This window comes from Mizuhopecten yessoensis, unplaced genomic scaffold (genome assembly GCF_002113885.1).
Source record: "Mizuhopecten yessoensis strain PY_sf001 unplaced genomic scaffold, ASM211388v2 scaffold11133, whole genome shotgun sequence".
NCBI lineage: Eukaryota > Metazoa > Mollusca > Bivalvia > Pectinida > Pectinidae > Mizuhopecten > Mizuhopecten yessoensis.
The window spans coordinates 1,074,899-1,138,338 of NW_018408896.1; the positions used below are offsets into that span (position 1 = coordinate 1,074,899).

Below are 63,440 nucleotides of genomic sequence, written 5' to 3' on the forward strand. Positions count from 1 at the left end.
AGGTTTTACCCTATATAGCTACTTGAAAACCCCTTTGGAGGAATTTCCCTATTTTACACTCCTGACAGTTTGTCACCAATTTGAAATTCCAGAGGGTGGAATTTCAATATCCTACACCCTTAGTCATAGAAGAGTCTTGTATTCTTACCCTGATCATAAGACTTTAAATGAAGAATGTCTGTTACTTCTCTGCCATGCAGACTCTCCTGTAAGAAGTACGGTAAATAAAATGTAAGTGTCAAAGTGAAAAAGATTACCTTTGATACCCTTGCTCCATGCCTTTTTTTTATACACAGATTATTAAAAATGGTGACTAAATGTACAATGGGCTGCTGAGCTAATGAATAAACACATTATGATAATTCTTGATTCATTTTTTTTTTCAACAAAGAAGATAAAATGAAATACAACAACAAGAAAGTAAATGCATTCACTGTTGACCTAAGGAAGCTGTTGGTCTATTACCTTGAGTAGCACTTGATTTGTAGAGAGTTCTGTCTCACACAAAACTACCTCTCCTGTCCTGATGTACACAAATCTGATGGAGTTGCCATGGATACGGCTGTCCCAGGCTCTGTGTCCACCCCCACATGGTATTTGTACCAGCCTCTGGTTGTTCTGGTTACTCCATAATACAAAATTATTCTGCAAATTTAAGTGTGAAGTGTTAAGTGCAAATGGATTTAGACATAGGTTCTTACACTGAACTAAATGTACCAGACATACTGCAAATTGAAAATGACATGCTTAGTATTTAAGCATCAGAAACAAGTTCATTCACATGGCATTTCATGAGGAATAGCTATGCTATGATTAAATTCACACAGTGAGGAACTGAGTTGGTCCTAGGACTAGCATAATGAACTATAAAATAGTTTATATTAAATTTGTCCATCAACTGGCTCAATTCATCATCCCCTGATCTGGCCACTATCTAAATATTTCATTAAATGCATTGAACTATATCAAAAACAACTGATATATACTGAAATGTACTGAAAGCCAGTGGAAGTTAATTGGTAAACAAATCTGGTAACCCCTGATATAGTGTTATTGTGTCTTATTTCAATAGAAATACAATTATTTGAATATAAAGACTGATAAAATCTAAATATAATAAACTGTATGTTTAGCCGAGACTTACCGAATGGAAACCATATACAAGAAGGTCTCTGTCTTTGCAGGTAAAGTCCAATCTGTCCAACCAATCAAATCCCTTGTGTATCTGTGACAACAAAGAAACAAATAAATAAGGTATTATAAAGATACACGAAATTTGGTTTTACAAAGATGCATATACAGAAAGCAGGCAGGTCTTACTTGTTTGAATTTCACTTCCGAGAAGGGGTAATATTTACAGCTATTTACTGACGACATCCATCTTGTTACTGAGGATAACACCTACTTTGTTACTATGGACATCATTTATCTTGTTACTAAGGAGAACACTTACCTTGTTACTAAGGAGAACACTTACCTTGTTACTAGGGAGAACACTTCCCTTGTTACTAAGGAGAACACTTACCTTGTTACTGTGGAGGAGAACTAGTTTGTCCTCAATGACCTCATATTGATTATATGTCCCATCTCTCCCTGCTGAGTAGATGTAGTTGTCATGGTAACAGATATGAGTCACACAAGTTTTACCATGAATCCGGTAAAACGTTTGGACAGATGACTGAAATAGGATACCAACACAGGTCACTACTGGTATACTGATTCACTGTTCTAGCAGGTTGTATATTCTAATAGCCAACAAGCCCTTTAAGGGTTTATTTTGCGGCAAAATGATAATGTTGTCAGTGATCAAGGGCAGACATTTAGAAAAAGAAAGATACATGTATAAGCAAAAAGTGAAAAGACATTGACCCTTTTAGGAGGCTTTTCTCAAAGCCATTTTTGGTAATTATGTAGTAAAATAATAATGTCCTCAGTGATCACAGAAGACCAGTTCAGAAAAGAAAGACCTAGATAGGAATTGAAAAGGGGTAGACCAATTAAGGGGGACTCTCCCCCTTATTTAAATCTAACATGTGTCCAAACGATAAACGATAATACTAACAAAGATCATCTTACCTGTGATTGTGGGGAGGGTGATGTCCTCATACAGTAAACATGTACACTACCTCCACGGTCTCCACACACCAGCAGGTCAGAGGTCATGGTGGCAGCCGACACCCACCGGTGTTTACAGGGAGGTAACTCTAGGCTACACAATTTTTGTAGGGTTACCTGGTTTGATGAGAGCCCCAGCTCCCAGTATATCTGTAATCAAACAATGGATATTAGTCTTTATGTAGTAAGGACATGTAGGTGATCTTGTTTACTCAGATTTGCATCTTTTCAAAATTGTTTAGCTATTTAGATTGAACGCTAAATTATAGATGTATAATAAGGTATCAGTATTGTTGTCTAAAATTTGCTTTGCTTAAAATTTACAAACGCTATCCAAAGCAGTTATCATCATACAGGTCTAGAATCAAATTTGAATTCCACTAGTCAATTGGGGTAGTAGTTTCCAATTTTTACCAGTCCATGTGTAAATTCCACTAACTCATTATTATTCTACAAGATAATCAATATCAAATTTTGACTAGTCAATCAGGCAAGCGATTTAGAGAACCACTCATCCAGCTGGAGATTTCACTAGTCTCTGACAATAGGGCTACCCTTATTGTATAGCCCTGTCATAGCATACCAGCTACATAATCTAAAGTACATCTATAACTTCCACTTTCTACTGAAATTTTGTACTAAATTACCGACTGACCATTTCACCATCTGGACCACTGGTCAGTAGGCTGGAGGCTGAGATCCAGTTGATGCTATACACTTTTCCTCGGTGCACATCGAAATCTTTCTGACACCACTCCAAATCCATCACATTGCAGGTTGTATCTGCAGGAAAAACCAGAATACCTGTAACTCACATGTGAATTACAATCATTATCAATATCTGGGAACACAATCATCAGTCATAGGTAACAACACACAAAATTTGTGTTACTTAACTAATAGCCCATATGTAAACACATAAGCGAACAGGTTTATATGCAACAAAATTAAGTCATCAGTTTTAAATGTGTCCAATTTCAAAAAGATATTTTCAAATCATCTCATTCCCCGAGATAAAGCAGAGTAATGGCATATATGGATATTGTAGGATTCTTGGCATGAGTAATCAGCGTTAACTTTACAATGTACGGCTATCTAATTTACAGTCAAGAAACCTACATGTCCACAGAGACAGACAATTTAGTCTGGAGTGAGTATGGCCTCATAAATTTCATTAAAATAAAGTAAAGTTAGAAAAGATAAAAGTGACAAAACATATCTATAATACATCTTATTCTAAATTGTCTTTTGTCTTCTTTAACACTTTTTTCAATGTTTTCCTCATCAGTAGATAAAAGTGTGCCCTTTACCAGACTGCTTGGTGAACAATAAGCGGAGGGTTCCACTGATGTTGCCAAGGGCAACAAGGTGGGTGTGATGAGGGCTCAGGGACAAGACAGAATAGGAGGTGAAGGTCACATCAGACATCAGGGTAGTCCACATCCTCGTGCTCTGGCTGTGTAACATCAGTCGCCTGTAAACACACATCATCAATATCTAAATATTATCATAATACATTGTTCTATTGATAACATATTGGAATTTAGAAATACAATGTATGTGATATTTTAACTTTGCCAGGGACATGGATTACATGTATAATACATTATGCTTGAATGAATGTAGTCATTAAACATGAATTAACTTCCTAATGAAACAGGTACAGAATTTATAGTAAAGGTTATGATTCAAAGCCATGTGAAATTGTTAACAGAATCAAAATAAACATATCATTAAATCATAAAACAGCATGTCTGATTAGATTGATTACATGACTGGGGTATGAAAAATATTGTGCCAGCATCATGTACCTAAGTTTCCCCCATCACATTTCCTTTATTCAGAGCTTCTCTAGAAAAATTGATGAGAGCAAACACACCTGATCATGAGCTCCAAGTGGCTGAACAAAGAATTGCGCATCCCACAATAAGGTCAATAAATGTATATTGTTTGCCTTGTAGCTAGGTAGTGTGTTTCCTTACTACAAAATACTGCTTACCCCTCATTCGTCATGGTTATCACACCATCCCAAGAAATCATGGCAACAATACGAGGGAAATCTGTGTCACTCTCCTGTAAGGTAATGTAGGGAAGAAATTAACCAACATTATATCACTCAAACATGTATATGACAATCACTATTATTATTATACGTACCTCATCCTGGGCAGCCATTTTGAAAATTACCATTTCTCTATGTCTCAAGTCACGTTACAGTTTATGAACAAAAAATAAAACGAAATAACAAGAGCAGTATAAAACATCATTTTGAGGAGTCATCTTTGTTATTATTATTTTTTTATACCAAGATGCCATTAGTGTGTATGAACTATTTAAACACATATGGTTCAGTGGAGTTAACAGTGAGACACCTGCTGATCAGACGTGAGTGACTTACCTGTTGCCTTGGGGGGACCAACACATGAGAAACCAACTGGTCTGTCATCTTTGATTCATCCATATACCACAGCCTGATGCTACTATCTCCCCCTCCAGTTACCTATAAAGGTAGTTTTTTTACGTTTACGTAGTCAAATACTGTAAAAGTACTTATTTTAGAAATGTTATCATTCAATTTCAACAGATGAACACATTGAAGAATTAGCGTACTCATAATACATACAGAAACTTCAGTTAATGCAGTCATAATTCAGCTCAAGATTTAAATTGTGAAAAGCACTAAAATTAGAATACTGCTAGAATATGAACCCTTATGGTACAATGTGATGAATTTGAATTTGTAGTTTTGGGTATTTAAGGTCTTTGTTTTGGTAGAAAAATGTCAACTGCTTGGGTGAAATCCTGAATCACCTGATTTATAAATCTCATTCGGTCGAGTAAAAAATATTTTATTGACAATTGAAACAACATCATGAAATTATACAACCTGTATGATTTCATCCTTTCAGTACAATAACTAAATAAAGTATGAACTTTCTTTTCTGCTGAGCAATTTCTCAAAACTACGTGAATGGAAAACAAGATATTAGAACTGTAAAAATACACTTACTGCAAATTTTCCTGTATCTTCTACAGCCAAGCTCCATATACTCTTCCCCTACAAAAGTAGCTTGCATATACTCTTATCCTACAAACAAAGTTTACTGATACATGTATTAATCTAGAAACTAATCTTACATATGCTTGGTACTCATCTTCTGTTAACAAATCTAACCCTCCGATAATCGACTTACAACAGAGCATATGTGTACATAGAGGTTCTCGAACAAATACCAATTGCAATTTATCTAAGGCATTAAGGGTCATTTCTTACCTCGTCAGGGATTTAGAATTATTTGTTATATGCGTTTGTAATCTGGAATAAATGAAGAATGCAAATGGGAAATTTCTAATTCACTCGATAGCTGGTTTAGGAGATATTGCATTACAAAGAGAGACAAAAACCATCATTTTTATAACAAAATGTGTGAGTAATGGCTATTGTGTGTTATTTGGTTGAAAATTCCTGGGTGTTATCCACTGGTGCATGGGTAAACAAAACTGTTTGCCACTTCCTAGGAGGTTTATCCAACGAGTTGGGAGTGAGGAAACCTACAGTGGTTGTAGGAGAATGTGACATTACCCATGCACAGACACACAATAGGTATGACTTTGGCATTTGTTGAGTCTATTATAGTAGATAGATTAAAATTTCATAGTTTGTCTCCTTATGTTGAGAAGACACATTTAGCAAGCTATGGATTTTGCATAATGTAAGGCACCTAAAACATGACAAGACATTTTTCAAAATAAATACATTAGTAAGATTTCAGCTATTTCGGTAATTTCTATATAATATGTAGGAATATTTATAAGTAAAGGTATTACCTTGTGACCTTTGAACCTCTGAGTTATCTTCCCTTGGTTGTCCCACACACAGCATGTAGAATCCTGCAACAGTTTTCAAAGAGAAACATGGGATAGCTAGGAAAAGGTTCATTATAGCATGGCGAACTTATGTCAACAATCACAGGAAAGATCCATGGGTTAAAGTTCAATAACTGATTTCTTTTTACATTTGATTCACCTAAAAAGTATACATGTGTTTAGATAATGATGAACACATTTGTACAGTCTCATCATTATTCTTATGCTGATTTAGAGAAGTATCTTTAGAATCAATATCAACATTTACATCAAGGTGTCAACTTCTATAACCTCCAATGAGGGAGATCTCCTTCATTCCACATTTCCAAAGAGGGAGAAAGTGTGTGAAATGCAACTGAAACTGCTGTGCTCAATTTATCTTTCCATTTTTATGTATCAAAATAACTCCAAAAATCAATTATTTGATTCTGACACACCTATTATGATTATTACACACACCATAAAGTAACTAGGAGATAATTTTACCACATAATGTAGATTTTGAGTGCGTGTGAGTTTGGACTTGAATGAAGGAGTTTCAAGGGAGAAAGGTAATTTTTTGTCAAAATGAGGGAGTCTTCCTCCTAATGATGTAGGGTTGACAGTTACGTCACACATGTCTTTTTTTCTCATTAAACAACTCTTCTATAAACAATTATCCTTTCATATGCCTACAATATGTAACTCAGCAAAGAAAATGCCAATTTGAGTCATTTACATTAAAAAGGCACTTGCACTCATAGAAAATACAGTAAAAGAAATAAAAGTGGAATACATTTTAGAAAATAAACTGTTACTTTTCACCTACACCGGGCACCCAATATTTATTGTGCTGTTACTGGTAACCCTAAATATTTATACAACTATTGAAAGAATTTCTCAATGAGAATGTCAGAATACAACATCAGATCAGTGGGCCCATCTCCATGTCATAAACTTTCAACTCTGATCCAAGTTGTCAAACTGTTTGGAATGTGACCAATGAAATGACCCTGATTACCACTGCAATTACATTATGTACATGTAGGGGTAAATGTGGGATCTTCAATTTGATGTTTCCATATATATAAATGCATTTAATTCATTACCTCTCCCACACTGACAATACTAGAGGTTAGGATTTTCACGTCCCAAACCCTGGCGGAATGTCCGTACAGGACAAATAGTTCTGTACTTTGACACTGCTGCCACCAATCAAGGGAGATAACTCGATCACTGTCCTCTGTTTCCTCTGGGAACTGTAGCTGCCAGACACGCACACTCCGATCATCAGAGACAGTACAGATTTGACGCCTTGCCGAACTGAACTCAATAGAGAAAATCACACCCTGGAATACAAAAATCAGAAACATGAAGCAAATTACTGTATATGTTGGTTAACATATTAGTTTGGAAAATGATACGCACCATATATTGCTTACCTGCAATACTGGCAATAGATCTTTTGATACCTTTGTCTTTTTTCTGGATATTGATACAGTATGGTATAAAGTATCATAAAAGAAATCAAAACATTTCACAAGTCATAAAAAATGCATCATCTGAGCATTTAGCTAGAAGTTCTTAATGCTTGTTTCAAAAGAATATTGAATTACACAAAAAAATAATAGCACACTATCTGAACTTTTTTTCTCTCATAAATTTCAATTATTATAATTGAAATGTTTTTATTTTGAACTTTAAAAGAATTTCGTCTACAATAGTGTTTTCATAACATGACAGCTGGCCCAACCCATAACTTGAGGCAAACTACATGTATGCATTCACAATTATCTTAAAGGGACAATTAAGTGAAGTAAGTTTTTTTCATAATCTTGTTTGATATTCCTTTGCGTAGTTTCTCTGAAAACCCCCCTGAACTTCATGGCTACACTGAGTTAACATATTAAGTTGAAATTCATTATCAGGTTTCTCTTTACTTCTTTTATTTTGAAGTAGTTTCACTGTCCCCTGTTATTTACATGTATATATTGTTATATACCATCTTGACCCCATTATACCAAAAATCAACTTATTTCAAAATAAACTTCTTAAATGATTTCAGCAACTTTTATACAACAACATATATTGTATATCATATTCAGTTGAATCATATACTCGGTACCTGATGACCAATTAGCTTGTGGATGACCAGTGACTGCCCAGTGGTATTTGTCTGACCATTAGGAGCCCACATTAGCACCTGATTGAAGACTGTCCCCGCAGCTAGGATAAGGTGTTCCCAGCAGGTACCTAGAAATTTGGCGCAGTAACTGTAGGTGTTAAGGATAAACGCTCTCTCTCTCAGGCTTATAGTTAACGGACCTGGCACAGTACTGTAGCTAGGGCTCAGTGTCAAAAGGTCTTTGTCAGGGTTATAGTGTAGGGACCTGATGCAATGATTGGGTGGTCAAGGTATGTACTTGGGTTTAAGGTCAAATGTTCTCTGTAGCTAGCTTATAGTGTAGGAACTTGATAGATTATCTTGGAGATAGGGTCTTATAAGGGGTCAAGGTCAAATGGTTTCTATAACTGGCTCAGGGCAGTGACTTAAAACAGTAACTTGATGGTCTAGGTCCTGTGTTGTCAAGGTCAAACATCCTCTGTAACTGTATAACAGTTAGTGGAATACTGAGATCTTTAAATAACACAAGATTTTTTCATTGTGGGAGTTTTTTCCCCAATAATGTTTTTTTTTGTTTCCAAAGATCATACAGAAGCAAAAAGATACAGAATGCAGTTCTCAACACAGGCGACCTGTGACAGCTTCGTCAGTGTACTGTCCAGTCTGAGGACCACATTGTGAGCAGTAGCCACTGCCAGCTGGTCCTGCTGTCCTTGCTGCAAAACAAATGTTACACATCTTGAGAAGCTCATGTATATATGCAGTGCATTTAATCTGGATAAGTGTAATGATAGTACTGTACTGGTATATCATTTCCTTTTTTAATTATCCCTACACAGTACACATACAACAATTTCAGTATTAAATGTACATATTTATAAGAAGCAAAGCAATTTAGTATTAACACCAGGTTTTAGTACCAAAGATTCCTAATATACATGTACACAATATTTATAAAAGACAGCATACCTGTTGTAGCCAACAAACATCCCAGATCCAATCGTCAGCCATGTATTCCTCTCCGAGGGGGTCCAAAGTCCTCACCCCAGGGCTCTTTCCAGCCCCTACCACTCGTAAAACTTTACCTCCAAACACACATAGCAGCACATCATTGGATAAAGCTGAAACCAAAGTTCATAGTTTTAAATAGACAGAAAAATATATTTACATCTTGTTATGCATGATCACATTATTTTTACTTGATCATTTGCTGTGGTTAGAACCAGTGCATTCTTGATAGCCGTTTCCTTTATTGTAATGCACATATTTCGTGCCTTTTGAAAGCCTTTCATGATATGTTTATAAATACTTACATTTCCGGATTCCATGAATGTTTCCACTGTGTATCACACCTGCCTGTTTCAATATGCATTGTCTCTCTTCCAAGTCATACAAGTAAAGACTATTGCCAATACCTGTAAAAAAGAGACTTGTCAAGCATTCTTGCAGTCTTTCTAGGATAAATTATATTTCTAATGATTTTTTATTTATTTTTTACAAAATTAGGATAAAGTCCTGAAGTGTATTTATGCTAAATCCTATTATGTTTCCAGGTGAAGTTACAAACAAACTATAAATGCATGACAAATTTGTGAGTACATATGACATTTTTGTCTTTGTATAGTGCATTCATAAGCATAACATCATACTCCATGATGTTGATAACCTAGACATACTGAATTTCCTACACCTTGAAATATCACATTATTAGGGTACCTGGACTGTTAAACTAGCATCATAAACGTCTACTTTTACTTAATACTGGTAATGACTAACTCTAACCTGGTTAAGATAATGCTGATTTTTATTTGCACTGTTTCATCCCATTGTGATTCACTATATCTTTGGTTATTTAATTGCTATATTAATCAATTAACTGTCTACTATACAATACATTTGAGAGGTTGGCAAGTACGAAAGCAGGGTAAGGTAATCTATAAATTTAAACACACATGACAGACTTCAACCACAGCATGCTGTAGGTTGGCAGTCTGTATAAGAACACTTACTGACCTGCTATTATGTTTCCTTTGACGACGCACAGGGAGGTGACAGGACCTGTGTGGTATTTCGACCCTACATTCATCATTACCAAACCAGAACAGTCACCTTACAATTTAATGTACAGAAAGTTGGAGAGTGGATTCATCACTCTTGCTTTTTTATTTGAATGTAGATAGTTTATTACAACATCAGATAGTAATGACCACTATGTTAAAAAGGTCATATTGAAAATATAAGAGTGTATCACTAGCGCCATACATTTTATCGAAGTTGCATGTGCACGTTGTTTACCCCGGAAGTGAGAATCAGGAAGTTGATAATAGCGCGTTCGATTATGCTTTAAATCTAGGGGTGCGTTCAGTAGGAAACACAAAATCACATCAAAGCGTAATGTTATACTGAACAATAGTCGGTTAGTATCATAGTTTCTGCATTGGTAACTTTCTGAAAAGGTTTAGAATAATATTGGTGATGAAGAACAAAAAAGTTGGCAAGAATATACTAGCTAACTATTGTTCCGCTAAGCCAGGCGTAGTCCAAGTGGCATAAACTTCAGCGTGTTGAAGGCGGTCACTACAAAGTAGAAGTAGAAGTATTACTTACACCTCAAAAATAATGAGAACGAGCAATTTAAATATTTTTTACACATTTAGTCCCAAGTGCCGGTGATTTTGAGGTTCGTTCAAGTTAAAGTCCTATATCTAATTTATTCCACACCTATATTATATCACAATTTCCCACTCAAAATACCTAATTACACCAGATTATTTCATTAAAACGTCTATTACAGTCAAGTTAATACCAGTTCGGGATCAATCTGGCAGTAGGCCTACCACATGTCTACTACACAATCCGGGCCGATGCTCTGTATTACTGAATGGCTGTCATCTACAAGTGCTCTCTGGGTCCTTGAAGTCATACAGACTTTAAACAATCCGTGTCATGGTTCACACTGAAGTTCTCTAATGTGTAAAGGTGTTTGGTATAGGGAACCTTATCAAAGGCATTGATGAAGTTTTCCTGTCGTACATGCTGGTAATATCCTGGGTAATAAGTGGTAATTGTGTTTCATAGGAGTGTCAACTACGCTCTCTGCACACATCGAATAAAAATTGAAGGTAGAAAAGAGTTATTCGATTGGTCTCAGGTAAAAAAAAAACACCCACCTGATCAATCACTAGGCTGATACCTGTCATTTGAAGATTACAGAGGTGCGACACTTGACTTCAAAGTTAGTCAAGTTTACCATTATGCGATCGCGAGCCTTTTTGATGTACATCAAAGGATCAAAGTTGTCTTCTTTGCTCATCCACAAAGTGGCGCATATTGTGCCTTTTCATTTTGCTATGACAGGATTGCAGGGATTGTAAGTGAGCGTAACCCCTGGGTATGGAGGATGAGGAGTGTTTTGACCTGAAGCCATGCTGTGCATATATATGGGTGTGTTACGATGTTGTATTCCTGGAGATGGCAACTGAAGGACTAGTGGCGACAAATGATATGCTCGACAAGTTTACAACACACACATGACACTAGCCTGCAGATACTTAGTAAGTGACAATTACTAATCGTCATATTGGTGTAACGTTGGTACTTTCCAGTCTTCTGAAAGTTCTCCATTCATACTGAATTGTGGAAGGTATGAGTTAGAATATGTTGTGGCTAGTTCCACTGGGCATTGTTGTAGTACTTGGTTCGGTATGCCATCAGTACCACTGGCTTTGATTTTACTGGCGTTAATATCACGGACCATCTTCTTCACTCCCTTCTCTATAATGAGATCCCTCATGATGGGAAACTTGGGTGTGGTGAGAGTAGGAATCTCCGGATTGGGGGGCCTCTTTGTGAAGACAGCTTGGAACTGTTTGTTGAGAGCATCTGCCTCGTCACTACTTCCAGTGAGAAGATTGGTTCCCTAGTTGAGTGGGGCGATTCCGATGTTGTCCATCCTTGATACTCTAGGGCTTACACTCACTTACGTTCTCTGTACTGGAATATGTTCTAGCAAAACTGAAGGCACGCGGCTAGCTATTTGATTGGTATCAGGTAAAAAGTCCCGACCAATCGCTAGGCTGATGCATGTCCTTAGAAGATTACAGAGAAGCAACACCCGACTTCGAAGCCAATCTATTTTACCTTTACGCGACGGCGAGATTCTTTTGATGTTCATCAAAGAATTAAACAAGGTTTCTTGTCGCATCCACAAGGTGGCGCACATTGAGCTTTCAATTTTCTATGACATATTCCAGGGGTATAAAAGCGAAACTGAGCATAACCCATGGAGTATTGAGCATGGATGTTGTCTCGCTTTTTAGCTTCCTGTCCGCCAAAAGAGTTTCGTGCTCATTTTCTTTGCTTATTTCCTGCCTGATTGCAGTATATTTCCTAAGAAGAGTCGTTCTGCTACTCCGAGAGGTTTTATTTTTCCGCTTTTGTGGACGATTTATGTGCGTCAGTCAGTTTCCCTCACCGGTTTGGTTTTTTGTTTTGTTTTATTTTTGTTTTTGTTTGCAGTTACGTTCTGGTCTGCCTAACCAGGGTAGATGATGTTTGATAGATGTCAATTTGGTTCTATCAGGGTGTTTAAGCCATTTTTGTTTAATTTATTTTTTCTATACTGCTTCTCTTAAATTTTGGATTGATTCGCTTAGATTTGATGTTGACGCTTAGAACTTGTTTAAGTACGATTAATTTAGACCATCTGTCTACTGACCACAATTACAAGAAGCATTCCGGTATGAATACTCAATAAACAACAGATGAAAGATAAATTGGTTAAATAACTATGTTACATGTATGTTACATATATATGTGTAGTGGTAGACAACAACAGGCGTTTGTTGGACATACTAAATCACATGTGGAAACTACTGATGCTGGCGTTCCGCAGGGTTCGGTTCCAGGTTCTTTATCATTCATTCTCAATATTAATGATATTTCCGATAATCTTGAAAGCATATCCAAATTGTTAGCAGATGGTACATATTTATTTTTGTTCGGAAGAATCGTCTTGTGCTATTGAAACTAAAAAAGGGCGGGAAAATGGTTAGTTAAATTCAACCCTGTAAAAACGAAAGCGTTACTTATTTCAAATATTGAACTCGATTATGTTATGGATATTAATTTTAATAATGTAAGTGTTGACTTCGTGGATAATCATAGACACATCGGAGTAGTTCTGGAAAATAGTTACAACATATGCTTAAAAGTTTCAAAACTGGTAAGTGTACTTCGCAAACTAAAATGCATATTAAATAGGTCAACACTAAACAAAATATACAGATTATATATTCTTCCATTACTAGAATACTGTTGCGAGGTATGGGATGGGTGTACTCTTGGTGACGCAGACAAACTAGAAAAACTGCAACTGGAGTCTGCACGGATAATCACGGGTTTGCCCTATTATTCCAGCAGAGAATCTTTATACTCTGAAAGTGGGTTCGAACCCCTATCTCAGAGAAGATCTAGGAGAAAACTACAACTTTTCTTCAAAATTCACCTATCTTACTTATCTACTGTCTCCTCTTGTCTCATAAAAATCACAATACAACCTCCGTAATGCCCCTAATTATTGTCTACCACTTAGTTTCCGACTTCAACTTTCAAACTCATCCTTTTCCCCGTCTACAATCCGACGTTGGAATTAATTAGACCTAGCCATAAGACACAGAGTTCACACACACCGTTTAAGAATTCTCTTTTAAATGTTCAATATTTAAAAGTTCCAAATAATTATCTGATGGGCGATTAAAAAGTAAATATTTTACATACCAGATTAAGAAACAGAGTTAAAACACAGTTGTGACATCATCATTTGTTCTCATTGAACATTATATTAGAATGTACAATGAAGTACCTGTAGCTGTCCATTGTTATGTTAAATAACTGACAGTAACCGGCCTTAAAATGGACAGTTACAGATAACAAAAACAATTTTAAGTACCAGCAACATTTTGAAGAAAATCCACAATTTATTTACAACATATGGCGTTACTATATAAATGTACGTTTAAATATATTAAAAATTTAACAAAATATAATCCATTGACACACAACATATAGTTATATTTGATTCAGAAATAATCAGCTTGCCCATACCACTTTTGAATTTTATTGAGGAGAAAACTCTTTGAGAATAAAGTAATCCAACAGAATGCTGTAAAACTTATTTGAAGATGGAATACAGTAATCCAATAATTCTTTTAAAATACGAATATTGACGGAATAGAAAAACACAAATCTTGATTTATGAATAATCCAACAAATTTTCACACACAATGATCCATAGTTGGAGGTAGAATTAATCCAATAGACATTTCCTGATGTTTCACGAATATAGTGGCTATTTCCTGGAAAGGGGAGATCATTTAACTGCCACCAGTGTTGGTTTAGAGGATATTTGAGGTATGAATTGTTTTACCCTCTGCTTCGTTTTTTTTTTTTTTTATCTATTTTTATCATGATGCTGCAATCTAAGTGCCACCTGAGTAAACTTACTTTTGTTCTCTGTGTTAATCAACATGTCTTAACATTTACAATATTCCACAATGATGTTGAAAGTGATATTGCCATCTCCTGATGATCACATGTTCCTGCTTCAAGTGACCAAGCTGGACTGACTGATAAATACCAAGGATTCACTATATCTGTATTTGGACATGAAAATTACGTGCATTTCCCAATATAGTAACTCTACCTGTACCTGTCCAGTAAGTTAATAATATGCATTCATGCATGAATGACCATAGCTCATGCTGCATACACACAAATGCCTTGTCATTGTTAACTTCATTACCTGTACATTGTTCAGTAGCTGTCCATTCTTAACACAACAAGGTGCCAACTATTAATACAAAGGGGTACTGTGTTTTAAGTAAGAGAACAGTCTCAAACTGTCCATTCTGTGAGAGAATGCACATATATCGGCCCTACAAGCCTCGATCAGTTTGTTCTCTCACAGAATGGACAGTTTTTGGCCTTTCTCCTTTACTTAGTACCTTAAATAATATTTTATTCCATGCAAAGGATGAGTGTCTATATTTTTTGGCCAAAGTATATTGGGAGTTCATCTCCTTAATTTGTTGATGGTGTCCTTTTGTATTCCATGCCCAATAACTAAGGCAACAGTTTGACCGGAAGTGGGTTTTTGGGGTAAATCACAAATAACATATGCTGTTTTCAAAATGAGCTAAAACAACCAACCTAACATCATTTCTGTTTTTGATAACATGTGTAAATTAAACAGGCATATACAAAAGAAGAAAAATGACAGAAATGTAATCGTCAATTAAATATTATTTATTTATAACGGGGGATTAGGTCAGAGAGTTCTTTTAGGTAATTTTCAAATGAACAGTGCTTTGTTCCTTTTTATTTTATATGTTGAGTTGAAATTTACAACTTTACTCATTAGAGTACATTTACATAAAATACATATTTACTAAACACTTTCCTTTTGTTTTATAACGAGTTATGGCTTCTGGAAACATCTCAAACTTGGCAATTCCAAATACCTCTCTATTGTTAGTGAATTAAAAGGTGCATTGCACCTTTTTAAAGCTATAAATATAACTTATTAAAAGTTAATATTGTCTATAATACATATCATAATATGTGCTCAGCACCTGTACCTGAAGTGAGTTCCAGGTCCGAATTTGTTTTCTTACTTATCAAAGTTGAATTACAAATAAACAATGGTAAGTCTCCTAGTCTCAAGGAACGTATCTGTTTTAATCGTAAAAGTTAACCCATTTCATTGTTTTGTCAATTGTTCTGCCTATTTACAATATTTATGCGCTGATTGCATTCAACTTGGCATAGATATCAGTAATATGATGATACTTAATTTGTGAAAGTTTCATACTTATCCCACAATGCCTTTTTACCTAAAAAACACGTTTTTTTGCATTTTGGAATACAAGGACTAATGTGCATCTCTTTGCTCAACACCAAATATTTCCTTACAATACCACGTGCGAAATGAAAGTACCAGAAGGATGGAATGTACAAGGAGGAGGCAGCCGTGGCACGTTTACGGGTAGTGATGACCTTTAGAAAAGCTAAGTGTAATGAAAAGTGAACAGTGTAATTAGTACTGTCTGTGTTAGAGAACACCACTACCACGATCTCACATTAAATATCTTCAAGTATGTGACACCCATGATGCCCCGACCAATGCAAAACCCACTCAGAGATATCTTGTGATTTCTTGTGAGCGTCCAGATCAGAGGTACGAAGGGCCTGTTCGTTTATGCGGAACAACCGGGTTATCCGGTTTGAAAAGTAACATTTTCGGGTATAAACCTTGGCGGACCTGCAAATGTGTATACATGCCCTGCACTGTTTTGTTGAGGCTCGTCAGGAGGTAGTATCAGATTACTAGGTCCGACCTTATTTCATAAATGAACAACTCATGTCCAACAGGTTCAACCGTTCGGATCGAAATACACAAAAGCGGCACATGTGATGCCCCATCACCACCTCAAATCTTGGACTAGGTGTTGTCAGCTTATATAGAAAACAACTACATTGGATTTAAATATAATCATCAGCAGTGTATTCCCATGATCATGGTAGATAATGGTTTTGCTTTTGCAGTGTTTGAAGACATGGCGACCAATTATCTTTGTTATCACTGTCAATAGGTATGATAATAATCATGTTTGTAATAAATTTATCACTTAATTATCTATTTAATTATTAAATTCATTTAATGATAGTATATTTATTTCTAAATGATGTCAATTAAAAGTATTACACCGGGGTTTAAGATATAAAAAATGTAAAAGGCTCTTACTACACCAGAATGAACATTGTTACTATCCTATCTTCTTACCCTACATACTTCGTGTGGGGTATATGCTGTAGCAATCTTCCTCCACCTGAGTCTCTCCTGTCTAAGGCAAGTCTTTGTTGTTCCTTATTTTTCTGATGTAGATATATAATCAGATAGCTAATATACTACAAATATATCTCAAATTTTATAGGATGTTACAATGTATATAATAATGTTGCTTTATCTTAGCTGACAATTACTTTCCATAGATGAAAGTTCGGTCACCATGAGGGCAACGGAATTCCCTTCTGGCAGAAAACGCTGGCATTTTCCTATTGGTAAAGAGGACGCAACTGTATCAGGAGGATCCTGATTCTCAAAGTAGGCTCCGGTATTGCATTCGAATGTGACAGGAAACCTCCGGATTCTTACATTATGTATAACATGATCTGGCATAGATCATCAAATGTGATATGTAAAATCCATTAGCATGGAAGCTTAGTACGTTACTATCGAAGGAATGGAAAATGAACGATGAACAAGTTGAAGTCGTCACGTTGTTCATTCATTGTAATATAAATGTAAAGAACAATAGCACACTCTGGTATCTACACTTTCATGGTTGGCGGATTAGTGGTTCTGAAATTTGATGTAATAAGAGACAAATCATCATCGATATACTGAACGCTAAAATATAAGATCATTCTTTCGAAATAAAAATGAACTAGAGATATTTTTATCACGGTACCAAGAATATATGCAACTATTCGCGCAGCACGTTTTCTCAAACCATCCCCTTGTTTTCAACGTCGTCGGCGTGAGTCTCGTATCAATGGGTGTTACATCCTTCCATTGCAATGCATTTAGAAGGCATATGTTGTTGTGAGAATATAACATGGTTGTAGTAAGTAAATTTGTTTAAAAAACAACTTGTTTCATATGTATAGGTAGCAGTATACATTAGAGAGTTGTGGCCATGGGTGATATTTTTGTTAAATGGCTAATCCTGTATAATGATATGTAAAACAATTATAAAAATAAAACTGTGCTAAAATTGGTATAAGCATGATGAAGTGGGCTATGTGAGCTTCACATTTGTAAAAAAAAGAAGAAGATTATTTTGGTTCGAGGATAAAATTTTGGCCATAATCCATAAGGGTGCCTACACATGAAAAGCTAGCTTTACAGGAGGTAAAAATTTGACAAAAGCACACGACACAAAATTGAAAAAATCAAGTTTTACAACTTTACTGGGACCCAGATAATTCTGCAACCAGGTAGATAATCCATAATTTCAGACAGACCTTAGGAAAAAAAAATACTAGTTGCGGGGGTCAAATTTTGGGTCAAAAATAGCAATTTTTGGCATTTTTGGTAATTTTTGATGTGGTAACCATGGTTTTCACACAAGTGACATACATAGAAAAAAGAGGTTTATACACTTCTCAGTGCTTTATATGTATTGTAAATGTAATGCAGTTTACAAATATATATACATGTATACATGTGTTGTGTAGGGTAAATCCGCTGTGTTTACGTTTCCTCGACATGTGCCTTGTTTATCAGAGTCGGGTCATTTCTACTGTACACTGCTATATATATTTAGGAATCCGCCTAAAGAAGCCCTAGAAGGCAGAAAGGCCTAGCGGACGATCTGAAAGATTTTGTTTTTATTCTATATTTTCCTTCGCAAGGATTTATCTATTTATTATCTACTATATATTTAGGTATTCATAAAATAGCTTCTTTATCCAATATTACCGCTCCCTATGCGATCGTAGCTACGACTGTAGAAAACAAATAATCTTTGATATGTCAATGCATGATTTTATTTATTTTATAATAATACATGTTGTCACACTGACTTTATAATTGGAGACTTTGACTTCGTATCATTTATTGGTGATATGTAGATAGCTGAAATAGAAAAGTTTTCTATGTGAATGATACGCATCTATAGAATCACATAATTTGATTGTTCTATTATCTTCGAAACTATGTTAATAAAATACACGATATGTTTACCAAATCATAATAATGTAATCAAGTCTGAGAAAGCAGGCAATTCTGTAAGAGCTTACCAAGACGCGAGTCGAATAGATCAAAGTATGGTGGATATTAACTGAAAATACATGTCTTGACAAAACATAAAATTCTTGAATATTTAAAAAAAAACATCACCAGTATCTTACCCCATCGTTATTTACTTATATGCTGCAGCTCTTCGCTACATCCACAAAAATATAGAGCAGGCCAGCTTACATTGAGTGTATTAATAAATGAAATTCAGTTAATTCATGCAAATGACCATTGCAAATATTCAACAAAAAATAGTCCTCCTGAAAAAGCATGAAATGTAATTTCATAAATAATAGCTTACCTATAGGTTTGTGTAAGTTGGTTCTTGTGATCATGTTTACATCATTTGACCTTCGCGCATGACAAGTCTGTAAACACCGAGACGAAAGTTCATCCGCCCGACAAAAGGTAGCATTACATGACACAACAACAGAATTGTGATTCGCCGGAAATTCAAACGCGTTGAATAAAAACTTTGTTACGTGGGAACCCTGGGATAGAATCGTGGTATCCTGGTCAACTACACATCTGCAAAAAATAAGAATTTAATAAGAATTGAAATAACATAAATATTATATCGTTTTAAAGGGACTACGTCACGGGTATTTGTTTTTAACATTTTCTTGTTATTTCTGCTTTAATACTGTAAACATCACTGGATGATGGTCAAATACTACGACAACGGTAAGGACCTGTTTGGCCCATGCTCTTTCAATATTTTGTTTGATTTACATTAACATAAAGCCTTACCGCTATGAATGAGGCTTTTCAAGTTGCATATCTATAGCTATTTATTTAAAGAATGATAGAGGAGGGTGGCAAAATATTCAAATTCAATATATATATGGACTTTTGAGATAGGACATGTCTCACATGTAAATGTTTTTGGAAACATTATTTATGCCAAAAATAAAACATTTTCGGGAAATGTTTTAACCCTTAGCCGAATCAGGGGAACACAACTCTTCTGCTTCGAAATGGTCAGAAATATATGTTCTTCAATAAATGTATCAATGTATTGAGTCGCTTTTTGCATTTCATCCTCCTTAATTAACTAAAGAATTTTAGTCATTAAGACGGTTTGTTCACCTTGCTTTGATGACTTCATCAATTATCAAGGAGAAAAAATTGGATTGTTATTGATTTATTAACTATTTATAAATTGACACGCATGTGATTATATCGGGCAAGGCAAAGATTATATAATGGTGTACATCAATAGAAAATTATTAAGTTTTAAAATCTATTCGCATCAGTAGCTGAAGTTTGTACACCTAGTATAAAGTGTAAATAACAAATAGTCTTAGATATACCCATTTTGTATGAGAGGGTACGTTAGATCAGGCCCTGCATCTGCTGTAGGCTTCGCTACGCATGTATCCAACCTCATTTTCACTTCCGGGTCATTTGTGTTGACATCAACCTTGACATAGACATTGTCACCAATGTGTGTTGTTATAGGACTACCCTATAATTAAAAATGTAGAATTATATACCCACTTTTAGGAAATAGCAAGCTGTGATATATCGTTGAGCTTTAGTGTCGACTAAGTGTAGAAATTGCTAATATATCGTGGATACTAAACTGTGAATTGGTATACTGTATAGCGCTTATTTTTCGCGGGGGTTTCGATTTTGCTATATTGGCGCTTTGACAAACACCAGAGAATTCTTAACACCAGCAAATTATCGAAATTGTTTAACCATTTTAACAGACCTTATCACAACATGTTGAAAATACTTATAAACCCAACGCTGTTATGCAAGCTTAAATGAAATCAAATCAGATTATTACCGGACAACTGGGCAGTCGATGTAAAACAACACTTGCATATAAGTGGCCACAACATATTTATGTGTACACAAAGTAGGTGATTAGCTGATTACAGTTTACTCCTACAAAGGTACAAAGAATATGTACTGAATACAGAACCGCGAAATATTGACCCCGCGAATTTAAAGCGCTATACAGTGCTCTATTTGATTAAAAAAGAACCAGTTTAAGAGCAGTATTGCATGGAAGCCAATTATCCAATCAGAATCTAGTAGTCTAATTGATTATTTTGTAACTATGCACACAGTTCAATGACGGTCCAAACCAGCACGATACTGATCGATTTTACCTGTATGTATACGCATACTGATTTGTATTGAAAAGGGTCTGATTTAAGGGTATTTAATGGAAACTAAAGTATTTTAAATAATTCGCAAAAAATATCTGCACCTCTCCGTCAAAAAGGTAAACCCAAATTTGTAGTAGTAAAAGACAATATCCAAAAGAGAAACTCCTATTAATGCCTACTGTGTGTTCCGATGTATGTCTCTTTCATAGAAAGATTTCACGTTGATAGTGTTGTTAACCAATTTCTGTGTTATTCCTAAACAATTACCGGGTAACCAGATACATTTATGTTTCATAGAATAACAGGAAACCTACAAAGCAGTTCGGATACACTACAGCATCTGTATATCCGTTTTGTGATTTTTCTTTTATATTTCTATAGAATAGAAGGGAGTACCCCTGCTTTAGAGATAATAATCTAAGAATGTTTCTATAGCAACTAGCAGAGTTATCAGGCGTACCTTGATTTCCTGGTAGAAGCCTGGGTCCTGGTAGAACGTGAGGTGAATGTCGTAGTTTGAGGACCCTGACAGGTGATGGTGACCGGTGTCTACGGTCTGTGTGGCGGACGGTGCCGTAGGCACATAGCTCTGGGACACATTGGTCTGGCGTTTTACGTTACACGCTACGTCCACGCGCCAAAGGTAACTATGTACGATAACAGGGAAGGGCGTGCGCGCGTTAGGGTAGATCATTTGGTTGTGGTAGATGATGTCAGAATCCGTCGTCTATATACAAAGAGTTCAAAGGTCGTTAGCATCAACATACATGGTAGGGTATGAAACAAAGCATTCAGATAAAATATACCAGGATATAGTTACTGCAAAACTAACGTCAACCACTGGAACTGAATAGACAGTTCGTTGAAGTTTTTTGCGCCGAGGTCGTAAATGCAAAGCTAGCATTCCACAACGTGAAAATTGATCTAGCATAGTTATAAAAACACAGACTTTAAAATAAATCCAAAAACAATAAAACATTATTTCAAATGATATATGGTATGTAGACTTTACGCTATCAGCAATCAATGTAAGACTGTGATACGTTTTGTTCCTCTCTCGCCGAGTTCAAAGTACGGTTAAAGAATATTTGCTATCACTAATTCCTTTTGTTTTACATATGAGTATCTTTTAGTCTGTGTTACATGCATAACTGATTGTGATATTTTATAATTGTGTTGTAATGTTGTTATCTATTCTGTTAGTGGACCATTGGGTCTGTTGAATTGGAAATAAATAAATAAATAAAAATAAATAGATAAAATAAATATCAGTACTTTTGTTCATTTATAGATCTGACTTATATTGTTTACCTTTCAATGTCAACTACTTACGGTTTTGGAGGACGAGCAGTCTGTGTAAGCCTGCTGAAACACCACCAGGTCGTCCACGACCGTGCCAGTACACGATTGTTTGGAGAGATAAAGGTCTGACACCCCAACATCCGGGTACAACGACTTCAGTACCGTCATATTGACGACGGCGTTCCAGGTGGTGCTGCCGCAGTTCAAGGTCATTGCATCCTCTAATACCAGAGCTGCTCGAACAGTAAATGTCATGATCATTTTGAGTTTGATATGTCAATGACAATAAATTCTATGTCGAATGATTAAGTCCCTTACATATCGTATTAATATGGACAAACGCGATATATCGTGCTACAGTATACAAGATATGGGACATTAAAGACTTGTCTGTGGCTATCTTTATATATTTACTTTCGTCCCAGAGTCCCGACAGGAAATAGGCTGTTTACATTATTCCGTCTTTGCGTATTGCAGAGTTATCTTCTCTTGGGAGCAGGTATTGATTGTTACGTCATTGGTTTGTGTGAAAAAATTTCGTCGTTTTCTCAAAAATTGATGACGTTACTCTCACAAACCAATGACATAACAATCAATACCTGCTCACAAGAGAAGATAACTCTGCAATATGCAAAGACGGAATATAAGTTAAAATACACTGCACTAGAATGTTGTTACTTTATGTTGCCACCTGTTTTAATATTCATTAACTGACCAGTTTACTACATATCATACGCCATTATAAGGTGTATGTCAGCCTGAATATTGTTTTATATTCATGTTTTTTAATAATTTATTATTTGTAACATTAAAATACCACCCTTTAATACATTTTAATAATGAAGCATTCGTTTACTCCGGGAAAAAAATAATGTGTCCCTGCAGTAAGGGATGATAAGATAATATTGATAAACCCTTCTATAACTCAATGCATGCTTGTTAACCTCATTAATGGAAGGACTATTAAGTTACAACAGAATAATCCTGTTAATTATTTAGGTTTAGTTCCTTAAAAATGCACATCAATTACTATCTACTCGTATCTGGATATTAAGTATCCAAATGTTAAGAGAACAGAGTAAAACAATTCAACCTCTTTTTGGGTAATGTTACTGTATTAAGGTTGCATTTTCGTTTTAATGAAATGAAGTTAGAGTTCAATTAATTTTTCTTTTTTTGTGTCGACTCACGTTTCCAGGTTAATCTGAATCCCTTGGCAGACCCAGATCCATTGGAATGAAATCTAACATAGAATTGCTTGCCCGTTATAACAGGAAACACGTCACCACGTGAAAAAGTTCCGAGGCTAGGACCATTCGGTGTCTCTCGTATCTACAAAATATTTGTAGTAAGTAATGTTACTGCACTTGTTGTATTTCAACAACTATCGGTAGGTTTTTAATAGGTTAGTTTTTGGAAACTAAAGAATATAAATTTATGCATTTATATATATTAAATATGCTCAGCAATAGAGATACGAATCCAAACAAATATTTCAACATATTTTAAATTTCGCAAATGTAAAACTGCTGTATACCAGGGTATTATCACCCAATCAAACTTTCGCTCTTCGCCGGTAAAATCCAGATTTGATGCGTTTCATTTTCGCCCTTTACACTTAATTACTGTGTATATTATATTGTTAACTAATTTTTCGCATTCATGATAAATTCACCCTCATTACGGGGATGACAAAATGGTGCCTCCGATAAATCCTCATTCTGTTAGCTGTATTAACATGACTCACATCTAGGAAGTCTTCATCGTCGTGCATGACTAGATCCTGTATGACGAGAGCATATGGCGAGTGAGACTTAGGGGGCGTGATGACGTACAGACAGTCACTATCATTTTCGTAGTTTTGAGGGTAGTTGATCGATTGAATGTCACCTGTCTCCGTCGAATAGCTCGAAGAGCAGTCTGTAAATCAATTACCATAATAATGTCAATGACCTAAGTATCACATTATATTTGCAATTACGTAAAATCCTTTGTCTCGGAAATTGTATTTGTGATATATCATTCAGGTTATAATACTGTTTTATACATATTTCGTTACGATGACGTTAATCATATTATCCTTTGACATAAATGTCAAATGATAATAGCATAATGTATTTTTCTTTGTGGAAGATGCTAATTCTATTTGCATAGTATGATAAGTTAAACGAAATTAAATATAAAGAATTGAAACTCCAGAAAGATAGAGTATACGAAGTGAATATTCTTGCTAGAATATGAAAATATTGTTTTACTCAATACAACAGTTAGGTGAACTTTATTTTGAATGTCTCATAACGGATCACAAAACGTTATTGTATGGCTACGTCAAAACCAATGGATACTTATACATCACAACATTACAAGAAGCATTATAGACAAGCCATTCAGATTGATATGTCCCGTCTGTGCCCCGCATTGACCATCAATGCACATATCAGAGAAATTTACTTAAACGCAAAACCTCAATGTTGATGGGGATGCCCAAAAGGTCAATGTACTAAGAAAGGTAGGCTGCATCCAGCACTTGATGGATGGGTTGAGATGTACTACGTCAGATGCATATATGGTTCAAGACAAAACTACAAAAAAAACATTTTGGCGTCGAAAATGTTGCCAAAATAACATTAGCATTTAGGAGCTTCTATTGCCTGCAAGGAACTGTATGATTATATTTATATTTACGAAAATATATAATAAATCTCAAAATACACCATCGTACAACCGTCATGACTTTATGTCCATACGTCTGTGAGGGAGGACTTAATTACTTACTGAAACACCGTAGACTGACGAACGTGTCATTACGAGCACAGACGGATCCTAGTCCTGAAGGGTGATTACATTGACCAATGTGGTCCTCCCATCCTTCACATGCCATCTCGTTGATAGTCACGTGACTTGATGCGTCAGTAAATGTTTTGAGAATCGGTTTTGTATTGCTGTGGGAAAAACAGTAATATCGATGTTAAGAGAGAGTAAAAGTAAGTTTTGGATGTACATTGATAATGATAATCGAGATGTTTATTACATATACCTATACGTCACGTACTAGTGTTAGTAAGAGTTACATTGTATATGCGATGCATTCCAAATGTTGTTTTGAAGATATACATCTGAATATTTTTAAAATTATATTTATGGATATTTTGTATGATTGAGCGGTCTTGAACAAAGTACGATGAACACACAACAAAGGCTATACAATATAATTTTACAATTTTCAAGCTTAACATGATAATGAATCATTAAAATTGAGATAAGGTACGATTACAATATCGTATACACAGGATGATATATAAAGAATATGTCTAGAAGCAGTGTTATTGACAAATTCAAGACTCCAGTGGACTTTCTATTAAAGAATGCTACAGACAACAATTTTGACATCGCAAATTCAACGCCGCTTTTTATGTGTACCTAACAATAACGCTGCATTCCACCAAAAATGTCTAAATAGACAAAAATGCCAGCACTTGCACCTAAGTCAGTATCAAAGTTTGACAATTTATGTAAACAGTAATAGTGACTTTTGAGAATATTCCCATACCGTACAAAGATTGCTAAAATTCTGTTCAGAAACAGCGTTGATACATGAAGAGTGATGCCACTTGGTTTGTTCACAATACTATAGACAGTGAAGGCTAATGAGGGTAACCTCGTCCGGACCCAGCCAGGACAATCGTGTGTGCCTCCTAGTACTCCTGGGCAACTAGTTGAGGAACGGAGGGCAAGTGAGCCTTATGTTCCTTTTAGTACCTCTTACAGATCCTGTTCACCCAAGGAACAGAGGTAGGACAGAGAGGAGAGTGAACTTTCAGTTCTGTCATGGAATATTGGCAAAGGGCTAGTAAACAAACTTACTGATGGCAACTTTGTAGACATAATTTATAAATATGATATTGTTTGTATTACCGAATGCTTGATTACAGATACCGATGTTATTGAGCTAGATGGGTACTGTACATATGTTTTTCCTAGACCTATTGGGAAAGGAGGCGGAGTTTACACAAGAGATATTTAAAAAAATGTGTTTTGTTTAGTTGAAAATTTTGTGGATTGTATATTTTGGGTAAAACTTAGCTATGATGAAAAGTCTGTATTTTTGTGTTTTTGCTATTTCCCGCCAGAAAATAGTGTTTTTTTTATCATAATTGTGATGTGAACATTTTTATTACTCTTGAAGAGTCAATTAGCCGTTACAAAACAAATGGAAATCTATATGTTACCGGCGACTTTAATGCTAGAACAGGAACTAGACCGGATTTCATAGTAAATGATGGCCTCAACAATGATACGTTATATTATATGTATTACAGTAATAATTCAAATATTCAGAATCGTAGTAACATGGATAAATATGTGAATACTTATGGCAGAAAACTACTTTCATTGTGTAAAAATACGAGTATGCGTATACTTAATGGTTGTTATACAGGTGACAAAGACGGAAGTCTTACATTTTGTAGTAACAACGGCACAAGCCTTATTGATTACTTATTAGTTGATTGTGATTATATTTCCGATGTTATAAACTTTGGTACGGGCGAGTTCAATACTCTTTCTGACCATTCACCATTGTATTTCTCCTTCAATATCAGTACATATAGCAATAATTTTACTGATGACCAAAATTGTGCTTCATGTACAGGTAAGACATTTAAAAATGTAAGGTGGAACAGAGATAATGTAGATAAAATATCGAATAGTCTTAATGTAATAGTTGAAGAACTCCTTGATATATGTGATATGCCTTTGGGTACTCATGAAGAACTTGATAGATGTGTAGCCAAATTTTGTGGTGATATAAATGAGGTAGTTTTACCTAACTGTGACGTTAAAATTGCTAAAAGTACATCACACTATCCCCGTCAACATAAGGTGGAGAAAGAGGACAAACCGTGGTTTACTGATGAATGTAAAATGAGATATAATGAGTATAAAAATGGATTGTTTAATTTTAATGTTTCTAAATCCTGTGAGAATCATGCTGTTCTTATAAGTAAAAAACGGGCTTACAAAAAGTTGGAATATAGACTCAAACGACAATATAAACGACAAGAAGGTGGTGTGGTTGAGTTTCTTAGAAAGAACAATCCGAAGAAGTTTTATAAATATTTTCTCTCAACGCGTAAATATAGTGTATCCCAACCACAAATTAATATCAATGAATTTTTAGAGTATTTTAAAAGTGTTAGTAGTAACACTGGTGATATTGATGCTACTACTCAGGACTTTTATGATGACATAGATTAAACAATATTTGAAGAATTAGATAAACCATTTACAGAAGATGAGGTACATATCGCAATTCCAAATTTGAAAACAGATAAAAGCTGGAGTGAAGATTTAATTTTAAATGAACTTTTCGTAGATTGTGAAGACATTTTAACTCCTTGTATAACGAAGCTTTTCAGACGAATATTTGCATCGGGTCTCTTTCCGGAAGTGTGGTCACCTGGCTGCATTGTCCCAGTACACAAAAAAGGTAATATTAATAATGTTGGTAATTATAGTGACATTACTCTTGTCAGTTGTATGGGCAAACGTTTTACTGCAGACTTACACAGTGGGACAAAGCAAATTCAGTTATTACTGGTGCCCAGTTTGGTTTTAAAGCTGGTCACTCAACTGTAGATGCTATATTCGTACTTCTGTCATTAATTAACAGATCTCTAAGTAAAAAGAAAAGGTTGTATTGTTGCTTTGTAGATTACAAAAAGGCTTTTGACCTTATTGATAGAGGGAAGTTATGGTGTAAACTCATTAATCACCAATTTTATACAGTTTATTTGTCAATGACTGTGAAATGTATTTTATAAGAGAAAATTGTCAACCAGTTGAAATTGGTATGATATCCTTATTTTTACTTATGTACGCAGACGACACAGTTCTTATTGCAGAAACACCGCATGCTCTACAATCTATGTTAGATGCTTTATGATTGTATAATAAGGAATGGAAGCTTACTCTTAATACAGATAAAACTAAAATTGTCGTTTTCAGGAATGGTGGTATTGTAAAACAGGACGAAAGATGGTTTTATGACAATAGCGAAGTAGAAGTTCAATAAAACTCAGCAACATGCAGCAGGATAGGGAAGGAAAGCCTATTTTGCATTATCAAGCAAATTAAAGAACCATAAATTTAATACTGAAACATTATGTTCTGTATTCGACACTTATGTAAGCAGTGTATTGGGGTATGCAAGTGAAGTATGGGGTTTCACAGAGCTTTAGAAGTTGAAAAGGTTCAGACATATTTCTGTAAAAAAACACTAGGTGTGGGTAAAAATACATGTTATGACCTTGTATATTACGAATTAAGTAGACTTCTAATGTATGTTGTTCGGAAAATGAAAATACTGAAATACTGGGTTAAAGTGAAACAAACAGACGATTGTATACTGAAAGCATGTTATGAACAGAGAATATAAGATAATGATGATTGGATTATAAATATACACTCAGAATTGAATAAGTTAGGATTAGGGTATTTATGGAATAACTGCTATGAAAGTAAGATTGTGTATAAGTTAATAGAGCACAAATTTTATGATTACACAGAATTCCCCAAAAGGAACATTGTATCAGCATTTAGTAGATAATTTTGGTCTGCAATACTACTAGAAAAAACCTATTGATCAGTTGTATAAGAACAGCATTTCATGTATTCGCTTAAGCTCTCATAAACTCAATATTGAAAGTGGAAGATACAATAATTTAGTTAGGTCCAGTAGAGTTTGTACATTATGTGATACTCATGATATTGAGGATGAGTTTCACTTCATCCTTAAGTGTCCTATTAATGCAGGTTTACGGGTGAGATACCTGAAGCCATATTATTTTAGACGTCCCAGTGTATTTAAACTTGTACGATTGCTCAGTGTTAATAATGTAAAAGATTTGTGTCATCTTCGGAAATATATAAGATTTGCTTTTATGAAGCGCTCTCAGTCATTATAGTATTATCACATTCTTGTGTGTGTGTGTGTATGATACGATTACACACAATTACCACTCTCCTGTGCATCATTTCTCTGTTTAACCTGGTAATATGTATTAAAATGTTTTGTATCTTATAAGTCGTAAGGCTTACAGAATAAACTAATTGAATTGAATTGACAGTTACCAATGCCTTGAGCATGGAATCCCCCAGGGGCATTACATATTCCTATTGAACCATTGAAATCAGTTCTAAACATTTGGTGCAGAGGAGACGGTTCTGTGCCGGTCAAGTGAAAGTTAAGTCTTTTGGTGGCCATACAATCATGTGATGATGTCTGGATTCATTGTGTTAATGCCTGTAAACGTACAATCTTACCTTTAAACGTACAATCTTACCTGTAAACGTACAATCTTACCTGTAAACGTACAACCTTACATGTAAACGTACAATCTTACCTGTAAACGTACAACCTTATATGTAAACGTGCAAGCTTACCTGTAAACGTACAATCTTACCTTTAAACGTACAATCTTACCTGTAAACGTATAATCTTACCTGTAAACGTACAATATTACCTGTAAATATTATGTGATACTCATATACGTACAATCTTACCTTTAAACGTACAATCTTACCTGTAAACGTACAATCTTACCTGTAAACGTGCCATCTTACCTGTAAACGTACAATCATACCTGTTAACGTGTCATCTTACCTGTAAACGTACAATCTTCCCTGTAAATGTACAATATTACTTGTAAACGTACAATCTTGCCTTTAAACGTACAATCTTACCTGTAAACGTGCCATCTTACCTGTAAACGTACAATCTTACCTGTTAACGTGTCATCTTACCTGTAAACGTACAATCTTACCTGTAAATGTACAATCTTACCTTTAAACGTACAATCTTACCTGTAAACGTGCCATCTTACTTGTAAACGTACAATCTTACCTGTAAATTCTCCATCTTACCTGTAAACGTACAATCTTACCTGTAAACGTGCAATATTACCTGTAGCCCAGCATACTACAGACGACCTTGGCGGTGGCGGTGCTTACAGCACTGCTACACACCATAGCCCACTGTCCGTCCTTGAGTACCTCCAAACGACCATCCAGGGGAGTGGTACCGTTCACTAGGTGAGCTTGAACGTTGTCTAAGGATATATGTACAGATTATACAGATATACCAGTGGTACAGTAAAGATGTCCATGCAGCAACACGGTAACAGTCGTTATCACAAAAGTATGAGAGCATTTCAGATTGGCGAATTTTCATATTCGAAAACATTGTAATGATATTTAAATGTTTCATGTTTTCTTTTTTTTATATTTTACCGCAATATAACTTAGCATATTATTAGCAACGATAACAAAATAATAACAAGGCAAATCATATGTGAAACACAAAAATAACCAACACATTATCACATTTCCAATGATAAAACTACCAAAGAGGACTCTACCACCATGTATAAGGAATGCATTGACCTTGGCTTCACTTTAAGTTTCCGCACTTTGGTGAATGACTTGATTTGCACATTGTCGTTTCTAACTTAAAACGAATATTTCCCTAACTTATATATGAAGACAAATAGACAGTTTCTATCATGATTTAACACTAAAAGTGGCATGAAATAGGTTACCGTGACATGCGTCTTTCCAATTCAGTTCAACCCCGAGGAAATGATACTGGACTTTCTTAATTATACATCTATGATAGTACATTAAAAATATTCAGAAATACGTAATGAAGTTTTACTGAATATATTTAAAGGGAGATTTGTTACTCAAAAAGGTTCAGAAAGTATACAAGTACATAATATATAGACTCGAATGAGGTCAAGACATTAACACATACATTTGTCACCTGAATTATATTGTACATGTACCAGTACAATTAAACATACCTGTATCACCTGACTTACCTGTACAATCTAGACCGACCACCATGTCGGTACAGTTAGACTTATCTAGATCCGCTTTACACAACCCGATGTCCGTCTCGTTACCATGACATTCTATATCTCCGACAAGAATCGGACTGGTCCCCTTAGTTAATGCAGTGGACGTCATATTGTTAGATCTTCAACGAAAAAACAACAACGAAATATCAGGATACGTCCATAGTAAAAAGCTATGGTTCAGGGCATTCATTAGACTTGAAGAAATAATTTTATTTCCAAAAATTCGCTAAGGCTATCGAGTTTGAAAAGAACGCTTTGAGCCATCAAATTTCATGGAAATGGTGATATGACCTCTGAAATGGCTTAAAGTCTGGGGCCCTGTGATCTATTACTAATTATGAATACTTTTAGTCACGACAATTGTTACCAAAATCATTTCTCATTAAAAGAATAGGAATGGTTTCCCTTTGTCAATGTCCGCTTATAAACGATTTTTTTAACCATTAAAATTTAAAATGTTCTGAGTGTTTCCTATATTTTGTTAACAGACACATTTTTGAAGTACCTGGTAAGCCTTGCAAATTAAAATATTAAGTTAAATCAAGATCTTAGCATTTTTGATTAAGTAATTGTGTAACATTGTAAAGTAAGTAATTAAGTAACACTGAACAATATCAGCGCAGTATGCTTATTTATGAGCAGATTTTAACTACAAACGTAGCCTTTCTCATTGTATCCTATAAATATTGACCAAGTTTCATCAGAATTTAGTCATAATTCATTAAGTGACTGTGCAGAAATAAATGTATGCTCATTATAACCGGATTTCTAAGTTGAAGTCTTTGTGTATTGTGTATAATTACAAGTTTCATCAAAATTGATTGATAATTAAGTAAGACATTTTGTTTGATCTTTAGCGCAAACGTCGACGAATCAGAGTAAAGTATGCGTATGTATTGTGTTCAGATTTTGCTCGTTTCGAAGGTTGCCTTTGTCTTTGTACATACATTGTATTACACTGTTAATGTTTACCCTGTTCCATCAAACTCGAATGATAGTTAACCAAGTGATCTCGTGGAAACCAAAGTTTGGACGGACGGACGTTCTCCGTACTAGAGTACATGTGATAGATTTTATACACGAAACATTTACACGAGATGAAAGGCAAACAGAAATAACTGAACATTCTAATCGATTGTATATGTTACAGTTCTCCCCAGCATCGTCCTTCTTTAGGTCAAATGTACAAGATACCTGTATGTGAAGACAACTGTAATAATTATCATGTCTACAGTTTAGTTAAGTATGTTATAAACTCACCTGTACCGTAACATCCTACACACGACTACTGTATCGCGCTGCGTCCACCCTCTATCACACACGTATCCCCAGTTGTTATTGTACCTAACCAATAGGTGGCCCCGGCCTGGCTGGTCTCCTCCCACTAACCTAACACGGTGGTAACCTGCAAGGTACAAGGTTTGTTTTTAGTTTTGTTTATAGTCCTATAAACAGTAAATGTCATTTTAGGATGTAATGAATGAGGTTGCAATCAAAGTTTCAAAATGTTGGATCTCAGTGGGAATATGGGATAATAATAGTAAAAGAAAAAAACATTTGATGAAAAACAAATCAAAAGGAATACGTACAAATTCATTGTATAATTTGAATTATCAGATAAAACCGTTTTGCTTTCTTATGACACCCAGAGACGTATGGTTTTGTAGGTCTCTGTGACACCTCAGATGTACAACATTTAACAGCACTGAAGAAGAAGTTTTGTCCTATTTCAGTACCTACCCAGTGGTGATGGGTTACACCTCACACCGGCTATGTCGCTTGTGGAACACGTGTCCTTGCCCCACTCCTTTGCCAGAGGACAGAAGGCCAGATTGGCCTCGTTGCCCCGACACTGTGGGGCGATATTGCTGCCGCCTCCAGACGATGATCCGAACCAGTTGTTCTCGTACACGGTCGGCGAGCTACTCCTGTACGAGCGGAGGACAAGTTTTATTTAAATATCACATTGGGCAGAGCTAGAAGTGTTGAATGCTAGCTGTGAGCGCCGAAATGGATATGAGAACCTCGAATTACCACCAATCAGTCATTCAAAACGTTTCTCTTTCGCTTTGTTACCAAAAGGTTGCGAAAACGAAAATAAGAAACTTGAGGAAAAATACCGGACATACATGTTCGTGTTGAATAAAAAGCACTAGCCATCATTAATTATTAAATGAATACAGAATACAAGAATGCATGTCCCATTCGAACAAGTACATAACATAAAAACACAATACGTTGGAGCTGTGGTAACGTGAAGTACCCAAAGATGGAACACTTTTTAAAGAAATATATTAATATTTTCAATTCAATTTCTTAAACAATATTATTTTTAATACAATGAAACAATATGTATGCCTTTAGCTTTCATCTATTTCGTGGGTTTTACCAGTGCGTGTGTCTATTAACAAAGCTTACGTAGTTGAATCGGTTGAATTTGGAAATTTTCAATTAACTTCATGAGTAAAACCATCGCTAAAACTATATCACAACTTTGATTAAGAACAGGTACCATTCATTTGTATTACAAAATAAACATAATGCTGTTTGTATATGAACAGTTTTCCAATTACGGTTCGGTCCATTTTGGGAACCCACATGTTACGTTTTACTATTAACTGGATCATTCATTCAATTTTGGTCAATATCGTCTTATTCTAGAATAAACAGATAAAAAAGATTTGATATAATATATATACTGCTTTCACATTGATTTTCTACAGATACCGGTTGAAATGTATCGATAATCGCTATGCTTGCTGTTATGTATGGTATGGTTCCGATTCTTACTACTTCAAGTACAAACTGCCAGCAAATTCGACACTTGTAAATGTTTCATGTCACACTGATTCAGTATGCTTACCAATAGCCGAGTGACCTACAAACAGATCTGGCGTCATTTTCGTCCCAATTCTCGTCACATATCGCATTCCCCGATATGTGGATGTTTCCCTCTTTGTCGTTTGTGAGGTTCGAACTATCCAGTAATGTGGTGTTATAGCCGACTATAAAAACAAATAAAAACACTTTTATTGTATTGTGCATGCTAATATAATTTCCCACTTCAGTAGGACACATTTTTATTTCTCTTTTTCATTTTTTTCTTCCTTATTTTTATGTGATAAGTTTTTTTAAATTATTTTAAATATAACGTTAATCAATACAGTATATTTAAAGCCTATTATTAAAATTAAAATGTTGTTATTTGTATAACAATATCTTTTTATCTGTTGTCAAAATGATATTACTTAAATCCGACATTTTGTGATAAATGTTCAATTCCAACTGCATTTCGGGTAAATTTGCTTAACTATCGCTGTTGTCGGTTTTTAACTCTTGATATGAATCACGCAGCCAATCTATTTTAATTAATTATTCAGCCAATGGATAATGCTGTAAGTTCGTTATGTGCATAAGTCATAGAATGTATTAGAATCTCGAAAATGAATCAAGATCTTAAATATAAACATTTCTAAATTTATAATTAATAATTTTTTAATAAATGTTATGATTTCGAACATAAGTTGCACGTTTTACTATATAAATGAAAACATCGTTAACATACTGTGGATAATATTAACAAGCATATATGCATACTGAGTATTGCTTAAGCAATACGTGTCCCCTACAGGCCCCGCTAGCTTTTATACACTGTAATAATTTATAAAAATGGTGCCCTTTGGTGTTAATTTGGGGAAATGAAAAGTATGCAATTAGCTCGTAACTGATTTTAATGTAATAATACAGTTAGAATTACGCCCAAGTATCCACCTAGGTTCAGTTCGTTCTGCGTGCGGCTTGCGTGCGGTTAGCGGTAGTCTAGCGTCTAGAAAGCGATCGTTCACCGTTCGAGCACCGTTCGTATGTTTCGTCTGTTTCGTTCGTATCAGCTAAATCGTTCCGTTCGGTTATTTCGACCGTTTCTATCGTCCAATTATTTCATTGTGTCGTTTAGTTCGGCTACTCCGTCCGGCTGTTCCGTCCGGCTGTTTAGTTCGATCGTCTAACTTACTCCGTCTTTTTGGGTTAGGATGCGCACGCAGTTTATCAATTCATTATGATAGAACTGCAGAAGATCTCACGTTTATCTCCAGAATTACGAACCTCAATTATCAGATACAGTGAAAAAGGCTACGCTATTAGAAAGATTATTCGTTGTCAAGCACATACGCACGCCGAATTGCGTATTTACGGTATTTATAGGAGCTCTTCAATGCGGGAAACCACGTTGTTGTCGGTAAACATAAAAACAAAATGGAGAAAATGAAGAGTACAGAGTATATTGGGCGAATTTAACTGGATTTCGGATTACGAAGTTGTTTTCGGAGCAAGAAGTGGTCAACTATTAAAGCCTGCTGTTCCAAAGACTGGATGACAAAGTCGCAAAAGAAATGCAGTGTGGCTAATTACCGCCTGACTACTCGTAAGCTCCCCGAAGTGTTCACAAAATTCGCATTGTAAATTTCCCATTTATACAATACCCTTTTCACACGTTTATCAAATTAGTATGTCGTTGATTTAGTTTGTATAAAGTCTCGAGTAAGTGTGTACACGTGTTACACTTTGAGAACTGTACTGTCTCTCTGTTCAATACATGGTGGAAAAAAAGTCCCGAAACGTACCCCCCCCCCCCAAGAGGTTTAAATTTCTTAGGTTTAAAAGCTTTATCATAATCAATGCACTATTCACACTTCCTGTACTACGACGTATTTGACCTTTGTCATACAAGAATTAATTTTGTCTCAAGCTTTTATATAATTCTCAATTGTTTGAAAATGAAGATCAAAGGAACAGAGTACTATTGAATAAATATATATTTCTACACTTAGTGTAAGAGGGGAACATACAGCCTTCAGTATATACTAGAAGGATCATGGTGATGCTGTACATCAGATATTACAATTCCCTGTCAGACTTGGATCATAAATGTTTACCAAAACATGTCATTACATGTAAATTTCTTCATGATTAAAGACTGTGATAAAATGTATTTCTGTAAACAGAAGTTAATATTTGCTTATTTTAGACACTCTAAATAACAATTAAGTTAGGAATTATTTGATAAGGTAAATACAATTCGTCTTCTCCCCCACCCTTATTTCGAGTTATAAATTTTGGTGTATAACCATAAATATTATATTATAAATATTGAGATAAGATACAATTGCATGCAAAACATTTAGTACACAGGATAATCCTGGAGGGCATTGACCCCTCAAAAATGAAATTGACCCTTCCATGTTCAAATTTAATCTTACATAGAATAACCCTCTTAATTTTGATTAGTCTTATTTTTTACATTATTATTTAAGGGAATTAATGGAAAAAAACTATAAGCATCACTTTCGGATAATATTAATGTTTTAATTAGTGATGAGATGAAGTCATGAGTCAATGGCAAGATCAAAATGATCTTTTTACATTTGAGATATATATTTAATTGAAATTGTCAAGAAAAGTTAAACTTGCTTCTATATTTGATATGATTTTTATGAATTTCACGGTCAATATGAATGCCTGTATCATGCAAACTTATCCTCAACCATGCCATTTTACACAATATTATTTTTGTATTTTCAGTTCCTATCTCAACTTAAATTGTTACCAGTCTGCCATCATAATTGGGGCCACATTACAGCAACAGATTCACCAGACGTAAAGGAAATCAAAGAGGAAGCAGTCATAATCTCTCTTAGACAGTCAATTGTCAGAGGACATTTACAGCATAAATAAGGATCCATGGAATCTCATCCCAGAGTGTGTCAAACAAGTCAAAATTGAACTACATCTCCTAAATTCCTGCAAATAGAAAACTCTTCTATGGACACTAAGCTGTGATAGTTATTCAGTAAAATATGTTCAACTTCAAGGTTATATAACTAACATGTACATGTTACCTTGCTGAACACCAAAATAATATTGATTATAATTTGTCGTTTTAGTGGCTAAGTGAGTATGGATAGGAATATCTGTATCGATGAGCAGTATTTAAAATTATATACCTGGTAACTGGATAGTTTAAAGCGCAGTATATACCCTCAGAAAACCCTCAGAAAACCCTTTCCAGATGAAATTCACTAGATTTTTAGGTTACCTGAGACAAAGTCTCAAGTGACCTATTGCGATCGCCTTTTGTCCGTCGTCGTGGGTCCGTAAACAATTTACATTTTCGACTTCTTCTCCAAAACCCCTTAACCACTTTCAATGAAATTTTGCAGGGACCTTCCATGGACAAAGGTCAACAAAAACAGTGGCCGGTTTAGTCCCAAGCCCTCAGGGGCCTGAGCGGCGGGGCCAAAAGGGGTCAAATTGACTAAAATTTCAAAAATCTTCTCCACAAGACCCAGATATGGTAGAATCAAATACTCTTCATATATGGAAGGGTCTTAAGGTGCTTTACCAAAATTGTGAATTTCTTGACCCTGGGGTCTCACGTTTCCCCCTGGGGAGGGGGTAAACTTTACTATAGTTTATATAGGGAAATCACATTTTGGACCAACATTTCTTTAATTTCCATTGGAAGTACCGCAGTAATTCAATTTGGGTTAGCATTATCAGTATTAGGTAGCAGTTTGATAGTATGCACATATGAGCCCTGACTGACCCCCAGGGGCTGATGGGTGGGGCCAAAAAGGGTTGAATTGACTGAAATTTCAAAAATCTTCTTCTCAAGACCCAGATATGGTAGAACCAAATACTCTTCACAGATGGAAGGGTCTAAAGGTGCTTTACCAACTCTTCATAGATGGAAGGGTAACACAAGACAATAGTAACGGTGACCTTGACCTTGACCTGACACCCCTGAAACTCGAACTTGTCCGAGATGTTATGGCCCTTTGTAATTGTATGAAGTTTGATAAAAATATCGCAAGGAATGAAGCCGCTAGAGCGCTGACAAGAATTTTCTAAAAATAGTAACGGTGACCTTGACCTTGACCCAACAACCCTGAAACTCAATCTTGTCCGAGATATTAAGGTCTTTTTTAATTGTTTGAAGTTTGATCAAAATCCCTCAAGGAATGAAGCCCCTAGAGCGCTTACAAACATTGGTGTTACGTACGTACGTCCACAGACGGACGGAGAGGAAAACTATAGTCCCCCCCCCCCCCCCCCCCCCGGTAGGGGACTAATAATATGTTCAAATATTGTAAAGTTGAATATCGTATATACATCTGTTTCTGTATATATGACCGAATTATATATAGTCGCGTTGGCATAGCATGTTTTCATTCTACGTATTCAACTTCCCCAACTTCGTCAGTGTTTCCAAAACATGTTCGAAATATCAGAGTGCTCGTGACTGACAACTGGCCACATCAACTCACCATAGCAGGCAACCCCCGCATCTCTGTCATGGTCACAATTGACGCGTCTTTGTCCGTCTCTCTGGCAGTGGAAAATATCCTCTTCTGTACCGTTACATTGTACATACGACAGTCCGACCTGCCCAGTACCTCGCCCGAACACTCCGCCTTGGTACGCCTTGCCAACAACGTCTCTGTTACATTGAAAAAAATAAGTAATTGTAACGCATACAAAATGAGGAAAATCCGAAGACATCGTACTGTACGTTTTAGTTCCCAAAACAGAGATTATGGATAAAATAATTACGACACTTTATAGGCAAAACATGCATTTCAGTGTACCAAGTCTTTATCAACATCTATTGATTGAAATGATCAAACGATTACGAAATAAGAAAACGGTTGGTTTGAAAGGATATCAAAGGGTGTTCAATGGGTTCGAAAATATTAATGTTGCCCTTCACGGCATATGATTTTTTTACATATAACCATGATTACATAAGACTTGATTTTATTATCATCTACCTACCCATCAATCGGGTACTGAAGTAGCGTCCGACACACTGTGGTGGCGTCAAGGTCATCCCAATGGTCATCACAGATGGTTGACCACGACCCATTGACCCTTACCTCTACCCTACCCTCAAGGGGATGCGATCCGTCCACGAGGCGCACATCCTTGGTTTCTAAAATTCAAGAGGTGGTTTAGTACAGACTATAGATTACCTGTAATTAAATCCTATTGTTCTCCGACACCATGGGACATTTATATATTTCATAGGTGATAACTTGTTTAAAAAATGAAATAAAAAACCGATATAGTATTGTTTCATAGTGACTGTTTATCTTTGTTATGATATTGTTATGATGTTGTGATATGTAAGTGTCCATGTTTCTTTCTTGAGAAAATGAGGGACTGTCCTGGTAATTTGACAAATTCCTTTGTTTGCACTGTCGTTATTTCTTTTTTGCCTATATATATATATATATATATATATAGCAATTTCAACAACAAAATGTATTAATAGTTCACAACTTATAAACCAAAAACATATTTTCCAAAGCATTTGACTGATTCGGAAAACAATCGGAATAATAGAGATAACATACGACAGCGGACGCCGACTTCCTGTGTATGTGAACAGTTGGTTACACCCCAGTCCTGTGTCCGGCAAAATGTAATATCACCTTCAGACCCAAAACAGCCAAGTTGATCAAGTAATATGTTCCTTGACGGAAGACCGCGGAAATAGGAGTTCGGTAGTATCTCTGCGGCAGCATCACTGAATCATCAGATAAATATAAGACAAAAACCACAACGTCAACACCACAGGACAAAATGGTAACTTAAAATCAGTTCTAGATGACAAACAGCGCGAATCAGGAGACATTGAAATAAAAGGACAGACCGTGATCCACAACCACAACAAGATAGGTTTCTTATTCCACGCGTGACACTCGTCACGATTCTAACAAGAAAATGCAGCAAAACTGCTGGACACCAAACCTGTTTATGAAAATGACTTACTGACAGTCCATCAACCACGAGAGAACGAATCCTGCATACTTGAATCTATTTAATCATAATCATATAAATAGATGACATTAATTGTGTTGTTCAGAATAATCCGTTCTCGCTCAATATCTAGTTTTAACCGCACGTTTGGGCCAAATGTCAATGATTTGGCAATCACGTCATCTTCTGAGAGAGAGAATCCGGGACATAAGACGACTTACATAAAAGATCCTTCACACCTTTTGTCAAAATTGCAGCAATTTTTTCATATGTTTCTTTTGATAATGTCCCTTTTCGACTATTTTGGATAAAATATCAACAATTTTCTAGGTTAAAGGGTCAATCGTAGCCCCCCGCCCCTTTGAATAATAGTTATTACTTCTCGAGACTGCAACGAAGACATATTTTGCCACAACGCTGGGTTTTTTGGTTGTTATCACATATTCGTTTTATACAAGTGAAATATGTTAAATAATTCTCCAAATACGGAAGTTAATTTGCCCTTTTGTTGTTATTTTATGAAAAGCATTGAATATCTATATATATCCATATATACAACATTTGATGTAGCGCCCAGTCTAGCTAACATACAAATGTAAGCCACTTTACATTACATAGATATACAATTAATACAATAAGCATATACATGTACATTAATTCAATACAATTTTTAATGAGGAATTCGCAGGAGCTGCCTTATCAGGCGCTAACTACTAGCCATATGCCACCTGGCTAATATCTCCCAATATGTGTATGACTGCGTGTGACCTGAAAATGTAAACGTAATGTTGTCTGTTTGTAGCGGGACCGTGCTTCAAACGGTATCATTTATAGTGCCACCTCGCTTGAATGCTACAGCACAGATACCGCAACATCCACCCCAGACTATTTTATACTCCACCTGGGTTGTTGGAGTTGTATAGGCAGGAGAAAAACACTTTTTCTGAATATCCATGCGTACGACGACTTCGGAGATCGAACCCCGGCCGCATGGAAGGCCGTAGTGTTTACATTGACCACTCGACCAGTCCGCCTATATTGTGGACTCTTTCAAATCCATAACATATGACATACTGTTCAGAACGACTTTAACAAAAAGGGGCCGAAATTGCCCCTGTCCCAATATGGGGACACATATTTTGAGATAAAATTCCACAGCTGGCAGGGGTTAAGGGAGGGATGGGAGATAAGGTATCCTGGTTTAACAGCCCCCACCCCCCCAACCGAACCCCCACCCCGCACCTAGCACGAAGAAAACATAATAGTAATAGTAAAAATGTAACTGTTAAGTTATGTAGGAAACAGTAGTTATATGTGTATGTTTGCCCGCTGTTTAGGTTTGCTGTTTGCTACACCAGAAAAGCGCGTGAATGTATAACGTAGTTTTTGACGCCAAGTTATAATGACGTCATGCCTGACAACAATACAAAGCGCCATTTTGAATGGGTTTTCACTGCAATTTTGCCGTTTGCTAGTGTTATCTGGTAAGATTTTCAGACAAAAATGATATTAATTGTGTAGTTATGTAAAAACAATATTGTATGCTGCAAAGGTAGACAGCACAACCACTTATTCTGCCGTCACTTCATCTAAACTTGAAACTGAACATCTACGCAGAAAATATAATGTACCGTTCAGATTGGACAACACTTATAGAGTGAGTGAAGTTTTTACTTGTGAAGATATAATGTTTCGTTTATCTTCACTGCATTAAAGGTGTGTTTTTATTAAATAGATAATTCATGATATTTCACAAGTAAACTGCAATAAATACCGATACCGTAGGGTTTACCATCATATTTTTGTAGACAGTATGCGGCCTCAATTTCCCAGAAGGCTTTTACGCATGGGGAAGCACCGGAAGTGGACAAAGTGTTTACAGATCAAACCCCGGCGGCGCTTTGCGCCGCTTGGGGGTTTGAAAAAAAAAATTGTCGGTAAGATACAATGCACATCTTTAATCATGGAAGAAGCCAACTAAATTGCCATTCATAGAGTTCACACCATGATGAAGGCTATGTTATTGTTGTAAGAGTTCTGCCAGACTGAAAATGATAATTAATTAGCATGAATGATAGGTGAGGTATATATTCAAGGACAAAAACAGGCCGATACATTTGAATGTAAGATTAGATGGTCATATCTGCTTTCTGCAATTAACCATGCACTAATCAACTTGGTAAGAAAATATCATACATTGTATATCGGCTGATTATTTTTCATTTATTATTCCTTAAAATTCATCCAAAATGTTGTCGATATATATACATCATCTCAGTACTTTTTCTTCTTAGCAGCGAGAAGTTTGACAAATCAAACCTTATTTCTATTGGCAAAAAAATATCTTTATATGTATGTATTTGGCAAATGATTGACTTACCAGATAATGAGGAACAGTAATCCTCGATCGAATACTACTACTATGCACAGACTTATGTTACATCTTATTTTAGATTCGTTTTCATCGAATCATTCAAAGAATATGTCTTATTTTCAAAATATATTGAGTACAACCTTGAATCGTATCCCAGCATCTTGCATACTACATCTGCTTCCGGCTGTTCGAATCCTTGACCACACACGGTTCCCCAGCTTCCAGAGTGAAATACCTCCAATCTGCCTTCCCATGGTCCAACACCGCCCGTCAACCGGATGTTGGTGTAAGCTTTCGTATAAAAAACGACAAAATAAAAGACGTATATAGCATGTGTAGTTATACTATGCTATTCGTCTACTATTTAAAATTAATATTATATAAGTTATTTAACGTAACAAATCATTGAATCATGTAGCTTTTTGTGTTATATGTTCTAGTATAACCATACAACAGAGATCGCTTTCTTGGTTTGATTCGAGATTGGTCTTATGATTTGGCTCCTACACTAAGTCACAATGATGACGAATACAATAATATTGTATATTTCTTTTCGGTAGAGATGTGACTATAACAGGCCAGCCAGTTGAACAATACTGTACAAAACACACACATTTTAACAAGATAAACTGACAGTGATATAACATTTACTTTCGCTATTATTTTCATCATTTTTTTTTTTTTTTTTTTTTTTACAAATACGTACGACACGACAACGCTGCGACACTTCCTGTTGTACAGGTGTGATGCGCCCATGTTATATTTCTACATGCCCCAATATCTTTTTCACTTCCGGTACATTGTATGTTCGATAACCAGGATGGTCCGTGACCATTTCCAAATTCTCCGTTACTGTGAACTGTAGCATTCTGATGGCTGAAAATAAAACCGCCCGATCACCATGTTATTCAGCTGATACACCCATGTCATATATTTTGCATAGGAACTCGCAGAACATGGTCCCAAAGTGAATGAAACAATATCAAGATTATAATATGACGTCACGATGAGGGTGTTGGAATTTTTATGAAATGAGATAGCTTATTTTTCTCAATATATATACAAATTTCTTGATGATATGATAAACAATATCTTAAATTCCATATCATATGAGATTTAAAATCCCATATATATTTCCTGACATGTGTTCATGAATTGCCACTGTCATTACCTCATATCCACGCCTAAAGAAGAACATACGCTCTTGGCGTCCTGTGGTGTGAAGTGTTCGGCACAGAGTGTCCCCCAGACGCCATTGTGGAGGACCTCCACTCTGCCCTCTAGTGGCATCTTTCCATCTACCAGTCTGACTGACGTGTGTCCTTAAACAAAGTAACTCTTCAATAGGTGGGTGATAGGCTAGTTAAGAAATAACAACCCATGGTAAATTTCTACTCATAATGTTTTCATCCTCACTGGGACATATGTTAACACTATATCCGACAGTAAATGAGATTTTCCAAAAGTAATTTACCCTTACCTTGAATAGAACCCTTAAAACACAATTTCAATCAAGTATTTGTCTTAGCTTATGGTATGGAATACAAGACGTTTACCCCCTATCTAATCATGAAACAGAAAATCAGGAAATCATAGGGTCATAAAATACCCTTACAGGTGTTCATGCTTCATTTTGTTCAACCCAATAAGATCTCAAACCTTATATCAGAGGTCACATCCTGACTTCCAACCTTTTGTCAGAGGTCACATCCTGACCTCCAACCTTATACAATGTATCAGAGGTCACATCCTGACCTCCAACCTTTTGTCAGAGGTCACATCCTAACTTCCAACCTTATATCAGAGGTCACATCCTGACCTCCAACCTTTTGTCAGAGGACACATCCTGACCTCCAACCTTTTGTCAGAGGTCACATCCTGACCTCCAATCTTTTATCATAGGTCACATCCTGACTTCCAACCTTATATCAGAGGTCAAATCCTGAATCCCAACCTTTTGTCAGAGGTCACATCCTGAATCCCAACCTTTTGTCAGAGGTCATAACCTGCTCGCCTTTCATCCAACTCACCACATTCTATGCCGAGTGGAGTACCGTGAGCTGTGGAGAAGGGGTCAGAACTACATACATTGTTGATCATACACGTCAGGTTGGCTTGAACCTGGTTGTGAACACCCTGGGTGAACTTCAACCCTGAAACGACCTTGGCAGACCTACACGAAAGAAAACGACACTGATGATACTACGATGACGTCACAAGCATACTGTAACATACCTTCAGCACAATTAGAAAGTAAATTAAACTCTGGTGAAACAATAAAGTGATATACACAGGAAAATATACAATCAATCACATTGTTTTCAGGAAATCTTATTCTGTTGGAAAGAGTCGTTACTAATGCCTTATTACAATTGTACATCTTTTAATGGTCAGGGACAAGCAATGACATGCTGTACTCATCGTTTGATTATTGCATAAAGCGACTAAAGCGGGCCTGTAAACTAGGGAGAAATATTCTATGGAACAATAGAAGAAAACAAAAGTCATTTAGTGCAATGCTTAGAACTTTCTTTTATCTTTTTCTTTCAAGTTAAGGAATCGATTTCCTTAACCTCAGTAATGCTTTGCCATGGACAATTTTCTGCTTAGGAACTGTAGCCAATACCTTAAAAAGTCTTCACAGTTGAAGAACAATACTATTTACAGCCTTACCGAATGTCCGGGGGAAATTTCACATGACAACTGAAAGTGGCGCAGTTTAATGAACGACCCTTTTTCTAGACCTATTGACTAGGTTGTCTCTAAATTAGTACGCCTAGTGTTTATATCAGTATCTACTAATGACGTTATTAAGCTTTCTTTGTTCTAGGTAGTCGATCAAAATCGAGTTGACAACTTATAAATACATACGGTAAATCGAATCCCAGGATACGGCATACACCCAAGGCGTCCATGTCCGTTACACCAGTGTTGATGACCTCACCCCAGACCCCCGCCGAGTTCTGCCCCTCTAGTCGACCCTCGTACCGAACAGTGCTGCCCACCAATCGTAAATGGAGTTCAGCTGTAGGTTCAATATCAAAATAACGTAAGACAGTTCACTTACATTGATCTGGCATGATAAAACAAGGAATTGATACACTCATCGGTTCCACATTCTGAGTCTAAGCTCTTATCAAGGTTAAGCGGGACTTTGCTCTCACAAAACATTCGGTCAAATAATCTTACAGTCAGCCTCGGGGACCGATAGTCCAGCAGCAGAATTAACCACCCTGTTACGTAAAATATCACAAAAACCCGAAGTATAAAGTCCCCATAAATACTTGACTTCATGTGATATAAGTATGAAGTACACTTAACCCAGCAGTACTTGTGTAATAGCCGAACTCGCCCTAATGATATTACTTCTGTGTACCAAGTTTTCCTACAATGTGGTTCTTTGGTTTTAATTTACTTGTAGTTATTTAACATGTCTGATCCTATTTATCCAATTGTTGCCACTCAACCTATTTAATATTGCATTATGATGATACATTGTCATTAACCCAGTTTGACCCGGTATCTGACAGTTTTAGAGAATATCATTAAAAGCGCAATCGGTTCATTACGAAAAGGCTCATGTAGCACAACTAATAAGTGTTTATTTGTGACGTTTAGATGACTAGTACGGAATGTACTCTGTCACCTTCATCAGACAAATGACCAGTGAAGCATCATTTGTCTGATGAAGGTGACAGAGTACATACCATACTAGTCATCTAAACGTCACATATAAGCACTTGTTGGTTGTGCTACATGAATCTTTTCATAATCCATACTTACCAACCCGAAGAAAATGTTATGAAAAGAATGCGCAACAGTTTTATTAAGCTCAATATTCCTCTGGCTTAGAATTGTTGGCTAAATATGTTTAAGCTTCACTTGATTTTTTAAATCGCAAATAAAATCAGAATGTCTAAAACTACAAGTGCTCTTTGAACAACAAGATCCGGGTTCCTTCTTACAACATTGCACTCCGGCGTCCTCGCTATGAGAGCAGTCATTCTTCCCCCATCCGTCAAATTGACAGTCGGCAATGTCCGTCTCGTTCCCGGTACATCGGAGAGAGTCCATTAGTATGGTACCACTGCCCTGACCAAAGTGTGCAGAACTGAAGGCCTCGGCTACCCTGTGGGTTTGTAATGCACATTGATAACAGTATATACAGATATTCTTTAAAACACATTCACAGATATGCAAAAGTATTTAAGAAATGCATTTACCTATGTTAACATTTCATCTGCAAATTCCTCTTTAAGCATTACCAGAAGAAATTTCGTTCATAGAGCTCCACTTTTGTAGACATATGTATGACACACCCATTAGAAGCAAACATTTAGGTGAGAAAAAAATGTACATGAAATGAAAAATTAATTATTTTAAGGAATAAGGAAAATGAGATGAGAAAAACAAATTGTATTGTGAGTTGCAGCTGGGGCAGCTCATCCCACGAATGATGTATAATATTCCTGAGAAATTAAACGTATTTTACCAAAAAAAATAAAAAAATATGCTGTTCCAGGAATCTCGTTTGCACTTACGATACTGGCACTTCGAAATCTATATTTAGGTCAATAATAACTACAAAAATAGAATGTAAATATAAGGATTGAACGGCAGGTTTTTTTCAGTATACATGCCGGTTTAAAATTCCTAAAATTCCGTTCAACCTTATGTATATCGGTCATGAAAAATAGGAGTTTTCTTAATTGTCAAACTTAACTTAACCGGAAGTCCAACATATACAAGGTTTGGATCCTTGGTCTAGTAGTAAACAGATTTCTGATGGCGACCCTCCTTTTCAAAGAGTTGTTTAGAAGAACTCATGGAGAAATTATTTACCAATTCTGATAAGTCTTACGTAAATTAGATAAACATGAACAACCTGATATCAATTGTGTCTATAAAAATACAAAAGAAAACTCCTTTCTCCAACAATATCCTTTTTAACTTTGTGTAATTTTGTATTTTCACGGAACGCACTTTGTATAACATTGCAAATGGCATTGTGGAAACTGCGAGATGTTTTTTTAAAACTACACAATTCAAAACTTTGTTCTTATATACAGTTCCATTACTTAGCAAAGAGAAATAGGTATTTACAAAAGCCAGTCCACATCATTATTATGAATTATAACGAATTCTTCATGCGATATTGTATATAATACATAACATATCATATCCTATATAGTAAATGGATTACAGGATCAACATGTCCAGTGCAGTACATTGTAATTGTGTTAAATATGTATATAGGTATTGATGCCGTTTGGAAATATTATCAAAAATTAAAAGCAAACAAAACAAAAGAGCAACATAATAAACATGCAAGGGAATCAATTATTGTATACATGAAAATAAATTATAAATTAGGATTATTTTGTGTGAAGTGTACCATACACATTATGATTTTCAAAATTATACTTACACTAGTTTGTATCCAAGCATACGGCAGATAACACGCGCCTCTTCAACGCCGAACATGTCGTCACAGATGGTGCCCCATCCGCCGTGGTATATCGACACTCTTCCCGCATTCCTACCTGGTATTAAGCTAACAGAGGTGGAAACTAAAATACAAAACACGTGAGTCTCAATCTAAAGTTACGGAAACGGACACACAGTTACCATACAAATGTAAACAGTTTATAAGGATATATAAAGACATCTCACCAATTCACAAAACCCTTACAAACTCATCCCAACAACACAGACACATCTAAACAGTTATTAGGGCAACAAAGATAGTTAATTAAGGCGCATATACACATCTAAACAGTAATTAAGACACACAGATAGTTAATTGGGGCGCACAGACACATCTAAACAGTTGTAAGGACACACAGATAGTTAATTAGGGCGCAAAGACAAATCTAAACAGTTATTAGGACACGCAGATAGTTAATTAGGGCGCATAGACACATCTAAACAGTTATTTGGACACACAGATAGTTAATTAGGGCGCATAGACACATCTAAACAGTTATTATGACACACATATAGCTAATTAGGGCGCACAGACACATCTAAACAGTTATAAGGACACACAGATAGTTAATTAGGGCGCACAGACACATCTAAACAGTTATAAGGACACACAGATAGTTAATTAGGGCGCTAAGACAATCTAAACAGTTATTAGGACACGCAGATAGTTAATTAGGGCGCACAGACACATCTAAACAGTTATAAGGACACACAGATAGTAAATTAGGGCGCACAGACACATCTTAGCAGTTATAAGGACACACAGATAGTTAATTAGGGCGCAAAGACAAATCTAAACAGTTATTAGGACACGCAGATAGTTAATTAGGGCGCATAGACACATCGAAACAGTTATTCGGACACACAGATAGTTAATTAGGGCGCACAGACACATCTTAGCAGTTATTAGGACACACGGATAGTTAATAAGGGCACACAGACACATCTAAACAGATATTAGAGCACACAGATAGTTAATTAGGGCGCACAGACAGTTAATTAGGGCTCACAGACAAATCTAAACAGTTAAAAATGACACAAACACAACTAAAACAATTGCTGAAGACAGACAAACTCAGCTCGACGATTAAAATGACATATACACACACCTAAATACTTGACACTGTCGTACGAACATATTTCAACTATTATTTAGGACGAAAGACCTCATTTCAACAATTAGTTAGCACGTGTGGACACATCTTAATGATGACATCTAAACCTATCTAAAGTTTCTCATTTCATTAATAACCTAGGATGTTCAAACACATCGTATAATTTGCTTAGAACTGTTAGTTGTTGATTAGATATAACTGAGGTCATTTAATGTCCAGTCAGTAGCAATATCACACAGAAAATGTCACTATAGGACACAATGTCACGTCGCCCCATTCAGATAACGGGTCAACTGGAAAACCTACGGAGGCACAACCGAACGTAGAGATAAGATGGAGAGGACAATACAGATGTTCTTAGTCGGTTAAAGTCTGTAATGTCCTACAGTTGCCTAATAATTCGATCCTTTAATGAAAGTGGGACGCAACAACACTGAAAACGGCGTTCGTCAAGCAGCCGTGCAAGAGTGCTATTTCTTTATCCTAAACATCGTGAGTTTTTATGGCGTACTATATTTCTTTGGTTATATTAATTTTGCATTTTAAAACAGTCTGTTAGTGATAACAATCATCACTATAATATTAAGTTATGGAGAATAAAAAAATAAATTAATAAAACATCAACACTCAATAATAAACAGAACCCAAAGTAGGCACGACACCAAAATGTATGACACAACTAGCTCCACGAAAAACGGGGACAGAATCAGGCTGAAACAGAAATGATAAGATGCATAATTAGGCTTTAATTTAATTGCCAATCTATAACATAGAAATTAAGCAAGATCGCTGCAATATTTGGTGCTAAAACATTAAATCGTACCTGTTATCGTAACGTGCAGTAAAAAAGTCAGAATCAGGGTCTGTGAAAAAGAGAACACGATATTATAGAAATTAAACCTGTATCGTCCTGACAACCTGTGTGTAAACCGATGAATGGAAACAAATACATTAAGGACGGATATTGACATTGCAAGCGATAATACACTTAGATCACTTACATGTATATCAATCATTGTATAACGCACGTGTTTTTACATGAAATTACCATTTATGGTTATGTTTATAGGATTTTTCGATAGACTCTACAAAGCTTATACAAGGTAAGCTTCATAGAACTGTATTTTTCAAAAACATATGCAATACACACCCACAGAGACCGCATAGTTTTTATCCAAAGAAAGTGCTGTCTTTGGATAATCAAGTATATGTAATAGCCTTATCGTCATGTCAGTCACACTTTTAAGTGAACCATGCAGTTCATATTAGTCAGCTTACGGTATATTTGTTTATTTACTGAATAAACCTACAAACCCCATACGAATATATTCTACCGTTTCCTCTGTTTAGGAAACATGCATTGACCACTACTGACCCGACTAGGAGAAAACGAGATTGGAGGACTTTGTAGTAAAATGTTTTGTAACCACCTTGTAAAGATTGTCAATCTTGTCTAGTATATTTGTACGTCATATGTACTTATCCTGTTATCAGCAAGTCCAACAGTGGAACGATAAGACAGTTAGCAATGGATATATGAATAAATGCATAGACCTATACTGACTGAAAACGTTGTCCATTATTCTGATCATCAGCCGTCAAAATCGACCAAAAAAACCCATCATAATTATTATAACTGATGGGCGAAGTTAAGGACATTGTTTTTTTAAAGTTATTAAATAAAATGTCGAGTTATTAGGTTATTGATGCTTCTAACTCCTTAGCTAGAAAAATGTCAACAGTTCTTTGGGTGAACACACATTTTCAAATGTTCAGCTTTCAAAATTCTTTGTTTAATTTTTACTCGGATGGATGAGCCATTTCCCGGTGTCATAAACCAACAAGTTTTAAACACGAGTTATGCCCCTTTAATCGTCTTGCAATCGAAAGCACTCTGTTGGCATGCATGAGTCAGATATCAATCGCTATAACATGCAATATTGAATCATTTTCTGTAGGTGATAATAGACAATCCATCTCGGTAACACCAGGAAGTGAAATAGATAGTTTATATAGCTAGTTACATAAATCTACGTCGGCTGCACGAGGAAGTCGAACAAGCAATTCCCAGCAGCTGTAACACATTCTATCTCGATTGTTACCAAAACATTTTTGAATTACCGTTTTTATGATTTTATAGTCCTATTAGATATTCACATGAAAATGAGAGTCAAATGACCTATAATGTACTTTTACTCGTTCGGGAACTGTGTGAGTTTATAAACTATCGCGCATGCAAGATTGGTTCTCCATTTATCCTCATTTATTTTCACTAAGACGTTTTTTTTTTATTCCAGTGGGACAGAACAAAAATTCTATCGACAACTACATATAAACCCAAGATTCTCAATTGGAATAACTAAAACGTTTCTTTTTTAAACATGATGAAATCAACACCATCAATGCCTATAGACACACCGGCACACTTTCACTGAATTTCGACATACAACACACTTTGTAGGCCTACTCTCATGAATTATAATTAGGACTAATATAATTATCAATCCTTTAGTTATTTTAAACAAAAATAAAATAACTAAATGACTAAGAAGTTGAAGTAGAAGAAAAGTTAGGAGGAAGAAGATATTTGCAGATTATTGGTATAGAGAATTAAAGTTGAGAAGTAAAATAGACAGACAAGGGGCGAAGATGCAAGGAAAATACACCTACTATGTAGTGAACACGCAATCTATAAAAAAAAACATTTAAAAGAGCGCTGAAAGTGAATGTAAGGAAAGACAACTCCAGATAGAAATAACCCGGTACGGCAGTGCGGTTTCATGATTATACACACACCTAACTTTGATCAACGTCACTACGGTACTTCGCTTTCTGTACTGTTTTACAAACATTTTGTTGAACGAAAAATAACGCCAGAGGTGAAAATGGCGTTGATAGGAAAGTCAGCTTTTAAGTTGTGCACAAGGGCTGTGTCCCGTCGGACATTTACAACAGGAAGAGTATTGCGTTGTCACCCTCCTGGAATACCAAATGACGTAAGGCTTCCCTGTTTGCTTATATTTCTTTCAATGTTTTCGGGTGCGATCAAATGACCTTCACTGCTGCCAACCAGGTTGTTTGACTTTGTGATTTAGGGAGTGGCGACACTTTAGTTTAGTATTTGGTTAAAGTATTTTCTTATCATTTTTGAGTAATAAGACTTATACATATAAATTATACACAGTTGACAAATAACATATCATATTTCATGTTTCAATCGGCGTCATCGCTATATGAATTCAATATACCGTTATATGACCCGACCTGATATTCAATTAGGACGGTAGCCTAGGCTCACAGGCATTTGTTTAGTCCTGACAAAAAAAATCGCACCCTACTCATAAAAAATACCATATAGATTATATAATTCTATTTTTTATGAGTAGGGTGTTGTTTTTTTTGTCAGGACTATTTTTAAATTTTATTGATAGAAACAAATGTATATTGATTATTGGCATTTTGTATGCAGTAGGGTGCGATTTTTTTGTCAGATCTATTTTTATTGACAGAAACAATACAAATGCCTGTGCCTAGGTTACATGCTATATTAGTGTACAGAATAACGAGGGTCAGTACTTAGTAGTAGGCCTTATTCATTGACTTGTAGATTGTTTCATGAATTGTGTAGGCCTAGTGTAATGTGTATTTATATACAGATGGACAAAATCATAATTAAAATATAATTGTTAAAATTTATTAATTCGATTTATTTTTCAGACGTTGCCCTTCCTATATAAGACAGAACTCAGCAAGGTGAAGTTTATCATATGCTACATTATTTTCTTTTCATCGAGCCTGTCCTGGCCAGCACTAGCCGCCAGAGATCAGGCAATACGAATAGGAAATTCGGTAAGAATCCATTTTGTAAAATGCATACATTAATATCGCATGTATGAAACTGATAGAGAACCTTTTTGAAACTAGAATATTACATAAAACACTACATATACTGTATTTCATCTAGCCTTGAAGTGATTTTTAGGGTGAATATGGGGCATTATAAAGCCCGTTCCCCTTAGATAGTTTCTGTTGTATTTCCCCCAAATCAATGCAAAAAAACACTTCGTTTTTCAAGAAATTATGATTTTTTTGTGTGTGTTTGATGTTTCCCCAAAGTCACAGGCCCTTGTGGAAAGGAAGTAGAAAAATCACTGCTTTAAACACGAAGCATTGCACAGGACTCTAAATGAAAATAATATCAATTCTGTCAGACTTTTGCAATGTGTTTACATTGTCAATTTGTATTAAGGGATTCTGTCCAAGTTGCAAATTGGTTTTGTACTTTTCTCTATTTCAACTAAAATGTTCCCAATTTGTCAATTGTTTTTCATAAAAATAATAGAACTTAAACTCTTTCGGGCAACATCTACATTATAACATTGAATAATACCTAGCAAAACCCATGGCTGTTGCGTGTTTTTAATTACGTCGTGTGTGTGAAGTGTTGGGAGTTACTCCCCTTTAACAATTCATTGACTCCGACTTTCTTTTGCAGCTGGAGGCTGCACAAGATGGAGATCCTGCTGAATAATATCTAGCTGATGTCATGATTGGAATCTGTGAGCGAGATCCACACACGGGACGTTTGCTTTATAATGACATTCAGTTGTAATTTTGTAAAGGTGGAATTTATTAAAAGTATTAACGTTTATATGGAGTGTCTTTTTATTGTGAGAGCGTGTCCCTGGGTGGAAGATGACATACCTTGATGCAGTCTGACTGTGTTTATAGCAAACACAAGCCTTCGTCTATACAATTGTTATATAAGAGGCACACGGGGTGTAAAAGTAATTGGAATTGTAATGAAAGCAAGATAAAACATGTACATGTAAAGTATGACTTTTTGAATTTGGATAACACAATGTACGGCTAGCGAGTCTGACTTTCAGAAGACAGCTATTCAATGTATATAGTATACGGGTTATAAAATGCTGCGTATTGTGGAATTAGAACATGTCCTACGCCTTAGGGTCCGTGAGAACAGTGTTGTGTTCACCCTATTCACCTTACTGGCTAAGGTCTTAATTTTCATACGTCAAACTACCATACCATGACACAAAAAAATCAACCCAGTTTCAATTATTTCTTGATGAAAGTAATCATGTGAACCCAGAAAAGTTATTTCCCTATAATCTTAAATAAACTTCCTCCCTCCCCATGGCGGAGTAGGGTGACTTATGGGTAATGTAACTCACAATTTAGATAAAACACCATATGACCTTCCTACAGCATTATGAGCACATCCCAGTCTGAAGAAGATATGTTCGGAAAATATTGGCCAATTCTTCCAATTTATATAAAAGTAAAAAAAGAAAAAAATGACAACAGTTCTGGTTGTGTAAATCCTTGCCCTAGCTACGAGGGATATATGAAGCTGTCACCCACTCTAGCCGGGATAGAACAAAGAACAACGTAATCGTAGTTCTGCTTTACATTTTGCATTGAAGTTTTCTCTGTAAAATTGAAAACTATGATACCTGAGTCTTGACTTCACTTATTTTTACCAATTTTCGATTTAAACATTTTATTGCCAATATAATTAGTAATGGGATTGGGCACAAGTTGAACAACTTATACGAAGCACTTTCCCTACAATGTAACACTTAGTTTTTAACTGCAATTGAAGATGGCAAGACCATATACATGATTAACTATACGTGTTATAATAGACCCACTCGCAAACACTTACTCCGAGCACACGCGCATTCAACCACCACTTGCTCACACGCCCTCACACATACTTTAAGACTTGGGAGTGAGAGGGGGTATATTACATCATTGTTGAGATGGTATGAATGGTCTTTCAGACTTGAGAGTGAGAGGGGGTATATTATATCATTGTTGAGATGGTATAAATGGCCTTTCAGACTTGGGAGTGAGAGGGGGTATATTACATCATTGTTGAGATGCTATGAATGGTCTTTCAGACTTGAGAGTGAGAGGGGGTATATTATATCATTGTTGAGTTGGTATGAATGGTCTTTCAGACTTGAGAGTGAGAGGGGGTATATTATATCATTGTTGAGTTGGTATGAATGGTCTTTCAGACTTGAGAGTGAGAGGGGGGATATTATATCATTGTTGAGATGGTATGAATGGTATTTCAGACTTGGGAGTGAGATGGGGTATATTATATCGCATTGTTGAGATGGTATGAATGGTCTTTCAGACTTGGGAGTGAGAGGGGGTATATTATATCTCATTGTTGAGATGGTATGAATGGTCTTTCAGACTTGGGAGAGAGAGGCGATATATTATATCATTGTTGAGATGGTATGAATGGGCTTTCAGACTTGGGAGTGAGATGGGGTATATTATATCGCATTGTTGAGATGGTATGAATGGTCTTTCAGACTTGGGAGTGAGAGAGGGTATATTATATCATTGTTGAGATGGTATGAATGGGCTTTCAGACTTGGGAGTGAGAGAGGGTATATTATATCATTGTTGAGATGGTATGAATGGGCTTTCAGACTTGGGAGTGAGAGAGGGTATATTATATCATTGTTGAGATGGTATGAATTGTCTTTCGGACTTGGGAGTGAGATGGGGTATATTATATCATTGTTGAAATGGTATAAGTTGTCTATCAGACTTGGGAGTGAGAGGGGGTATATTATATCTCATTGTTGAGATGGTATGAATGGTCTTTCAGACTTGGGCGTGAGATGGGGTATATTATATCATTGTTGAGATGGTATAAATGGCCTTTCAGACTTGGGAGTGAGAGGGGGTATATTACATCATTGTTGAGATGGTATGAATGGTCTTTCAGACTTGGGAGAGAGAGGGGATATATTATATCATTGTTGAGATGGTATGAATGGGCTTTCAGACTTGGGAGTGAGATGGGGTATATTATATCGCATTGTTGAGATGGTATGAATGGTCTTTCAGACTTGGGAGAGAGAGGGGATATATTATATCATTGTTGAGATGGTATGAATGGGCTTTCAGACTTGGGAGTGAGATGGGGTATATTATATTGCATTGTTGAGATGGTATGAATGGTCTTTCAGACTTGGGAGTGCGAGGGGGTATATTATATCATTGTTGAGATGGTATAAATGGCCTTTCAGACTTGGGAGTGAGAGGGGGTATATTATATCTCATTGTTGAGATGGTATGAATGGTCTTTCAGACTTGGGAGTGGGATGGGGTATATTATATCATTGTTGAGATGGTATAAATGGTCTTTCAGACTTGGGAGTGAGAGGGGGTATATTATATCATTGTTGAGATGGTATGATGGTCTTTCAGACTTGAGAGAGAGAGGGGGTATATTATATCATTGTTGAGATGGTATGAATGGGCTTTCAGACTTGGGAGTGAGATGGGGTATATTATATCATTGATGAGATTGTATGAATGGTCTTTCAGACTTGGGCGTGAGATGGGGTATATTATATCATTGATGAGATTGTATGAATGGTCTTTCAGACTTGAGAGAGAGAGGTGGTATATTATATCATTGTTGAGATGGTATGAATTGTCTTTCAGACTTGGGAGTGAGATGGGGGATATTATATCATTGTTGAGATGGTATGAATTGTCTTTCAGACTTGGGAGTGAGATGGGGTATATTATATCATTGTTGAGATTGTATGAATGGTCTTTCAGACTTGAGAGAGAGAGGGTATATTATATCATTGTTGAGATTGTATGAATGGTCTTTCCCGACAAAAAACGGCTCCAGCATGTACTTCGCACTCTTCCATACACTCAACTATTCAAATGTACATCACATCCCGTACCATGGCTCCTTGTCATTCCGGTCGTCCTTGAATATCCGTTTCGCCTTTGCCGATTTGAACACTTATTTACAATTAAAGAAGGTCTAAAGAACGGCCATATCTTTAATAAATAGTATTCGCGGTTAACTCTAAGAAAATGTTCATTCACACTGAGAGCTGTGGAACACCCTCCCACCGAATGTAGCTAACACCCTCCCACCGAATGTAGCGAACACCCTCCTACCGAATGTAGCTAACACCCTCCCACCGAATGTAGCTAACACCAAGACGGTGTAATGATTTGAGCAAGAAATAGATGAACACTGGAAAAACCAACCGCTAAACTATTGTTTTAAAGCAAAGAATAGAGCTATGAAATACAAAATTACTATTATAATTATGTATGTTTATATTATGAGCTGACTGTCAAAAGATTGTAAATCCTGTATATATTTTATGTATATTGTCAAAATAAATACATCTACAGCACACACGCAGGCATACACACATAGGGAGATATTAGCCAGCTGGTGGCATATGACTAGAGTAGTTAGCGCCTGATAAGGCAGCTCCTGCGAATTCCTCAAAAAATTGTATATCCTAATTGTATTAATTGTATATCTATGTACTGCAAAGCGCTTTAGAGTGGCTTATGTTAGCTAGATAGGGCGCTATATCAAATGGTGTATATTACTATTATTATCATTATATGGTTAAGAGAAATAAGTTAAACGGGAGATAACTCTGTTCTTTTTATTTCAACATTCTTTTTCGTACGCACGCGTTACCATTTAAGAGCCTGGACGCCTGCTAAGCCCGTGAGCTACGTACGCCCTCATTAAATCGAGAACAAAGCTTCCTGAGAATATGGCGTCTGCCCTGACTAGGATACAGCTGTGATTGAGTGGCTGGGCACATGCTATGCATGACTAGGGGTCATAGTCGATTGCACACCAAATGTATTACAGAAATTGTCACACGCGTATTAATGGTATCGCATATATCTAGTGGAAAATATTTAGGACAAGAATATCGTAAATCAACACCAACATATGTTGACACTTTAATATGTTTCTTTTCTAATCTTCTCTAATTTTCGATCTTTGCATGCATATTCTACTCCGACAAACTACAATGCAAAATACACATTGATATGCATTAATGGCAAAACGGTTACCGTTGTTATCTGGTTAGGTTTGGCATACGTCACCATGTAATCGGAAATATAATGCAGTTATCTTGGCAATAACACAGGATCGATCCCAGACGGTTTGTAATAGGAAAGTGAACAGGTCTGGTAGGAGGTGACGGAGTTATTAAAGAGTTCAAGGACGGACATGCGTCAGCAAAGGTGAAGGTCAGGCCAGAAATCAAATTGAGAAATTACCTAAATTCATTATGAATACTTCGTATTAATTTGAATAAAATCGCAGTTTTTCGTCTATCACATTCGTTATTTCTATCAACATCATAACGAGACTAGTGGCTACACTTAAAATTTGTGTTAGCTCCCTTACTTCCTCTTAATTGACACTCAAATAAAAACGTAAAAACACCTCTAGAATTATAACGAATGCTATCGCGGTGGTACTTGAACTATACTGTAGCATGGTACGTTCCCAAAAATCGCCCCTAATTGTTTTAAATGTCCGCTGTTTTATATTTGAAACAATTCAAAAATAATGTTTACAGTTAAAGCTGTACCAACAATGATGAATTTTATCATGTATAATTTTAGGTTAAGTTTTTCGCACTCTACATTTGTAGATACTATCTATTGCCGCACATCAGCCATATATGATGGTATCTTTCAATTTTCAGGAAATTCTGTCTAGGTAGGAAGCACCAGGCGACCCCATGAACTTACAAGCGGAAGCCATATTATACATGTGATCAATATTACATAGATTTTGCTTGGTTATCCAGTCTAACCGATGTTCTCTGTTGTTACCCAGGTTAGTTGTTGCGCAGTCTGACCGCCCCTGTAATCTTGGTTGATAGCCTGTCTGACCGCCTCTGTATTCTTGGTTGTTACCCAGTCTGTCCGCCCCTGTAATCTTGGTTGTTACCCAGTCTGACCGCCCCTGTAATCTTGGTTGTTACCCAGCCTGACCGCCTCTGTATTCTTGGTTGTTACCCAGTCTGACCGCCCCTGTAATCTTGGTTGTTACCCAGTCTGACCGCCCCTGTATTCTTGGTTGTTACCCAGTCTGACCGCCCCTGTATTCTTGGTTGTTACCCAGTCTGACCGCCCCTGTATTCTTGGTTGTTACCCAGTCTGACCGCCCCTGTATTCTTGGTTGTTACCCAGTCTGACCGCCCCTGTATTCTTGGTTGTTACCCAGTCTGACCGCCCCTGTATTCTTGGTTGTTACCCAGTCTGACCGCCCCTGTATTCTTGGTTGTTACCCAGTCTGACCGCCCCTGTATTCTTGGTTGTTACCCAGTCTGACCGCCCCTGTATTCTTGGTTGTTACCCAGTCTGACCGCCCCTGTATTCTTGGTTGTTACCCAGTCTGACCGCCCCTGTATTCTTGGTTGTTACCCAGTCTGACCGCCCCTGTATTCTTGGTTGTTACCCAGTCTGACCGCCCCTGTATTCTTGGTTGTTACCCAGTCTGACCGCCCCTGTATTCTTGGTTGTTACCCAGTCTGACCGCCCCTGTATTCTTGGTTGTTACCCAGTCTGACCGCCCCTGTATTCTTGGTTGTTACCCAGTCTGTCCGCCCCTGTATTCTTGGTTGTTACCCAGTCTGACCGCCCCTGTATTCTTGGTTGTTACCCAGTCTGACCGCCCCTGTATTCTTGGTTGTTACCCAGTCTGACCGCCCCTGTATTCTTGGTTGTTACCCAGTCTGACCGCCCCTGTATTCTTGGTTGTTACCCAGTCTGACCGCCCCTGTATTCTTGGTTGTTACCCAGTCTGACCGCCCCTGTATTCTTGGTTGTTACCCAGTCTGACCGCCCCTGTATTCTTGGTTGTTACCCAGTCTGACCGCCCCTGTATTCTTGGTTGTTACCCAGTCTGACCGCCCCTGTATTCTTGGTTGTTACCCAGTCTGACCGCCCCTGTATTCTTGGTTGTTACCCAGTCTGACCGCCCCTGTATTCTTGGTTGTTACCCAGTCTGACCGCCCCTGTATTCTTGGTTGTTACCCAGTCTGACCGCCCCTGTATTCTTGGTTGTTACCCAGTCTGACCGCCCCTGTATTCTTGGTTGTTACCCAGTCTGACCGCCCCTGTATTCTTGGTTGTTACCCAGTCTGACCGCCCCTGTATTCTTGGTTGTTACCCAGTCTGACCGCCCCTGTATTCTTGGTTGTTACCCAGTCTGACCGCCCCTGTATTCTTGGTTGTTACCCAGTCTGACCGCCCCTGTATTCTTGGTTGTTACCCAGTCTGACCGCCCCTGTATTCTTGGTTGTTACCCAGTCTGACCGCCCCTGTATTCTTGGTTGTTACCCAGTCTGACCGCCCCTGTATTCTTGGTTGTTACCCAGTCTGACCGCCCCTGTATTCTTGGTTGTTACCCAGTCTGACCGCCCCTGTATTCTTGGTTGTTACCCAGTCTGACCGCCCCTGTATTCTTGGTTGTTACCCAGTCTGACCGCCCCTGTATTCTTGGTTGTTACCCAGTCTGACCGCCCCTGTATTTTTGGTTGTTACCAAGTCTGTCCGCCCCTGTAATCTTGGTTGTTACCCAGTCTGACCGCCCCTGTATTCTTGGTTGTTACCAAGTCTGTCCTACCCTGTATTCTTGGTTGTTACCCTGTTTGACCGCCCCTGTATTCTTGGTTGTTACCCAGTCTGACCGCCCCTGTAATCTTGGTTGTTACCCAGTCTGTCCGCCCCTGTATTCTTGGTTGTAACCAAGTCTGTCCGCCCCTGTAATCTTGGTTGTTACCCAGTCTGTCTGCCCCTGTATTCTTGGTTGTTACCAAGTCTGTCCTACCCTGTATTCTTGGTTTTTACCCTGTTTGACCGCCCCTGTATTCTTGGTTGTTACCCAGGCTGACCGCCCCTGTAATCTTGGTTGTTTCCCAGTCTGTCCGCCCCTGTATTCTTGGTTGTAACCCAGTCTGTCCGCCCCTGTAATCTTGGTTGTTACCAAGTCTGTCCGCCCCTGTATTCTTGGTTGTTACCAAGTCTGTCCGCCCATGTAATCTTGGTTGTTACCCAGTCTGACTGCCCCTGTATTTTTGGTTGTTACCCTGTCTGACCGCCCATGTATTCTTGGTTGTTACCCAGTCTGACCGCCCCTGTAATCTACGTTGTTACCCTGTCTGACCGCCCCTGTATTCTTGGTTGTTACCCAGTCTGACCGCCCCTGTATTCTTGGTTGTTTCCCTGTCTGACCGCCCATGTATTCTTGGTTGTTACGCAGTCTGACCGCTCCTGTATTCTTGGTTGTTACCCAGTCTGACCGCTCCTGTATTCTTGGTTGTTACCCAGTCTGAGCACTGCTGTATTCTTGGTTGTTACCCAGTCTGACCACTGCTGTATTCTTGGTTGTAACCCTGTCTGACCGCCCCTATATTCTTGGTTGTTACGTACACTGTCTGATCGCCCCTTTATTCTTGACTACGGAATTTACTTTTTACCCTAGGCAAGCAAGGTGCTGTGCCTTTTATAACAATTCCAATAAAATTGTGACAGTCACTTAGACCACAGTTAAAATTGATAGGCATGTAAGCCACTATCTGATACAGATCAAGATAATTGACTTACTTGACACACAGAAACTCTAGCCAACCCGCTACAGGATACATATCAAGAGAATTGACTTACTTGACCTTTCGAGACTCTCACTAACCCACTACCGGGTACATATCAAGAGAATTGACTTACTTGACCTTTAGAGACTCTCACCAACCCACTACCGGATACAGATCAAGAGAATTGACTTACTTGACTGCGGAAACATTCACCAACCCACTACCGGCTACATATCAAGAGAACTGACTGATTTGACACACAGAAACTCTCGCCAACCCACTACCGGACACATATCACGAGAATTGACTTACTTGACCTTTCGAGACTCTCACCAACGTACTGCCGGATACAGATCAAGAAAATTGACTTACTTGACCTTTCGAGACTCTCACCAACCTACTACCGGATACAGATCAAGAGAATTGACTTACTTGACCTTTCGAGACTCTCACCAACCTACTACCGGATACAGATCAAGAGAATTGACTTACTTGACCTTTCGAGACTCTCACCAACCTACTACCGGATACAGATCAAGAGAATTGACTTACTTGACCTTTCGAGACTCTCACCAACCTACTACCGGATACAGATCAAGAGAATTGACTTACTTGACCTTTCGAGACTCTCACCAACCTACTACCGGATACAGATCAAGAGAATTGACTTACTTGACCTTTCGAGACTCTCACCAACCTACTACCGGATACAGATCAAGAGAATTGACTTACTTGACCTTTCGAGACTCTCACCAACCTACTACCGGATACAGATCAAGAGAATTGACTTACTTGACCTTTCGAGACTCTCACCAACCTACTACCGGATACAGATCAAGAGAATTGACTTACTTGACCTTTCGAGACTCTCACCAACCTACTACCGGATACAGATCAAGAGAATTGACTTACTTGACCTTTCGAGACTCTCACCAACCTACTACCGGATACAGATCAAGAGAATTGACTTACTTGACCTTTCGAGACTCTCACCAACCTACTACCGGATACAGATCAAGAGAATTGACTTACTTGACCTTTCGAGACTCTCACCAACCCACTACCGGATACAGATCAAGAGAATTGACTTACTTGATATACAGAAACATTCACCAACCCACTACCAGATACAGATCAAGAGAATTGACTTACTTGACCTTTCGAGACTCTCACCAACCCACTACCGGATACAGATCAAGAGAACTGACTTACTTGACACACAGAAACATTCACCAACCCACTGTCGGATACAGATCAAGAGAATTGATTTACTTGACATACGGAAACATTCACCAACCCACTGTCGGACACAGATCAAGAGAATTGACTTACTTGACACACAGAAACATTCACCAACCCACTACGGGATACACATCAAGAGAATTGACTTACTTGACATACGGAAACATTCACCAACCCACTACCGGATACACATCAAGAGAATTGACTTACTTGACATACAGAAACTCTCACCAACCTACTGCCGGATACAAATCAAGAAAACTGACTTATTTGACACACAGAAACTCTAGCCAACCAACTGCCGGATACAGGAACTACATAATCTCTCACCAAATCGCCCCGGATGCAAAGCATGGAAAGTGAATTAATCAATTATTCGCTGTTGTTTTATAAATTGTTCAATTTTATCCCAAAAAAACCCAAGAATGTAATTCAAATCGAAAGTTTCACGTAATATATAGAGTTTTATTTTCTTGATGAATAACTGTTTCTATATTTCACTCATGTGTAGCATGAAGTTCAGTGAATCTTAAATTGAACTAATGCATTTCGGATCGTTTTGTAATGTCCTTCATGTATTATCCTCTCTCTGGATACATAGACATATGACAGTATGACAGTATATGTGTCAAAGTTGTAATGCCCCCTCCCCCCTCCCCCTCC

The 63,440-nt window shown here is 36.8% G+C and overlaps 2 protein-coding genes across 2 annotated transcripts in view; both read right to left on the minus strand.

Moving 5' to 3' along the window:
• LOC110466404 (WD repeat-containing protein 6-like) overlaps positions 1-10,377 on the minus strand; it is a 36,379-nt gene extending 26,002 nt beyond the window's left edge. Inside the window, exons 1-17 of the mRNA XM_021522857.1 lie at positions 10,100-10,377; positions 9,400-9,501; positions 9,056-9,207; positions 8,693-8,802; positions 8,087-8,234; positions 7,071-7,310; positions 5,944-6,006; positions 5,126-5,173; positions 4,514-4,615; positions 4,115-4,188; positions 3,426-3,589; positions 2,771-2,898; positions 2,077-2,265; positions 1,526-1,678; positions 1,145-1,225; positions 466-645; positions 149-206 (exon numbers count right to left, since the gene is read on the minus strand). Of these exons, the coding sequence (XP_021378532.1) occupies positions 149-206; positions 466-645; positions 1,145-1,225; positions 1,526-1,678; positions 2,077-2,265; positions 2,771-2,898; positions 3,426-3,589; positions 4,115-4,188; positions 4,514-4,615; positions 5,126-5,173; positions 5,944-6,006; positions 7,071-7,310; positions 8,087-8,234; positions 8,693-8,802; positions 9,056-9,207; positions 9,400-9,501; positions 10,100-10,175 (2,068 nt within the window). The 5' untranslated portion in view covers positions 10,176-10,377. The remainder of the gene's footprint in view (positions 1-148; positions 207-465; positions 646-1,144; positions 1,226-1,525; positions 1,679-2,076; positions 2,266-2,770; positions 2,899-3,425; positions 3,590-4,114; positions 4,189-4,513; positions 4,616-5,125; positions 5,174-5,943; positions 6,007-7,070; positions 7,311-8,086; positions 8,235-8,692; positions 8,803-9,055; positions 9,208-9,399; positions 9,502-10,099) is intronic.
• An 8,310-nt stretch (positions 10,378-18,687) lies between these two features.
• LOC110466465 (deleted in malignant brain tumors 1 protein-like) lies at positions 18,688-50,299 on the minus strand. Its single transcript, XM_021522968.1, has 25 exons — positions 50,237-50,299; positions 49,910-49,949; positions 47,913-48,054; positions 46,450-46,613; positions 45,356-45,509; positions 44,515-44,657; positions 43,656-43,806; positions 43,191-43,360; positions 42,625-42,775; positions 39,705-39,877; positions 39,124-39,280; positions 38,616-38,788; positions 34,154-34,295; positions 33,031-33,218; positions 32,551-32,695; positions 31,252-31,409; positions 30,336-30,480; positions 25,148-25,314; positions 24,120-24,292; positions 23,563-23,704; positions 22,403-22,605; positions 21,531-21,797; positions 20,261-20,415; positions 19,249-19,475; positions 18,688-18,785 (listed from the first exon to the last, which is right to left on the minus strand). Exons 1-25 carry the CDS (start codon positions 50,249-50,251, stop codon positions 18,724-18,726), a joined length of 3,807 nt encoding a protein of 1,268 aa, XP_021378643.1. The 5' UTR covers positions 50,252-50,299; the 3' UTR covers positions 18,688-18,723.
• Between the last annotated feature and the right edge of the window lie 13,141 nt (positions 50,300-63,440).

Coding starts and splice junctions, on each gene's coding strand:
- LOC110466465 (XM_021522968.1), bottom strand. Junction 43,361..43,655: donor TCTTTAGGCGTGGATATGAG/GTAATGACAGTG, acceptor TTTTATTTTCAG/CCATCAGAATGCTACAGTTC. Junction 25,315..30,335: donor TGTAGTATGCTGGGCTACAG/GTAATATTGCAC, acceptor TTTTTCCCACAG/CAATACAAAACCGATTCTCA.